Genomic DNA, 62583 nt, shown 5'->3' with positions numbered 1-62583 from the left:
TATAGCTATCTGCTCAGAATATACAATTATATTCAAATTCATATCATAATCAATTAACTCAACTTATCAATTTCACCTCTATTCTCATACATCCTAAATTCTTTTACTCAAACTCAACATTCTGACTTCCTGTGTCCTATAATCTGATCATCGATATACATATTCTCAAACTCTTCTTATCAATCCTCAGCTTTACCTAAATATACAAATTCTTACTTCCTTTTCCTTTACTATACCACATTACTATGATCCAAATATGCACTGTATCCAGATCCATTACGGATTGGTTCTCATATCCTGACATATCTTATAATCTATCATTCCAGTACATTTTTTATCAAATACTCTATTAGCCCATACTAACTATTGTTCATCTTAACTGCAAACCCTTATCATAAACATACTCTTGTTTATGCGCAATACTATCACTTCGTTTCAAACTCATAAACTCTGACTTTATCATCTTATACACTGTCACTGATGCACTATCCTTAAGTTCTTCTATACGTACTCATCACATCCTTAGATCTTTTTAACATTCTTATGATGACACCCTTCACCATATTCTATCTTATCCACATAAACTCTATATCATTTTTCCGATTTCAAACGATGAAACTTTCTATCATTATTCATGATTTCAGCTTTCTGAAATCAACTTTTGATCTTACTAGGCATTTCCTGAGGTGTCCGCTCTCATCCTGCCTGGCCAGGGCAAGTGAATAGCTATCCAATCAGGAATATCACCTTTCACTTACTTCGAAATTATCACGATCGGATTTTCTACTGTATTAAACTATTCTTATTCTATTAGCAGACAACATACTCCTTACACAATCAGATCAGAAATTTTTCAATCTTGGCATGTACACCTTTTATGAAACTTTGGACTTCGGTTTATGCCAAGAATCGGCTAAACCTAGCTCTGATACCATTAATGTACACCCCCAACTCGTATCCGACCCGGATACGAGTCCGAAGTGTCACATTGACTTTTTAAACATGTATTCGTATAAATAGTGGGTAATTTAAAAACTTTGATAACATTTAATTTATTTCAAGCGTTTACAACAATATCAAGTTCATACCATTTATATCTTTAGACTACATGCCAACTACACTCTGTAAACAATACATACATTTTCTGATCTGACATTTTGGTAAGGAAAACTGACCTGTCTTGCTCCGCATTACTCTTTACTCTTCTCGAAACCTACGCGTGAAACAATCACACGCTAAGTCGAAGACTTAGTGAGGCATAACAACTTACAATGCACTTCATAACATATAAATACATGCATGTTCTGTTCTATCATGTTATACCAATTCCATGCATTCTTCGTATCATATAAAATCATATCAGATTAATTACAGTATACAGACATAATTCATCATTAACAGTTTATCAGTAATCACATACTTTTATTGTTACCTTTTCAATCAAACACTATACACACAACATCATATGGTTCACGTAACACATTTCAAACCACTTATAACCCCATCGTATACATATCACATTCAGTATGCTTGTTTAATCACTTTATTACCCCATGTACACTAGTGAGAACTTAAGGTATGTGAGTACATTGAGGTTGTGCACACATATGCTGTCACCACAGCTCGATCAATGTCCCGAAGGACCAGTCCATAGATTCCGAAGAACCTAGGTAATCAGTCCATATGTCCCGAAGGACATAGGTAAACAGTCCGTATGTTCCGAAGAACATAGGTAATCAGTCCATATGTCCCGAAGAACATAGGTAAACAGTCCATATGTCCAGAAGAACATAGGTAAACCCTCGACCCTTGGCATGCCAACTATACCCCTAGCTCTCATATCACATAACATGGGCATTATCATTTATAACAGTTCACATTACTTATTCATATTCTTTCTCTTATAACCACTTATCCTTTCTTTTCAGTCACGTATCACATGTACGTGTAATCATTGATCTCATAACATATACTTGTTTTCACATATATATTCATATCATTTCACATATACACTTTCATATCACATGCCATATAACTCATAGCTTCTTTCACATTCTCATAGGATCACATAGTTCATATCTTATACTTTGTTTTCTCATGTTCACATATATCATGTCATATGGCTCATATCTTTCTCATGCAGTCACATAGTTCAGTTTCACATGTTCATATATACATTACATAGCACATACTTCTCATAACATTACATTCAAAGCATGTTAACACTATAAATGCATACATACAATTCATGTCATTCATATACGTATAATCATATATTCATGCATTCTAACAGAGGAAATAGACTTGTCGCAAGTCTTGTTTCCATTTAGCACCATAAACTAATATGCACTCACCTGGCCTCACTAGTCATTCAAATCTCTTATCTTTCCCCTTGATCAATCTTACTTGCCAAACGTTCCGGAATTCTTTATGCGTAGAATCTACATAATGTACATTTCGAGGTATCATTAGATACCTACACCTTGTAATGGATACTAGCAACTTAAACGAACTTATTAAACCAATATTCGCATTTTTCCTTTAGGGGAATCGGTTCCCCCCTATGGGGTATCGATTCCCTCCAGACATTCTGGAATTCGTCGTTTGAAGGGGTATCGTTCCCCTTGAATGGGTACCGATTCCCCTTGCCCAGAAATCATATTTTCAACCCGAAAATTACTTCATTTCCACTCAAACCCTTCATATATCATCCCCTTTCATCCTTAACTAGTATACATACTTAAACCAATCTATATTCATTTATTTCATCTTAAACCTCAAAATCCTATCTTCCATATGAGATTCAAAAATCATATCAAATTTCTATATGTTCAAAATCAAATTCTATCATTCCAAATCTCTTAATTTAACCATTGACAAGTCAATTTAACTTCAAATTCTACTTATCAATTCTTTTCCAAAGTTTCATATAAAAACTCCAAATCTTTAATCTCTCATAACCCCTCCATCATTTGTTTTTAAGATGATTTAAGCTTTCCTTAAGCTTATTTAATACCCAAAGAATCAAAACTAAGCTTAAAACTTAAGAATTAACCAACTGAAATTAACTTACCTTTGTAGCTAGCCCCACGTGAAAGAGAAAGCAAGAAGAAGAAAGCTTCCAGATAGCTCTCTTCCCACGTTTTTCACTCTTATAAAGGGGGAAGAATATCTTTTAAAGGAAAAGACCATACTACCCTTAATTTCCTTTAATACCAAATAACCTTTAATATAAATTCAAATAATCATTGAATTCTTTCATTCTTATACTTTAGTCACCAAATTCTGAAATTCTACAATTTGGTCACTAACCCGGTATTGCGGATGTTACACATTTCCCCATGTTCGTGCAAGGAAACTTAATGTTTCCCTCGTAAACATGAGGCATATGTACCCCAGAGGTTACTTGCTAAAGCTCATGCGAAGAAAATAATTTTTCTCATGTAACATAGCGTTCGCCTCTACCTAAAGGACATAGCACAGTTAGAAGGCTCTAAATATCGAAAGCTTATAACGATAGTAGGGGAAACTCATAATCCTTTGCCTCAATAAAAAAACACAGACTAAGTAAAGGTCAAAAGCTGAAACATGTAAATCACACGTTAGTACAACTATTTATTTGTTAATCAAATTATAAATCAGAATGCAAACAAAAACTTATTTAAAACCAAATAAGGATCAAAAACCAAATTAGAACAATTTTATAACTTTCAATTGCAAAGACAATTAACTAATCGACTATCGACCTAACTCTCTAAAAAAAGTCTCCAACAAAGTTGTCAAGTTGTCGAAATGATTTTTCTTGAAGTGAGAATTTAAAAACACCATTTTTAATTTACCTTTTAATTGGTTAATTTTTAATTAAAAAGTAATGTGATTTAAAAAACCTCTTGTTTCGAAAAATTTGGGATTCCCTTTAAAATAAAAACGTACGGTTCGAAGATCGCCACCAATATTTGATTAGGGTGTGATTGGGCACCATCCAAAAACATTGTCATTTTAATAAAATATTAATTTTAATTAAAACAATAAATTTACAGTATGCGTACCAAAAAATGAGTTCGGGAGTCGGTTACGCGTGGGGAAAGATTAGCACCCCACAACGCCCTAAATCGGTACCTAGTCGATTAATTAATGTCTTTGCAATGAAATTTATAAATTAGAAATTAATTTATTTATGATCCCGCAAAACAACAAAATGTGAATTTTATAATGAAATATAATAATATTAAATTATTTTCTATCGAGAAAAGCAAATTCCTTAGAACTTGAGAAAATCATTCTTGCTCCAATTGAAATAAAAAATATAATTTCATTATAATATTCAAATGTACAAAAATAGATTAAATTAAAATTACCAAGCTTTTAGAAAGATAAAGAATATTCGATTATTTAAAAATATTGAGACCAGATCTTAGATAAGTTCTAACAATATTTTCTCGAAAAATTTAAATAACCGAACATTTCTTTTCTTTCGTTACCAAATTTAAGTGAAGAATCAATTTCTTACGTGTACTGATGGGATACACTTTTAATTTAAAATTATTAAAGTAAATCTTTAATAAGTTAAGACAATCAACTCAAAATAATTTTAAATTAAAAGGGTATCATATTTAATCTAATTATGTAGAGTTATGCACATGAGGATAACATACATCTCATAACAAAAATGCCATGCGATTCACACTAATTCATTCATAACATACATCTCATAACAAAAATGCCATGCGATTCACAACTAATTCATTCATATTTGTACATGTATGAAAACTATCAACAACGTAAACAACTACTTTTTTTTTTTGAAACAAGATGTCAAATTGCGTTAAAATAAAACTTAGAGGGCCAAATTATAATGATTAAATAATTTTTCATGCAAAAAAAAGGGTCACAATGGAATAAGTCAGAACCTGGAAGGGCCAATATAATAATTTGCTCTTGAAAATTTCAAAAGCAATGGATTACACCCAGGATGTTGTTACCTTTTCTCCAATAATTGTGAAAACCAATTTTAAATTTGGTTCATTCTTCCTCTTTACACGAAATGAAAACAGAGAGGTCTCTCTCGCCTTGGCTTCAATTTTCAGATGTCGGCAATGGAACCACCGTGATGCTTGTCGCCGGTCACTGTCTGCCACCGCGCGCCGCCACTAATCGTCGGTCACCGGTCACTGTTCGACCCCAAATTTCACGGGAGGCCTCGTCTCGACTCGAGGAACACAGATCCGACCTCCGTTTGCGAGGAACAATCTCCAATTTGACAAAAAAGGTCGTCAACCGTTCAATTTTCTCTACTCCGATCCACCGTCGACCGCCATTAGATCGTATTGGTTTCGATGTATGTTACTCGACTCACCGTAATAAAACTTCCCACCGTTCAGATTAGCGAACAAAGGCTCTAGTCGGCGGAAAACGTCGTCGGTCGAAAGGTAAGGCTCTCCTTTTTTATTTTTCCAGCTCATTTTCTTCCTCTCTTGTGCAGAAAACTCCTCCGTGTACTCGCTGTTTTTTTTTTGCTTCAATGTTGATATTGCTTCCTTAAGAAAATGGGGAAAGAAGCCCCTGTTTTTACACTGCTTGATTTGAATACAGGGGAAAGAACTTAACTGTTTACAATATTTTTCTCATTTCAGACTCTCTTACATTTCCCTCTAGGCCATTACTCAATGCTCTCCCCGAAAAATGGCCTCCTCCTCGTATGATTTTTGCTGCCTCTATACGCTGATGATCCCCCTTTTTTGTTGTGATGAACCCCTTCTATTGCTGATGATGAGTGGTTTTTTTTCAGTTACCCCCGGTTTTCAGTTTTTTCTGTTATTGCTAAATGCCCTCTATTTGCTGATCCCCTTCTCCCCATTTTCTGATACGGTTTTCTTCCTCTCTTCCATGACTACCTGCCTTGCTGTCCATTCTACGTGGCTGAGGCATGGGATTTACTGGTGTGGCCTACTAGATGGAGAGAAGCTGCTGAAGATCTTTTAGCTGTCTCCATTCTTGAGCCTGCACTTGTTGGGTCAGCTGCGTCTTGGGCTCCAACCAAATGGGCCTGCTCTGATTCGGGCTGGTATCACCATTTTTTTTTTGCTTACATAAATATGTAATATTTACAGCACACACATATATATATATATATATCCTCATGCACTTTATGTGTATTACACACACTCATGCAAAATCATATATACGTCATACCATAAATATACATATGTACACGCGCACATAATCAGATATGATAAGTAATATTAAAACACATAATTAATAATATAGCATGAACCAAATAAAACTTGAATGAAAGCCTGGACAAAATGAGCGTCTACACTTATATGAGCATCAATGCCTTCATCTCTCCAGCCTTGCTTCATGAACATTTTTCAGAATTTACAGTCCCTAGATTGAGCACTAGCCAAGTTGAACATTCCTTAAACAACAGAATACATTTACAAGCTGTTTTGAGCATCATTGTACACCATTTTAGTAAAGTTCACTTACATAGCAGTCTGTACCGAAGACATATAATCATGAGATTTACAACATTAAAAGGTGATTAAATTGGATAATAATCAAGGTAGCGAACGACATAAACACATGAATGATGAGGCGTTTGAATTCAAGCATCAAAGCAACAAAAAATTGAAAGCACGCTATCCAAATGCTTTGGTCTCAATTTGATTATCTCTAAGTAGCAACAGAGCATGATGAAGAACTAATCTTACTAAACCCAAATGCTTCAGAATTTGAAAGGGCACTATCCAAGTATCTGACAATAGTAAGCGATCTAGACGCTAATACATAATCCTCATTCCAACCAATAATTTATTAAGCAAACATCAATAGATTAATTAACTCTTGATCTTCAACAAAGCTGTGAAGATTCATTCTCTAGTTAACTACAACACCTACTTTCAACATTTGATCTTATCAAATTTAAAATTCCACCTAATAACGCAGCCTAAAAATTGACAAACAAAGTTTAATCCCAGCTTTCAAAATGATATGATCATCAAAAGTACAAGTATCATCCACTATCGTCAAATAACAATGTAAAAATCCCACCATCTATTGGCTCGTATCCCAGACACCGTTTACTACTTTTGTGTTAAAAAAAAGTGCAAATTTCTACTGCAATATCAACATGCAATAAATGGTATATATGGCCTGGGTATACATATCATGCTAAAGAAACTGCAAAGCATGTCCCACAACTACATAGAAAAAGGAAATGAATGGAGAAATGAATAAGATTATCAGATGGGTTCGGTGGTTTTAGAAAAATGTATAATAAAATAATTATAATAATTGAACAATCCAAGTTTTCTTTTCTTAAATTCATGCATTGTAGACATAAATTGGATCTTCAATCCTCATCTACAAGTTTAATGAAATTCCTAGTCTCAACTCTTAAACATTATATGGTTCTTTAACACGAACAAAAATTACTTCAATACTAGTAAATAAAACCATGAATTTAAGGGAGGAAAAGGTTAAAAACGAATTTGGAGAAATATAAAAATCCTTGAAGAGGAAGTAGCAGAGCACGAAGAAGTTGTATCTGGCGTACGAAGGATTCAATACTCCATTGTTCATAGACGTCAATATTTTCTGATTGTGAACTGACAGTATCATCATTATTTCTTTTTCTTTAAACAAAATTAAGAAAAAATATCCAGAAATAAAAGGAAAAACACAGGATTTTCCCTTAGATTTTCCTTTGACTGTAAATCAATGTACATTGACCAAAATCTTTTACATCAAACAAAAACGAGGAAACACGAAAAACATTTTCCGTAAAATATTTTACGGCAAACAAACAGAGCCTTAAAAGCAATATAACTACCACCTAATAGAGGGAATAGCGGATAGAATTTCGAGCAAAGGGAGTATTTTCCGTTGGATGGCAAGATCATCAAATTCTGAAGCAGATGCACTGGCTAAGGCTGGAATTGGATAATAGGGGGAATTTCTTTCTAGTATTTGGATGTTTTGTGGTTTTCCATGTCTTTTGTTTTAGGGATCTAGTTTTGTTTGGAAAAAGTCTGTTGTGCTAAACTGTTTGTATTTTCCTAAATATTTTAATAAAATATGAGGTACTATGTTCCTCCTTCCGCTTTTTTTTTGGAATACCTTGGGTGTTAAGTACAATGAAAAGCATCTAGCTTCTCAAAAACAACCAAAAATATCACTTCTTTATAATAAGATCCTAACTTATAATAAGAATAATGCCTTATTTGTAAGATCCACCCACATGTAGATTCAAAAAACAACCAAAAATATCAGTTCTAACGTTACTGTTACAAGGGGAAAATAAAAAGAGGAGAGTCGAAGACAATCACCTCAGAAATGCTTCTGGCGCAGTACTTGGAGCCAAAGATGAACCCGGAATTCTCCTTTGTCCATTGATGAAAACAGATTTCTTATCATGGTAATGCTGCAATGGATCAGTTAGAGTACACCAACCAGTCTGTGAAGAACAAAATCATCAACTAGGAAACTGAGCTAGTTTCCCTCTTCCCTCTATAATAATAACAGATAACTTAAGGAAATTTTGGGAAAAAATGTACACTTGAATTGGTGAAACGAGAGAAATCGTTGAATAGCAAAGCCCTTGCCAAAATTCTACTCGGAAAACTAGCAAATACACAAGTCAAGGAAACCAAAGTACATCAAGGCTCAAGCATCAATCCAAGCTTAACAATACAATCAAATATGCAGTAACATCAAGACTAAAACATATCCAAAAGGCTAGGTTATGTGCAATTTAACCGTGTCAACATCAATAATTCATTCAAATATTCTAAAGACTAATAGTAAAATAACTAAGTAAAATACGGGTAATGATTAAATAGGAAAAAGCACTTTGCCAAAATTATACTCCAAAACCTAGCTAGTACCCACTTCAATTTTTGCATTAACATTAAGAATAAAGCATCTCCAAAAGCTAGCTTATATGCAAATTAACCATCTTAACATCAAAAATTCATTAAATATTCTAATGCTTATTTGTAAATAGCAAGCAGAGTTATATCGATATTTTACAGCTCCATGCATAACAAATAAAATTACCCACGAAAACATCTAATTAATTCATCAAATTGTCAACAAAATTTTCCTAAAATTAGTTAAATCCATCGTCATGCAGAGGGAAACACGTCCTTCACAGCTGATGCAGCGGACAAGTAGTTAAGAGTGTTCCTTAAAGTTTCCTTCTCTCGTTTTAATCTGCCCGCTGTTTCTTCCAACTCCAGTAATGCCTGCTGCTCTCTCGGCGCCCCTTCGAACGTACTCCCTACGAAAAATGAAAACGGCGACGGGAAAAGCTTCCTCCTCAAATCATGCGCTTCTTTTTCTGGTTTCTCATTAAGCCGGTTCGATAATCGAATCACGTCTTTCATTCAACTCTCCACTTCATTCGCTAATCCATCCAAATCTTCGTCAACGGAGGGTCGGTCTTCGAGCCAGTTTACTTCCGCGATGAGGTATGGTTTCGTACGGACGATGCTGGTGACACGGAACCGTTCCTGTCCTTTACATATGAGGAAGAAGCGGTCGTCGACCAGACGTTCGTGTTTGATGATCTCGCCGACGCAACCGACACTGGCAGTTCCAGATTCGTGGTCGGAATAGATCACGCCGAAGCGGAGATCGGTGTGGAGGAGCGTGTGCATCATAATGCGGTAACGGAATTCGAAGATCTGGAGAGGGAGAACGGAGCCGGGGAAGAGACTAAGGGGAGGGAATAGGGGAATCTCAACGACGTCGTCTGATTTAGGATCGGCGCAGTGTTTCTCCGCGAAAGAGGATGCCGAGCACCGGAGAGAACTGAGCCTTTGGAGTCGGCGCGATTGAGGGAACGAATATGGCTTGCAAAAGGGGTTCGAATTGGGGTTCAAAAGAGAGGGATTGTTTGCGTTGGGGTTTATCGAAGGTTTGTGAGTGAGGGAAGAAGAAGGGGAAGGGATGAATTGAAGGAGAGCCATTGACGAAAGACCAGAAACTGTTTGATGTTTTGCCGAAGTAAAAAAAACAAACAACAATAGAAAGAACTACTACGTGGGACTTGGCTTATCCAAATATTTTTTCTCTCGAGTATTTTGTCTAATAAATAGACAATGGTGGCTCTTGTGCCCGCCTCGTATATCGATCTTTTAATTTTGTTTAATAAATTTATATAATGATATATTTTATCAATTTAATTTTAATGTTTAAAATAAAATTTATACAATTTTACAATTAATCACTAATTAAATTTAGTTTATAATTTTAATTTAATAGTTTATTTTCCACCAATGGAGGGTGACACATATTAAACTCACATATGCTTCAACATGTCACCCCTCTGATGAAAATGAGAGACGAGGGGTTCGAACTCAAGATACTTTGCAAAGAAAATATAGATTCAACCATTGAGTCAAGCTGATAATTTGTTTTAATGTTCCCAACTTACAGTATATATGGTGTATTTTAGATTCTTAAATTCATATATTAACTATCAAAAGATATATTTTATTTTTCTTAACTTAAAAATATATTATTCTTATTTTAACTTAAAATATATTTTTGACTTATCTTAACTTAAACAATATAATTTTTTTTATTTTACCTTTTACAATTTTTTTTATCTAAATGGTTCAACTTTAAAAAAATTATTTTATTTTATCTTAAATTATGAATATTATTCTAATCTAATTTATTTTACTCTTATTTTATCTTTAAAAATATTTCAGTCTCATCTTAACTTAAAAAATATATTTTTTCTTGTCTTATTTTTAAAAAAATTATTTGTTTTTTCTTAATTTAAAATATCCAAAAATATATATTTTATTTTTCCTTAACTTAAATATTTATTTTATTCTTATAATATTCTTTCATTAGTTGTATATATGTTGTAAAGCTATACCAATTGTGGGATTGGGCGAGATGGTAAAGCTGCGCAAATCCCCCCTCAAGGCGCTAGTTCTATTCCTAAAGTTGCTACAACATAATTTAACTTTATTCCCCCCAATCAATTAAAGGGGACACGTGTAACCCTATTATTAGAGTTTTATAATTAAATAAATTAAAATAAATTATGATTAAATGGTGACAAGTGTCACTATTTGATTGGATGATTAAATTTATTAAATTAATTTAAAATTAGGATTAAATTAATAGAATGTATAAATATTGTGGACTAAATGTATATTCTACCGATTTTATTAACTACCACATCACCATTTCTGTCAAACAACAACAAGTGATTTAATTGGATACAACTAAAAGTAAAAGGGATAAATAGTTAAATAATTAGCATAGTTTACCCTTATTTTAACTCTATATTATATTAAGTTGATACGAGGTATATGTATTAATATAAGTTTTTTTAGTAGAAAGACATCAACTCGAAATACAACACCAACTCAAACCTACTTACACCATGCTCATTCAATCAACTTCCATGTTCATAACGATCATACTGCTGTTGGGGGAATCGGATTATTTCCCACACGAACGTAGTTTCAAAATTGACCTAAAATGTCAATATCAAAACCACCAAAGGTTGCACAACAGACAAACTCATCAAACTATTAAATATTGAAACACAATGGAAAAACCGAATAAAGAACAATAAAGGAGAGAACACACCAAATTAAGGTTTGACGAGAATATCGTCTACTCCTCGGGCACCACACTAGATGATAACTTTACTATCAACAAATATTACAACAAATGAAATTCTTTAGAATTCCCAAAGTGAGAGAATGAAGAAAACAAGAGGAAGAGAGAACTTGTTTTGGGATTAGGCATATTTATAGTTGAGTTTTAAAGACTAAACTTATAAATAACCTAATATTTAGGGACCAATATGAAATTCCCATGTGCAAAAGTTTGACCACCTACTAAAGTTGAATTTTCCAATGTATACAAGTTGGCCACCTACCAAAGATGAATTTTCTAATGTGTACAAGTTAGCCACCAACCTACTGGTCAACTTTGTCAACTTGCAAGCCAAACATAACAAATCTCCACTTTGACTTGAAATTACCTAGTCTACTCAACTTCTTCAACTCCCCAAATTTGATGAAGTTATTTTAATGTAGTGCCTCTAATTACGCTCACACACCACACCCCGATGGTGTTCATACTTTCTGGATGTTAATCAAGTTCAAACAATGATTGAATTTGATTACTGTTACCACCTTGGTCATCATATCTGCAGGATTTTCTGCTGTTACAATTTTATGAAGTAGAATATTTCCTTCTTCGATGATCTCCCGTATAAGTGATACCTCATGTCGATATGCTTAGTACTTGAATGGTAGACTTGATTTTTCTCTAAGTAGCGCTCTGACTGTCACAATAGAGACTAATGTGACTTTGAACAACTCCCAAGTCTTCCATCAACCCGTTAAGCCGAATTTCTTCTTTTATAGCTTCTGAAACCGCCATGTATTTGCCTTTGTAGTAGAAAAAGCCACCGTAGATTGCAAAGTAGACTTCCAACTTACTGGGGCTTCAGCAAGAGTAAACAAATACCTAATAGTTGATCGTCGCTTAGCCAAATCACCAGCATAGTCGGAATCAACATATCCAACCACACTGACCAAGTACTTCATCATGTTCAAAAACTAAACCAACATCCACTGTTTGTTGGAGATATCGTAGAATCCATTTCACAACTTGCCAATGTCATTTTCCAGGATCATGCATGTACCTGCTCACAACTTCAACTGCTTGTGAAATGTCAAGACACGTACACACCATTGCATACATCAAGCTCCCAACTGCATTATCATATGGAACTTTTGTCATATACTCTCGTTCTTCATTAGTTTTAGGAGATAACTGAGAATTAAGTTTCAAATGAGAAACTAGTGGGATACTTACATGTTTTGTATTTTCATTCATGCAAAACATTGTAATACATTTCTCAGATACTGCTTCTGTGTTAAACAAAGTTTTTCTCTCTGTTTATCTCTGATTATCTCCATACCAAGAATCTTCTTGGCCTCACCTAGATATTTCATCTCAAACTCTTGATTCAACTGAGCCTTTAATTTGTCTATCTGATGAGTATTCAGAATCATTAATCTTTACTTGTTATTTCTTCGATTTTGTGGATTTATTGTTATTGATTTGGTTGTGTTATGCCTATTTTCGTGCAGGCCCTTACTTTTCAGAATTAGTGATAAAACGGACGCATTTTGCATTTTTTTATTTGGTCACGGTTGGAGACATGGGCACGACGCAGTCTGACGTGGCGTTTTTAGAAGGTCCAGTCTGCGGCGATTTCTAGAAGACTTCCTCAGCACGCCTTCTGAAGATGGTCGAACATAGTTGCATTAGGAGTTTAGTTTAAAGTTGAATTTAGGAAAAAACCAATTATCTTTAGGTTTTTTTATTTTATTTTCTTTGTTTATCCTTAGCTTTAAGAGGCGTTGAGTTAATCGATTGACTGAATCGGCCAAAGGGGGGTGAATTGGCAATAAAAATTTGGTGGAAGCTTTTGCAGAAAATTGAAAGAAATTGCACAGCGATTTAGAGTGGTTCGACTTTATCAACCAAAGTCTACATCCACTACCTTAGCTATCCACACTAAGGATTTTCCAACAAATTCACTAATTTGTTCTTTCTTTTGAGGCCAAAGAGATAACCTTACAACTCCCTCAAGAATATACCCCAATTCTTGAGATCACTCTTTTCTCAAAGAGAAATACAAATTTGCAAACTTACAAGAAAAACCTCACAAGGCAAATATGTTTGCACAATTCTAGAACAAAGAAAGAACACTAAAAATAAATACAATTGAGCACAATAAGTGTTCTTGAAAGAAAAATGAATATTGAATGAAAATAGGCTTGAAATGCTCAAACTTGAGGTTTGATGCTTTCTCTTTGATTCTCTCTTGATTCTAATTGCTTGATGTTTCTTGTTATTGATCAATGTCTTCTAAGCTTGCTTAAATACACCTTGAATCACTTCTAACGTTGGGGATGATTAGTGAAGATCATATAGCCGTTTAGTGTGAAAATAATTAATAAAATAGCTTGGAGCGTGGGGGGAATCGGTACCCCCTATGGGGAATCAGTTCCCTAAGTGTAAAATTCAAATATTTCGACCGTTATACAAGGGGGAAATCGGTACCCCCTGGAGGGAATCGGTTCCCTCCGAGCATACTGGAATTCTTGGAGCCAAACCATTCAGGGGGAATCGTACCCCCTTAGGGGGGAATCGGTTCCCTCTGAGCAATCTGGAATTTTTGGCTTTGAAATGGTTCGAAATACTTTGTAAAATTATTTTGAAATTGTTTTAAGATTAAAACTTAATTTTACACTTTGAGTAAGGATTAAAAATGATCTTTGAAAGATTTGGAGTAATGTTTTGATATTCGAATAATTCTATCGAATACTTAGAAAATCATTTGGAAAATCTTAAAATTCATTTAACTTAATTTGTTATATCGAAATATCAAATGTTTTCAACAATCTCCCCCTTTTTGATATAACAAAAACATTTTAGTAATTTAAGATTTTGAAATCAAGTTTTGAAATTACTCCCCCTTACTTTAACACCTCCCATTTATCAGTTAAAAACACTTTAACACTTCTCCCCCTTTTTGTTAAATCAAAAAGACATTTTAAAGAATTTAAACAAGGTTTTGAAATCAGTTAGCCAATTGATTATATATATAAGGTGATAAGATCACAAGCAAGAGAAACGTTAGCCATTAGTTCATAATCAATATTCATAATTAATGTGAAATGGCAAAATTGGTCATTTATCTAATCATGAAGTAAATGATGCAATAATGAATAAATTTAATCACACCAAATAGATAATTTCTAACCATTCATAAATTCAAACAAATTCAAAGTCAATCAATCCACAAATTCAAACATTCCAAAATTTCAAATGTTAAAACAATAAGTTTGGAGTTCAAAGAAAACATTGAATCACATATCCGGATCAGGAGGAGGAAAACGAGCTCGCATAGCGGCCATTTCGTTAGTGAGGTCATTAATGCGTGCATTGGTTGCTTCATTATTTGCACGCATTTCCCGAAGAATTTCTAATTGTTGAGCTCCCATTGTGGATAAATGGGACTCTATAGAAGTAAAGCACGAATCCATAGTAGCGTATCGAAATCGAATGTCTCCATAAAGGATTGGAAATATGGAGGGGATTCGTTTGTTGTGTTTGCTCTTCGGGCTGCTCCTCGGGCTACTCAGGCTCATCTTCGGCTTCATCGATGTCTCACATTAATTGCTCAAGCTCGAGATCTTCGTCAGCTTCGGGTGGAGCTTGTGAAGAACTAGCTCCCGGAGTATTTACAGAAGATTGAACCCATTCACCGGTTTCCTTATCCTTAATCCATCCCGCTCTCGTTAAGGAAAGTAGGTTAATTTGTTTCTTAAGGGGAAAAACGGCATCTAGACCGACTCTAAGCCAAGCTTTGGAAAACAGATTACTCAAAATACAACCGTAAACAAGAGATGAACAGAGTTTCTTGTTAGGAACAAGATTTACGGTTTCAACAATTTCAGCAAAAATAATCTGAGGTAGGTTAATTTTAATATTGTTTTCGAAACAATGTAACCACCAAAGATCTAAGGCTCTAAGAGTAGAATAACGACCTCCGGATGGTCAAAACCACCAAGAAATCATTAGATGAAGAAAACGTTCTTGTAGGTCTAGGACACTCGCACTATCTCTTCTTTTATAACGAGATCCTAAAACCTGTTTTTCATTTGAAATACCATCGTTATCTAATCCGAATGTATTGGCTATGTAAGCCGAGTCAATATATAAGAATTGTCCTAGGAGGTAGGAACGAATTCCTATGGTTTCGGTTTCAGTTTGGTTTTTAACACAAACGGCATTAGAATAGAAAATACGAACAAGTTGATGGTAAACGATGGGTTCAAGGTCAAGAGTTTATCAAATTTCCACTCTTGTAAAAGAGGAAGATATTTAAAATTGATAGCTAACATAGCTTGACGAGAAGGAATACGATCTTCCCGGATTTTGTAAGAGTCGAATATTGATAATACCAAAAACGATGATTTCTAGGACTAGGGTGATTGAACACGAATTTTGGATAGTCAAATTAGGATCAATGGGATTAAGATTAGAAATTGCAATAGAAGGAGGATTTGGAGGTGGATTTGGTTGACGGTGTGACGACTAGATGAAGACCTAGCACATTTAGGATTGGACATGGTTTAGGAAATCAGAATAGAATTGATAACCTGCAATTTAGAAAACACATGTATGCAATTCAATCAATCCCAAAACTCAATTGAGTCCTCAATATTTCAAGGTTCTCTAAATCAATCCTAATGGGCAAAGTTTTTGAAAAACTTTTGAAAAATATAGTTTTGAGAAACAATATATGTATAGTTTTCATAATAACAACATAATCAAAACACAATAATTTAATTTTTTTTATTTCGAAAATTTTGAAAATTTTGAAAAAATCTTGTGTTTTTGATGAAATTAGTTGTAATATCTAGTTTCTAATCACTAAATAATCAATGCCCAATCAAAAATTCAATCTAGAACTAATTAAAACTAGTTCTATGTTCATAAATTGATAAAATAGAAGTTTTGGAAAAATACCTTGAAGGATTTCGGATTTGAGTGAGATTAGATGAAGTTTGCACATTTTTGATGATTCCAACAGGTTTAGAGGATGATATTTGAAGTGAATTCCGATTAAAAACGTTGATTTGAGGCAAGAATGGAGATTTGAGATAGTAGGTTAGAAATGGTATGAAGGAATAAGAGGGTTTGAGTAATATTGGGTTCTACCCGTGCTAAAACCAGAACCCTAGGGGGGTATCGATTCCCCTGTGGGGGGAATCGGTTCCCCTTCAAAGGGGGAATCGGTTCCCTCAAGGGGGGATCGATTCCCTCTGCACCAAAATGCTAAAATCCTATTTTAAACATCTAAAATGCTAAATTAATTTCCTCTAGTGATATTGGCAACTCATATATTGAAAATTAATCATGTTCAAACAATTCAATTAATCTTTAAACGATATTTGAACATAAATTAATTTTTCATCACGAATCATAAACTCCCCCTAACTAATAGCAATGAATGCAATAAAAAAATTACTATAAGCATTTTTCATTTATTATTAAAAGTGCTAAAATTATTTTAAACACTCAGTGAAGATAGATTGGTCAAACCTAATTCTCTCCTAAGTGTCCAAAATCGTTCCTTGTCTAAAGGTTTTGTAAAGATATCCGCTAATTGGTGCAAAGTATCAACAAATTCTAGAACTACATATTCCTTAGTGACATGGTCTCTAATGAAGTGATGTCTTATTTCAATGTGCTTAGTTCTAGAGTGTTGAATGGGATTTTTAGTGAGACAAATAGCACTAGTATTGTCACACTTGATAGAAATGGTACCTACTTCAATTCCATAATCAAAAAGTTGTTGTTTCATCCATAAACTTGTGCACAACAACTACCAGCTGAAATGTATTCGGCTTCAGTGGTAGATGATGCAACACAATTTTGTTTCTTTGAAAACCAAAAAATTAGCATATTTTAAGGAATTGGCAAGTACCAGAGGTGCTTTTCCTATCTAATTTGCATCCTCCATAATCCGCATCAGAAAAAGCATGCAAGCTAAAGCTAGTCTCTAGGATACCAAAGTCCTAAACTAGGAGTGTCTTTAAGGTATCTAAAGATTCTCTTAACAGCTAGTAATGTGATTCCTTAGGACATGATTAAAATCTAGCACATAAGCAAACACTAAACATAATATCCGGTCTACTTGCAGTTAGATAAAGTAGATCCAATCATTGACCTATATAATTTAACATCTACACATTTACCTCTTTCATCTAAGTCAAGCTTTGTTGAAGAGCTCATTGGAGTGTCATGAGGTTTCCCATTTTCCAGTCCAAACTTCTTGAGCATATCTTTGACGTACTTAGCTTGATTGATGAAGATGCCATCTTTTCTTTGCTTGATTTGGAGTCCCAAGAAAAAAGAGAGCTCCCCCATCATGCTCATCTCAACTCACTTTGCATTAGCTTAGAAATTCTTGGCAAAGAACATCATAGTAGAACCAAATATTATATCATCAACATAAATTTGAACTACTATAATCTTTACCTTTATGCTTCAAAAACAATGTAGTGTCAACCTTCCCTTTTGAAAAACCTTTTTCAATTAAAAAATTTGACAATCTTTCATACCAAGCTCTAGGAGCTTGCTTTAAACCATAAAGAGCTTTTGTCAATTTTAAAACATGATCCGGAAAATTGAATCTTCAAAACCTGGAGGTTGTTCCACTACACTTCTTCTTTTTATAAAACCATTTAAAATGCACTTTTAACATCCATTGATATAATTTAAATTCATTGAAACATGCAAATGCTAATAATATTCTAATTGCTTCGATCCTAGCTACGGGAGCGTATGTTTCATCATAGTCTATGCCCTCTTCTTGAGTATACCCTTGAGCAACAAGTCTAGCCTTGTTTCTCACTATATTACCACTCTTATCAAGCTTATTTCTAAATACCCATCTAGTACCTACAGTAGATTTATTTCTAGGCCTTTCAACTAATGTCCATACTTTACTTCTCTCAAATTGATTTAACTCTTCTTGCATAGCCATAATCCAATGTTCATCATTTAATGCTTCTTTAATATTCTTAGGCTCTATGCATGAAATAAATGCAACATAATTACAAATATTTCTAAGAGAAGATCGAGTTTTTACCCCTTTTGATGGATCCCTATAATTCACCATCCTTGACATAGTTGTACTCTCTTGGATAAGATACTTCCCTTTCTTCAATGGTTGTGTCAACACACATTTTCGTCCTACTAGATTCAAACTCCTAAAATAGGATAAAATTTTTCTAGGATTCAAACTCCTAAAAATAGGATAGAGTTCTACTAAGATTTAAATTCCTAAAGATAGGATCCACAAGCACTATAAATAGCCATTGTAACACACGATTTACACACAAAACATAGAGGAAAGCACGGGAATATACAAAGGCAAAACTATTGTAAAGGATTCGAAAAGGAAATAAAAGGTAGCATTTTCTTTTTTCTTTCTTTTGCATGTGCACGTTAGTTTTCTTGAGATTTGGTTCGAATAACCCAAAACGTGGGTTGCGTCGATGACCAAAATGGGTGGGGTTTCGAAGATTCGAACCTAGATCTACCCCGAGGCTTATTTTAAAAACCGGTTTGATTTCGGTTAAAGGAGGGGAAGAGCTTTTTAAAAATCTATATTAGTCCATTTATTTATTATATATTCATTTATTTTTATTATTCATGTTATTATTATTATATATATATATATATATTTCTTTAATATTTTACTTATAAGTCTAATATTACTATATATATATTGTAATTATCTTTATCTAGTCGTATATATTTTTTATACTTTTAATAGTTTATTTATATACCTATCATTAAATATATATATATTCTTAATTATTTTTATTTGATTATTTCTTTATTTAATAATATATCTTATAACCTTATATATTTATATTATTTTTTATTATTTTCATTTTTTATTCATTATTATTATATTATTATTTTTTTAAAAAAAAAAAAACTTTTTGTCTTTATCATTATCATTATTAAACATTATTATATACTACTAACCTAGAGGGCCCATTTTTTTGTCTTATTTCTTACTAAAGTCCCCCACTTTCGGTGAATTGGGAGGGTAGCTTTTCTATTTTTAAGTATTTGGTGTATATCTATAGCTTATTTATTTTATTAATACTTGATATATATATATATATTTTTTTTCCTTTTTTTCAAATATTATTATATATAATTATTACTTTACTATTTTTTTATCTTACTTATTTATTTTATTTTTTCCCTTGTATCTTATTTGTTTTCTTTACCTTGTTTATCTAACACATTTCTCGATTCTTTTTAAAGGATATTTTCAAATCAATCAAGGGTAAGTAATTAGGATCGAAACATTACCTTTAATTTAACTTGTTATTTTTCTTAATTAAGACAATTGGAAATTACGTAGTACGAAAGGGCGGTTCAAGGGTGCTAATCCTTCCTTGATCGTAACCGACTCCTGAACCCGACATATTTCTGGTAAGACGCAGATCAGGTAAGAAATAGGGTATCCGATCACCCATTTATTTTTAAATAAATGATCGGTGGCGACTCCATCCACATTTTTCTAAGTCGAAGCCCAATTCCGGGGCCCAACCGAAAGACGGTTGCGACAGGTTGGATTCTCAAGAGGATCATGAGTTTTCTCATTTTCGTTTCTTCCTTTGATGATGGTTCTCCAACGTCATGTCTAACGTCATTTGTATTTATAACACCTACATCATCATTCACACAAGAATCCTTCCTCGGAAGGGGATTATCATCGAAAACAACATGTATAGACTCTTCTACAACTAAAGTTCTTTATTAAATACACGATAAGCTTTAGAATTTAAGGAATAACCCAGAAAATTCCTTCATACTTTTAGCATCAAATTTTGTTGAAAACATTTTTGATATTTCGATATAACAAATTAAGTTAAATGAATTTTAAGATTTCACAAATAATTTTATATTTGATTCAATTAACCGAATATCAAATTATTACTCCAAGTTTTTCAAGATCAATTTTAAACCTTACTAAATGTGTAAAATTGTGATTTGTACTTAAACTATTTTTAAAACAATTTTCACAAAGTATTTTGAACCAAAATCAAGCCTAAATTCAATTATTTGAGGTGATTCACCGATGCATCAACCATGCATCGATGCATTAGTGAATTAATTGAAACATCGAATGCATTCCATGCACCGATGCATTCTCCATGCATCGATGCACTCTGAATATTTTCAAACATCGAATGCATTGATGCATCGATGCACAAGCCATGCATCGATGCACTCAGCTATTTTCAAACATCGAATGCATTTCATGCATCGATGCACACTTGGTGCACCGATGCATCAAGTGTTCCAACGGTCAAAATATTTGAATTTTACCGTATGCACCGATGCATACTTGATCATGCATCGATGCATGAGACGCTCCACCTAGAAAAATTATTGTTTTCACACTTAAACGGCTCTATTATCCCCACTAATTATCACCAACGTTCAGAATTGATTCAAGGGGTATTTAAACAAGTTCTGGAGCCATTGATCAAGAACAAGAAACATCAATCAACTAGAATCAAGAGAGAATCAAAGAGAAAGCATCAAACCTCAAGTTTGAGTATTTCAAGCCTTTTTTCATCCAATATTCATTTGCTTTCAAGAACACTTTGTACTCAATTGTATTTATCCTTGAGTGTTCTTTTCTTTGTTCTAGAATTGTGCAAACATCTTACCTGTGAGGTTTCTTGTAAGTTTGCAAATTTATAATCTTCTCTTTGGGAAAAGAGTGTTCTCAAGAGTTGGGGTATACTCTTGAGGGAATTTGTAAGGTTATCTCTTTGGCCTCAAAGAAAGAACAAATTAGTGAATTTGTTGGAAAATCCTTAGTGTGGATAGCTAGGTAGTGGACGTAGACTTTGTTTGAGAAAGTTGAACCACTGTAAATCGCTGTGCAATTACTTTAAATTTTCTGCAAAAGCTTCCGCGAAATTTTAATTGCCAATTCAACCCCCCTCTTGGCCGATTCCGTAGATCGATTAACTCAACAATTGGTATCAGAGCCTCACTCATTTGAAGGTTTAATCGCCTCTTGAGTCGATTCGGGAAGAGTTACATCGATTACCAAGTCATCAATGGCCTCCACTTCAAATTACGACTCCGGTCTGATTCGATGCCCGTCAACAAGCCTCCTTTCTTCAATGGAGCTAATTACGCCTATTGGAAGAATATAATGATGTACTTCATTCCAGCAAGTGACATGGGAGCATGGAATGCCGTAGAAGAAGGATACATCAAGCCTATCACTCATCCAAGGTTATGGAGTGAAGGAGAGACAGAATGTTCCAGCTCAACTCCAAAGCCATCCATATTATTTTTTGTGCTCTTGGACAGATGAATACGGAAGAGTTTCATCGTGTACAACCGCCAAAGAAATATGGGACAAGCTTCAAGTCACACATGAAGGTACATATGAGGTAAAGAAATCAAAATTAGTATTCTAACGCATAGCTATGAAAATTTCAGGATGAAACCAAATGAAGACATCAAAGCTATGACGGATAGATTTTCAACGATTTTCAATGGTCTCAAATCATATGGAGAGATCATCTCAAATGAAAAGCTTGTGAGGAAGTTAGTCTACTCCCTCCCAAAATCATGGCAATCAAAGAGACGGCAATCATCGAGTCTAAGGACCTATCGTCCTAACTCTTGAAGAACTTATCGGTTCACTCCTCACTCATGAGATGATGCTCGAAGATGAGGGGACCTTGATAAAGTTGAAGAGACACCAAAGGAAAAGGAGAAGAAGAAAAATATTGGAGTTGCTCTCAAATCCACAAAAGATGAGAGTGATTCTAATAATGATGATGATGACGAGGAAATGGCATTGTTTGCCAACGGTTCAGAAAAATGATGAGACCTTACCAGGAAGAAAATTCAAACGAAACGAAGGCCTCAAAAATGAACCAAAAGAGAAGGACCCAATCATTTGCTATGAATGCAAAAAGCCGGGCATGTCAAATATGATTGCCCACAATTGAAGAAAAAGGGTCAATCAAAGAATAAACACAAGGCTCATGTGGCTACATGGAGCGATGAAGAAGGTTCCGATGAAGAGGAACAAGAAGTAGCAACTTGTGCTTGATGGCATTCGGGGAAGATTCTAAGGTAACCTCTAATTCATCCGTTTTTTATGATTTATCTTATGATGAGTTATTTGAGGAGTACAATGGTTGGCTTCGATTATGAGAAATTGTTTTTAAAATATAAAAATGATGTTTCAAAATTGAAAATGAAAACAAACTCATATCCAAAACCAACAACGATCTTGAAAGTAAAATCAAAGACTTGCAAATCAAACTAGAAGAGTTTGAAAGAAAAATTTAGATTTGCAAATTTACTTTCAAAGATCAATGATTATCATCAAAAGAAAATTGATGATCTTAAAACTTCTTTTGATAAAGTTGGAACAAACATTTTGAAAAAGGTGGAAATTCAAAATCCAACTTTGTTAGAAAAAGTTTTAGAAACTACAATCATAGAGGTTCCCAAAGAACCTCTAATGGAAAAATCATTAGAAGTATGTGGGTTCCTAAAGAACTCATTACTACTAAGATAAAAATATCCTACACAAATGGATACCTAAGGGGACTAGGATTTTGGAAACTAATGAATAGGACCCAAAAGAATTTGGGTACCAAAATAAAAAATTAATCTATGTTTGTAGGGAATGAGCATTGCTACAAGGCACGGGAAACAAATTCAAACTCATGGTACCTTGATAGTGGATGCTCAAGACATATGATCGGAGACAAAAGCCGGTTCATTGAGCTTAACGCCAAAAATGGAGGAGAAGTGACTTTTGGAGACAATTCAAAAGGTCACATTGAAGGTATTGGTACAATAGGTAATACCTCTTCCATACAAATTAAGAATGATTTATATGTGAATGGATTAAAGCATAATCTATTGAGTATTAGTCAATTATGCGATAAAGGATTCAATGTCTTATTTGAAATTAATGGTTGTAAAGTCATTGACATTGCATCTAATCGGATTATGCTTGTTGGTCATAAATAGGAAACATTTACATGGTGCATTTAGATTCTATTGATATGACTAATTTATGCCTAGTTGCTAAGGATGAGAATGATAGTTGGTTATGGCATAGGAGACTAGGTCATGCTAGTATGAGTGTTTTGCAACGGTTAATTCAAGGAGACTTAGTAAGAGGGTTGCCTAAGCTTAAATTTGATAATGATAAAATCTGTGATGCTTGTGCTAAAGGAAAACAAAAACGAGTTTCTTTTAAATCTATTAATGATGTATCAACTAGTAGAGTATTACAATTGATTCATTTAGATCTTTTTGGGCCAACTAGAACTACTAGCTTGGGAGGAAAACAATATGCATTTGTCTTGGTAGATGACTATTCTAGATACACTTGGGTTCTATTCTTAAGTACTAAAGATAAAGCATTAGAAAATTTCATCACATTTCAAAATAATCCAAATGAAAAGGTTACTCTATCACTAGTGTTAGAAGTGATCATGGAACTGAATTTGAAAATCTTGGATTTATTGAGTTTTTTAATTATAATGGTATTAGCCATAATTTTTCAGCACCTAGAACCCCTCAACAAAATGGAGTTGTTGAGAGGAAAAATCGAACTTTAGAAGAAATGGCTAGAACCATGCTTTGTGAAAATAATTTGCCAAATATTTTTGGGCGGAAGCCACAAATACCGCTTGTTATGTTGTAAATCGAGTAATGATTAGGCCAATTTTAAAGAAAACTCCATATGAAATTCTCAAAAATAAAAAGCCTAACATTAGTTATTTTCATCCTTTTGGATGTAAATGTTTTGTTTTAAACAACGGTAAGAAATCTTGGCAAATTTGATGCTAAAAGTGATGAAGGAATTTTTCTGGGTTATTCCTTAAATTCTAAAGCTTATCGTGTATTTAATAAAAGAACTTTAGTTGTAGAAGAGTCTATACATGTTGTTTCGATGATAATCCCCTTCCAAGGAAGGATTCTTCTGTTAATGATGATGTAGGTATTGTACAAGCAAATGACGTTCGACATGACGTGGAGAATCATCATCAAAGGAAGAAACAAAAGATGAGGAAACTCATGATCCCCTCAAGAATCCAACCATTGAAGAAAGGGAAGTATCTTTTCCAAGAGAGTACAACTATGTCAAGGATGGTAAAATTATAGGTGATCCATCAAAAGGGGTAACTACTCGATCTCTCTTAGAATATCTGTAATTATGTTGCATTTATTTCATGCATAGAGCCTAAGAACATCAAAGAAGCATTAAAAGATGAACATTGATTATGGCTATGCAAGAAGAATTAAATCAATTTGAGAGAAGTAAAGTATGGACATTAGTTGAAAGGCCTAGTAATAAATCTACTGTAGGTACTAGATGGGTTTTTAGAAATAACTTGATGAAAGTGGTAATATAGTGAGGAACAAGGCTAGACTTGTTGCTCAAGGCTATACTCAAGAAGAAGCATAGACTATGATGAAACATACGCTCCCGTAGCTAGGATGGAAACAATTAGAATGTTATTGGCATTTGCATGTTTCAATGAATTTAAATTATATCAAATGGATGTTAAAAGTGCATTTTTAAATGGTTTTATAAAAGAAGAAGTGTACGTGGAACAACCTCCAGGTTTTGAAGATTCAAATTTTCCGGATCATGTTTTAAAATTGACAAAAGCTCTTTATGGTTAAAACAAGCTCCTAGAGCTTGGTATGAAAGATTGTCAATTTTTTAATTGAAAAAGGTTTTTTAAAAGGAAAGGTTGACACTACATTGTTTTTAAAGAGAAAAGGTAAAGATTTATTAGTAGTTCAAATTTATGTTGATGATATAATATTTGGTTCTACTAATGATGTTCTTTGCCAAGAATTTTCTAAGCTAATGCAAAGTGAGTTTGAGATGAGCATGATGGGGGAGCTCTCATTTTTCTTGGGACTCCAAATCAAGCAAAGAAAAGATGGCATCTTCATTAATCAAGCTAAGTACGTCAAAGATATGCTCAAGAAGTTTGAACTGGAAAATGGGAAACCTCATAACACTCCAATGAGCTCTTCAACAAAGCTTGACTTAGATGAAGGAGGTAAATGTGTAGATGTTAAATTATATAGGTCAATGATTGGCTCTTTGCTTTATCTAACTGCAAGTAGACCGGACATTATGTTTAGTGTTTGCTTATGTGCTAGATTTCAATCATGTCCTAAGGAATCACATTTACTAGCTGTTAAGAGAATCTTTAGATACCTTAAGGACACTCCTAGTTTAGGACTTTGGTATCCTAGAGACTCTAGCTTTAGCTTGCATGCCTTTTCTGATGCGGATTATGGAGGATGCAAATTAGATAGGAAAAGCACCTCCCTTACTTGTCAATTCCTTGGAATATGTTGATTCTTGGTTTTCAAAGAAACAAATTGTGTTGCATTATCTACCACTGAAGCGGAATACATTTCAGCCGGTAGTTGTTGTGCACAAGTTTTATGGATGAAACAACAACTTTTTGATTATGGAATTGAAGTAGGTACCATTCCTATCAAGTGTGACAATACTAGTGCTATTTGTCTCACTAAAAATCCCATCCAACACTCTAGAACTAAGCATATTGAAATAAGACATCACTTCATTAGGGACCATGTCACTAAAGAAGATGTAGTTCTAGAATTTGTTGATACTTTGCACCAATTAGCGGATATTTTTACAAAACCCTTAGATAAAGAAAGATTTTGGACACTTAGAAGAGAATTAGGTTTAACTGACCTATCTTCACTTAGTGTTTAAAATAATTTAGCACTTTTAATAAATACTGAAAAATGCTTATAGTAATAAATTGTATTCTTGCTATTAGTTAGGGGGAGTTTATGATTCTTAATAAAAATTAATTTTATGTTCAAATAAAGTTTGAAGATTAATTTGATTGATTGAACATAATTAATTTTTGATATATGAGTTGCCATTACCATTAGAGCCAAATTATTTAGCATTTTAAGTGTTTAAAACGAATTTTTGACATTTTTGTGCTTCATGCACCGATGCATTTAACAATGCATCGATGTATCCTTGAATATGCATCGATGCATAAGACCATGCACCGATGCATCCGTCGGGTTTTAGGTTTAAAATCTTCATCTTCTTCATTTTTCTCAAAACCTAAAACATAAACTCACGGCCGTTCGTCCCACTCTCACCTCAAATCTCTATTTTTGCTCAAAATCTTCGTGAAAACATCGGCTTCTTCAAGTTTTTCATCCTACAAACCTGCTACACTCATTAAATCGCGCAAAACATCTCCTCATTCCCCTCAATCCGAATTTTTCAAGGTATTTTCACAAAAACTCTATTTCATTAAATTTTTGAACTTAGGCCTAGTTTAGATTAGTTCTAGTTTGAAATAATTATCGGGCATTGGCTATATGATGATTCTAAACTAGTTTCTACAACGAATTTCATCAAAAACGCATAATTTTTCAAAAAATTTTGGAAATTTTGAATTAAAAAAAAAATCAATTGTGTTGTTTTCATGAAAACTATGCGCATTATGATATTAATTTTAAATAGTTTTCAAAACTTTGCCCATTAGGATTATGTTAGAGAACCTTGAATTATTGAGGACTCATTTGAGTTTTGGGATTGAATTTTGTGCATACATGTGTTTTTAAATTGCAGGTGATATTTCTTTTTCGATTTCCCTAACCATGTCTAATCCCAAACGCCATAGATCATCCTCGAGTCGGTCTCACCAAAACCGTCCTCCCGCTCCTAGACCTCAAAATCCATCCAATATTCCTTCATCCCTCATTAGTACTTGTTTTAACATGCCTGAAAACCGTAGGGATGAATTATACTCTAGGTACATGAACTCCTTCCAATCCTATCGTATTAGGGAAGAGCGTATTCCTTCTCTACAAGCTATGATAAACTTGAATTTGAATACCTCTCAATTCTTCGCCGATGGAAGTTTGATAAACTATTTTCTCTTCAACCCATCGTCTTTCACCAACTTGTCCGCATCTTTTATTCCAATGCGGTTTGTATTCAGAACACAACTCAGTGCGGTACTATAGCGATTAGATCCTATCTTTTAGGACAATATATCACTATTACTTCTGAATCCATCGCATCTCATTTTGGTTTAGATGACGAGGGTTTATTTAATGAGAAGGAAGATGTGGAATATCCATATCTTCCTAATGCTAGTGTCAGTACCTTTAGGTCTCACCACGATCGATTCTTCACTTAATGATCTCTTGGTGGTTTAGACCATCCGCAGGTCGTTACTCCCACTACGTACTACAGACTTATGGTGGATGCACTGTATAAAGAACAAAAAGAAAATCAATTTTCCACATATTGTCTTTAGCGCGCTTGTTGATATCATAAACATCATTCACTCAAAGCATGTAGAAACCCTACCTTATGGTTGTCTACTAAGCAATTTGTTTATCAAACTCGGCCTAGATGTCTCCCTTGACAATCATATTCCGCTCCAAAACCCAATCAATATCACATCCTTAAAGAAATCGGATTGGAAATTGGATGAGACCACCGGACTATGGTCTTTTCGACCCGGTAAGCAAACCCCGGGAGCTAGTTCTTCACGAGCTGCTCCTAGTTCTTCTCGTGCTCCTCCTCCTCCTCCAGCTCCTGACGCTGATAATGATCCAGAGCTTCAAAGGCTTATGAGAGATATTGACGAGGAAGTACCAGCTCGGCAAGATGATCAAACGCCACCTTATTTCCAATCTTTTCTAGAGTCGTTTGATCTGCGTTTTGCTTCCATGGAGTCTACGATTACTGAGTTTCAGAGGGAGATGCGTGATCGTATGGATGCTCTTACTCTTGAAGTTAGAGCTCATTATCCTCCTCCTCCTCCCGATTCCGCTATGATGATTAAACGTTATTTGATGATATTGGTTTTAAACTTTAAGAACTTGGATTGTTAAACTTTTTGATTTGAATGTTTATGTTTGTTTGGATGTTTGGATGCTTGAATGTTTGAACTTAATTTTAATATATTTGGTTTGAATTTTATTCATTTTGCATCATTAGATATATGACCAATTATGCCATTTCACATTTTATTATGAATATTGTTTATGAAAACTAATGGCTAATCTCTCTTTTGATTGTGATCTTAGCAGCTTATTATTAATAAATCAATTGGCTAATGTTTTTCAAAATTCTTGTTTAAAACGTTTATATAGAGTCTTTTTGATTTAACAAAAAGGGGGAGAAAATTTAAGATGTGCTATAGTAAGGGGAGTAAGTTTTTCAAAATCGATTTCAAAAATAATTTCTTAAACAAATCTTAAAATTATTCAAATGTTTTGTTATATCAAAAAGGGGGAGATTGTTGAAAACATTTTTGATATTTCGATATAAAAAATTAAGTTAAATGAATTTTAAGATTTCACAAATGATTTTATATTCGATTCAATTAACCGAATATCAAATTATTACTCCAAGTTTTTCAAGATCAATTTTAAACCTTACTAAATGTGTAAAATTGTGATTTGTACTTAAACTATTTTAAAACAATTTTCACAAAGTATTTTGAACCAAAATCAAAGCCTAAATTCAATTATTTGAGGTGATGCACCGATGCATCAACCATGCATCGATGCATTAGTGAATTAATTGAAACATCGAATGCATTCCATGCACCGATGCATTCTCCATGCATCGATGCACTCTGAATATTTTCAAAACATCGAATGCATTTGATGCATCGATGCACAAGCCATGCATCGATGCACTCAGGCTATTTTCAAACATCGAATGCATTTCATGCATCGATGCACACTTGGTGCAACCGATGCATCAAGTGTTCCAACGGTCAAATATTTGAATTTTACACGTATGCACCGATGCATACTTGATCATGCATCGATGCATGAGACGCTCCACCTAGAAAAATTAATTATTTTCACACTTAAACGGCTCTATTATCCCCACTAATTATCACCAACGTTCAGAATTGATTCAAGGGGTATTTAAACAAGTTCTGGAGCCATTGATCAAGAACAAGAAACATCAATCAACTAGAATCAAGAGAGAATCAAAGAGAAAGCATCAAACCTCAAGTTTGAGTATTTCAAGCCTATTTTTCATCCAATATTCATTTGCTTTCAAGAACACTTTTGTACTCAATTGTATTTATCCTTGAGTGTTCTTTTCTTTGTTCTAGAATTGTGCAAACATCTTACCTTGTGAGGTTTTCTTGTAAGTTTGCAAATTTGTAATATTCTCTTTGGGAAAAAGAGTGTTCTCAAGAGTTGGGGTATACTCTTGAGGGATTTTGTAAGGTTATCTCTTTGGTCTCAAAAGAAAGAACAAATTAGTGAATTTGTTGGAAAATCCTTAGTGTGGATAGCTAAGGTAGTGGACGTAGACTTTGTTTGAGAAAGTCAAACCACTGTAAATCGCTGTGCAATTACTTTAAATTTTCTGCAAAAGCTTCCACGAAATTTTTAATTGCCAATTCACCCCCCCTCTTGGCCGATTCCGTAGATCGATTAACTCAACAAATTTGCCAGGTTTTCTTTACCGTTGTTTAAAACAAAACATTTACATCCAAAAGGATGAAAATAACTAATGTTAGGCTTTTTATTTTTGAAAATTTCATATGGAGTTTTCTTTAAAATTGGCCTTATCATTACTCGATTTACAACATAACAAGCGGTATTTGTGGCTTCCGCCCAAAAATATTTTGGCAAATTATTTTCACAAAGCATGGTTCTAGCCATTTCTTCTAAAGTTCGATTTTTCCTCTCAATAACTCCATTTTGTTGAGGGGTTCTAGGTGCTGAAAAAATATGGCTAATACCGTTAGAGTTACAAAATTCAGTAAATCCAAGATTTTCAAATTCAGTTCCATGATCACTCCTAACACTAGTTATAGAGTAACCTTTTTCATTTTGGATTACTTTTGAAAATGTGATGAATTGTTCTAATGCTTCATCTTTAGTATTTAAAAATAGAACCCAAGTATATCTAGAATAGTCATCTACCAAGACAAATGCATATTGTTTTCCACCCAAGCTAGTAGTTCTAGTTGGCCCAAAAAGATCTAAATGGATCAATTGTAAAACTCTACTAGTTGATACATCATTAATGGATTTAAAAGAAACTCGCTTTTGTTTTCCTTTAGCACAAGCATCACAGATTTTATCATTATCAAATTTAAGCTTAGGCAACCCTCTTACTAGGTCTCCTTGAATTAACCATTGCAAAACACTCATACTAGCATGTCCTAGTCTCCTATGCCATAACCAACTATCACGTTCATCCTTAGCAACTAGGCATAAATTAGTCATATCAAAAGAATCTAAATGCACCATGTATATGTTTCCTATTCTATGACCAACAAGCATAATCCGATTAGATGCAATGTCAATGACTTTACAACCATTAATTTCAAATAAGACATTGGATCCTTTATCGCATAATTGACTAATACTCAATAGATTATGCTTTAATCCATTCACATATAAAACATTTTTAATTTGTATGGAAGAGGTATTACCTATTGTACCAATACCTTCAATGTGACCTTTTGAATTGTCTCTAAAAGTCACTTCTCCTCCATTTTTGGTGTTAAGCTCAATGAACCGGCTTTTGTCTCCGGTCATGTGTCTTGAGCATCCACTATCAAGGTACCATGAATTTGAATTTGTTTCCCGTGCCTTGTAGCAATGCTCCTTTCCCTACAAACATAGATTAATTTTTGATTTTTGGTACCCAAATTCTTTTGGGTCCATATTCATTAGTTTCCAAAATCCTAGTCCCCTTAGGTATCCATTTGTGTAGGATATTTTTGTCTTTAGTAGTAATGAGTTCTTTAGAAACCCATATACTTCTAACAATTTTTCCATTAGAGGTTCTTTGGGGACCTCTATGATTGTAGTTTTTAAAACTTTTTCTAACAAAGTTGGATTTTGAATTTCCACCTTTTTCAAAATGTTTTGTTCCAACTTTATCAAAAGAAGTTTTAAGATCATCATTTTTCTTTTGATGATCATCATTGATCTTTGAAAGTAAATTTTGCAAATCTAAATTTTTCTTTTCAAACTCTTCTAGTTTGATTTGCAAATCTTTGATTTTACTTTCAAGATCGTTGTTGGTTTTGGATATGAGTTTGTTTTCATTTTTCAATTTTAAAACATCATTTTTATATTTTAAAAATAATTTCTCATAATCCAAAGCCAACCCATTATATTCCTCTAATAACTCATCATAAGATAAATCATCAAAATCGGATGAGTTAGAGGTTACCTTAGAATCTTCCCCAAATGCAATCAAGCACAAGTTAGCTACTTCTTGTTCCTCTTCATCAGAACTTTCTTCATCGCTCCATGTAGCCACATGAGCCTTGTGCTTATTCTTTGATTGACCCTTTTTCTTCAATTGTGGGCAATCATATTTGACATGCCCTGGCTTTTTGCATTCGTAGCAAATGATTAGGTCTTTCTCTTTTGGTTCATTTTTTAGGCCTTCATTTCGTTTGAATTTTCTTCCTCGATAAGGTCTCATCATTTTTCTGAACCGTTTGGTAAACAATGCCATTTCCTCGTCATCGTCATCGTTATTCGAATCACTCTCATCTTTTGTGGATTTGAGAGCAACTCCAATTTTTTTCTTCTTCTCCTTCTCCTTTGGTGTCTCTTCAACTTTATCAAGGTCCACCTCATCTTCGAGCATCATCTCATGAGTGAGGAGTGAACCGATAAGTTCTTCAAGAGTTAAGGACGATAGGTCCTTAGACTCGATGATTGCCGTCTTCTTTGATTGCCATGATTTTGGGAGGGAGTAGACTAACTTCCTCACAAGCTTTTCATTTGAGATGATCTCTCCATATGATTTGAGACCATTGACAATCGTTGAAAATCTATCCGTCATAGCTTTGATGTCTTCATTTGGTTTCATCCTGAAATTTTCATAGCTATGCGTTAGAATACTAATTTTTGATTTCTTTACCTCATATGTACCTTCATGTGTGACTTGAAGCTTGTCCCATATTTCTTTGGCGGTTGTACACGATGAAACTCTTCCGTATTCATCTGGTCCAAGAGCACAAAAAATGATATGGATGGCTTTGGAGTTGAGCTGGAACATTCTTGTCTCTCCTTCACTCCACAAACTTGGATGAATGAGAGGTTTGATGTATCCTTCTTCTACAGCATTCCATGCTCCCATGTCACTTGCTTGAATGAAGTACATCATTCTATTCTTCCAATAGGCATAGTTAGCTCCATTGAAGAAAGGAAGCTTGTTGACGGGCATCGAGTCGAGACCGGAGTTGAAGTTTGAAGCGGAGGCCATTGATGACTTTGATTATCGATATAACTTTTCCCGAATCGACTCAAGAGGTGATTAAACCTTCAAATGAGTTAGGCTCTGATGCCAATTGTTGAGTTAATCGATTGACTGAATCGGCCAAGAGGGGGGTGAATTGGCAATAAAAAATTTGGTGGAAGCTTTTGCAGAAAATTGAAAGAAATTGCACAGCGATTTAGAGTGATTCGACTTTATCAACCAAAGTCTACGTCCACTACCTTAGCTATCCACACAAAGGATTTTCCAACAAATTCACTAATTTGTTCTTTCTTTTGAGGCCAAAGAGATAACCTTACAACTCCCTCAAGAATATACCTCAATTCTTGAGATCACTCTTTTCTCAAAGAGAAATACAAATTTGCAAACTTACAAGAAAAACCTCACAAGGAAAATATGTTTTCACAATTCTAGAACAAAGAAAGAACACTCAAGAATAAATACAATTGAGCACAATAAGTGTTCTTGAAAGAAAAATGAATATTGAATGAAAAATAGGCTTGAAATGCTCAAACTTGAGGTTTGATGCTTTCTCTTTGATTCTCTCTTGATTCTAATTGCTTGATGTTTCTTGTTATTGATCAATGGCTTCTAAGCTTGCTTAAATACACCTTGAATCACTTTTAAACGTTGGGGATGATTAGTGAAGATCATATAGTCGTTTTAGTGTGAAAACAATTAATAAAACAACTTGGAGCGTGGGGGGAATCGGTACCCCCTATGGGGGATCGGTTCCCTAAGTGTAAAATTCAAATATTTCGACCGTTATACAAGGGGGAATCGGTACCCCCTGAGGGGGAATCGGTTCCCTCCGAGCATACTGGAATTCTCGGAGCCAAACCATTCAGGGGGAATCGGTACCCCCTTAGGGGGGAATCGGTTCCCTCTGAGCAATCTGGAATTTTTGGCTTTGAAATGGTTCGAAATACTTTGTAAAATTATTTTGAAATTGTTTTAAGATTAAAACTTAATTTTTGATATTCGAATAATTATATCGAATATACTTAGAAAATCATTTGGAAAATCTTAAAATTCATTTAACTTAATTTGTTATATCGAAATATCAAAATGTTTTCAACAAGAGGCTATAAATATCCACTTGGGGGTAAACCTAAACTCATCACTTAGATTACAATTTTTCTCTCTCTAGTTTTATTAAAGCTTTCTCTTTTTACTTTTCAAGTTTTCATTTTATTTTCAAGATTTGTTTTTAATATGCCAAGTATGACTTTTGTCATGCTTAGTTAAGTTTTTCATAAGCCGAGAGTGTAGACACTCGTTTTTGTCTGGGTCGAAAATTATTATTATTATTATTAACTAATTTACATGTTTTATAGGATCATATTTTAACTTGATATTTGATTCAGGATTTTTACCATTACGTCAACGTGTAAGCGACACAGTACCAATTTTGGGCGTTGTGGGGTGCTAATCCTTCCCCATGCGTAACCGACTTCCGAACCCATTTTAATCAAATCTTTGGTAAACGCAGACCAATTTTTGTCTTTAAAAATGATTTTTCTTAAAATTGTTTTTTTTAAAAGACATTTTTAAGTATTCGACCTACCTAACCCAAAAGTTAATGACGACTCTATCCAATTTACTCCGAATTAATCCAAAATCACCGAATTTTTCAAATTAAAATCATAACTGTTTTTAAAAAACAATAAACAATTGTTATCTTAAAAAACGATTTAACCCGAGGTAATCCCCTCTACAGAGAAGCAACAGCCCTTTACAGAGAAGCCACAACAACGATTTAACCCGAGGTAATCCCCGATATTGATGGAGCATTCTCCGTATTGTAATCCCCGATATTGATGGAGCATTCTCCGTATTGTATTCCCCTCTCGAAAGACCAATCTCATACCATGTTCATATGCATTTTTAACAGTAAACCGCTTGTGCTTATTCCATCGCCAACCGGGCACATCCGAATAACTCAGCAATCGAGGTGGTTTTGCTGTCGCTAGGCGTAGCTCAGCAAGAGGAGTAAGCAAATTATGAAGCTCGCTCCATCTCCACTAGCCATCAGCATCGACCATCGAGTTAATTGATGTAAAACTCCCATTATCCTGATGGGGGTCAGTTTGCAGCGCTGCTAGCGGATCTAAGTCTCTCGACCACGCATCCTTATATAAGTCAACCGAGGAACCATCCCCCACAGTCCACACAATCCCATTTTTAATCTCATCCCAGACCGTACTTACTCCACACCAAAATCGAAAGTAGCCAGCCTTATGGATTAGATCAGGAACCATCTCAGACATATTGTACTTAGCTCTTAAAATCCTCACCCATAAAGCATGTTTATGAGATACTAATCGGAATGCCATCTTCATAATAAAAGCATCATTTTGGCGATGAAGATTATTGATTCATAGACCATAAGATTATTGATTCATAGACCATCGGCCATTGACGGAGTGCACACTTCCTCCCAACAAACAAGATGGACCCGACGACTATCCTCAGTACTACCCCATATGAAGGTACGAATGAGCAATTTCAACTCACCCATAGTCCCTTTCGGTAGATGACAAGTTTGCATGGGGTAAGACGGAATAGCTCCCAGAACCGATTTAGCTAAAACAATTTGCCCTGCTAAGGATCGGTTCTTTGCTTTCCATCTCGTCAGACAATCTCGAACTTTCTGCACAATGTATTGGTAAGTATTCTTGGTCACACGATTATGCAGTAACGTCACACCAAGGTACTTTCCAAGGTCCTCAACACGCAAGAATTGGAATTTATTTCTTACTCCAAAAGTAATTTCCTCTTTTACATTCTTTAAAAAATAGATATTTGTCTTGGCGGTGCTCACCTTATGACCGGAACTATGACAGAAATTAAGGAGAATTTGCTGGATCACCTCGAGCTAACTAAAAGTTACTTCGGCAAACAAGATTAAATCATCCGCAAAGAACAAATCGGACAAAGGGGGCAAATCTGACCCAATTTTATCGGACGCTAGATCCAACTTCCACTGCATGATTAATCGCCTGGGATAATCTCTCCATAAACAATACAAACAATAAGGCGATAACAGGTCATGCTGCCAGATTCCCCTAGTTGGCTTGAATTCTTCAGAAATAGTCCTGTTCCACAAGATTCGAGTGGTAGTCAAGGAAACGCTGTTCATGATTAATCGACGGAGCTCATCCCGGCACCTAACATCTTTTAATGTATCATCAATGAACGGCCACTCTAGCTGATCATAGGCTTTCTCAAGGTCAATCTTAATGGCCATCCAAGCTACCTTACCTCATTTTTCCCTCATCGAGTGCACCACTTCCTGAGCGGTAATAATATTGTCCGTGATATGGCGGCCCGGAACAAAGCTAGTTTGACTTTTTGAGATCCATTATGCAAGAACGGCTTCAATCTATTCACAATGGCCTTTTTAATCGTCTTGTTCAGCACTGTACATAGACTAATAGGACAAAACTATGCCATATTCTCTAGTGCATTCACTTTGGGGATAAGGACCACCAATATATTATTTATATCAAGCAGGATAGAGCCACTCGCAAAGCATTCTTGAACCAACCGACAAACACTTGGCCCCACAATATCCCAATTCTTTTGAAGAAAAAAAAAGAAAGTATCATAACCATCAACCCCCGGGGCTTTAGACAGCTGCATCTGAAAGACGACACTTTTTATTTCCTCATCTGTGGCCAAATCGGATAGTGAACTAAATGAGTCACTATTTATATGAGGAAACCGTCCATGAATATTATTGGAACAATATACATTCCCGGAGCTTTTGGAAAACTCCTTATAGTACTCAACAGCCATACTCCGGAGCCATCCTTGATCTAAGCACCAAGATCCATCCGCAAGCCAAAGTGATAAATAGTATTCCTCTGGCGCCGGGACCGAGAACAAGCATGAAAATAGGATGTATTCCGATCGCCTTGCAAAATCCAATTACTACTAGATTTTTTAAACCAAATATTCTCTTCATACTCCATCACTTGCTCCAGTTGCTTCTTGAGCCTATTCTCCAAATCATGGAGCGAGGGGTCATCACGCATAGACAAAACCCGATCAAGACCTCTAAGTCGAGCTATCAAATGTCGCTTATGTTGGCCAATATTCCCAAATTCCTTAGCATTCCAATTACTCAAAATCGGCTGCAAAGACTGAAGATTGATTCGCACATCCAAAGTATTATTCCAAGCCTTTCTTAAAACATCATTGAAAGCAGGATGATCATGCCAAGAAAGAAAGAAGCCAAAGATAAGATTCGGTCGCTGAGTACTTACAGTCTTGGTCTGAAGAATAATAGGCCAGTGATCAGAGCCAAGGCGATCAAGATGAAGAACAAACGAGTCCGGGAAAGCATTCGCCCAGCCCACATTCACTAAGCACCTATCCAGTTGCTGTCTAAGAGATCCTCTCGCCCATGTGAAAGGAAGACCGTTAAATCCAATGTCGACTAAGCTGTTATTAAACACAAAAATCACTGAAGCCTTTACTAACTCTGATACGCCCATTTGCACCCCACTTCGCTCATCCGCGCTGAGGAGTGCGTTAAAGTCACCCCCAAGCACCCACGACCAATCCTCGCCCGGATCAAGCGTAGCTAATTGAGGCCAAAGCTCATTGTGAATCGCAATATGAGGACTTGCATACACAATGGTAATATACGTCGGAGAAATAAGGTATCCGTACAAACTCGGACGTGAAGATACTGATTCAATAAAAAGATAAGATCCACAGTCACTCCAGGTTTCCATAAGAGCCAAATCCCACCACTGAATCCTTGAGCCCCTATGAGGAACGAATTAGGAATGCCCATTCTCTTAACTACATTATCCGTTTTCCGTCCACTTACACGTATTTCCAGCAGGCCAACAACCAACGGTTTAAACTTCGCCATAAACTTCTTAAAATACCGTAAATACAAGGGGCTAGCCACCCCTAGGCTACTCCAAAAAAGACATCTAATCATCATAAAGAATATAAGAAAGAAGGAGGAAACAACAGCTAACCAGACCTCCGGTAAGTCTGATGGCCTTCAATGACAATGTTCTCATCTCCCGGCACGCCCTCCTCCCCACTTGTCTTCGGGCCTTGAATATTATTAAATATTATCGAAGTCGACTGCGTCCATTCTACTAGCAGTGGTTGACTCAAAGGTTTATAGGTTATTTTTAATACCTTAAACCACTACGACACACAGTCGACCGATTAGAATATCATACGGAACCACCTGAGTGACTAACTAAAAATTTCTTTAATTGCTTAATTAAAATGGTTTCTTGAAAATACTCATAACAAATAAATCAACCGTAATATATAAAATAGTTTACATTAGGAGCTCCCAAATTAGATAAATCAAAATATACAAACCATTGTTTAAAATAAGTTACGAATCGAATATAGAAAAGGGGTTTACAAATATACAGGTCCTCTAAAGGAATAATCTCGAGAAGTACTATGCACACAACTCGATATGGATCACTGCTACTCAAAAGCTCCTGGACTGCTCCTCTAACATGCGTAAGAAAACAAATTTCAAACGCTGAGCTAACTAGCCCAGTGTCACACTAATAAATAAGTCATACTAAAAGTGTTCACTAAATGATCAAGTGAATAGGTAAAATATAATAGTGAGTATACTCGTATACTCCACTCTCTACTATATGGTAGACACCATGGTGCGGTTGAGGGTTCTACATTTCGGAGCTCACAGACCCCTCTAATCTACCGAGGATGAGGCCTGGAATATCTACATCGGACACAGCACCCTCGACTAACCCACCCCTCGCGATTGTCGGGCCTTGGCCCTAGTTAGTCGGTTAAAAGTTCCTCGTGCACTGCCTAATGATATTCGGGCTGATTCTATTTCTTGATACTAATATCATTTCTAAAGTAACCTAGGTGTCCTAATCGTTTCCCTAGTATTCAAACAAAGCTAGTTTTATGTCAACTCAATTGATCTCGTTTATAATGTGACTAAGAAAATATTATTTTTGCCACTTGAAGTTTTATTTGAGAGTATTTAGAGACTTTGGGAACCTCATGTGCCTCTTAAAATCTCTTGGTTATAAAAACCCAAACCAATAACTGGTATCGATATTGTCCTTACAATATCGATACCTTCTCTTAAGTATCGATAATTCTCCCAAGGTATCGATACCCCAGTGCTAATTTCCTCTTGAAAGAAAAGGGGAAGTATAGATACCCCTATAGGGAGTATCGATACTCATCCCTTGGTATCGATACCCCTATAGGGAGTATCGATACTCATCCCTTGGTATCGATACTCCATAGAGTCCATATACAAAAAATGTACACTGAAAAAATGGCTTTAATACCAAGTCCCCTGATCTTGATACCGGAACCCTAATATCGATAACCCTTCAATGAGTATCGATACTACCCTCATAAACTCCTTGAATTTTAAGTCTACCTTAAGAACAATATCGGTATTGTTCCTCCAGTACCTATACTAGCCCTCGAAAATTCCCTATTTGGGCACTCAAACTCACCCATATTACCATTTTGATGTTCTCAATCGTTATTAGTGTTTTATGTAATCATAAAGAGACATAAATAAAACTTTAAATCATAGTAAAAGCCTAAAACATGGAATCTACCATGAAAACACTCATTATGCATTAAACTCAACTCTTGTGTTATCTTGCATTTATAATGACCCACAAAAGGTATGAAGGAGTTGTAAATGTATTGCCTTGAATTCTTGGCTTCTAGAAAAACCCTAAAATCACCCAAGGGATAAATTCTCTTTTTCTCTTGCTCTTGTGCTTTCTCTCACTTCATACAATAATCAAAGGAAATAAAAAGAATTACTAGCTTGACTAGGTGGTTGGATTAATGTTAAAAACACTTTCTTTAACTTGAATCTACTAAAAAAGAGCTAGAATCCATATACTCTCTTAAACCTCCCAAAAAACCCATTTTTGGAAACTAAGTGTAAAACTTGAGAAATGGGGATAAATTGAAGCTCTTGGATTGAAGGTTTCGATGCTTACCTTAACTAAGTTCAATTAGGATGAAAAGGAAAATTAGAAAGATAACATGAAAGAAAGAGTGTTTGGTGAGTGTTTAGGGGGGAGTGATTCACGTAAATCTCATAAAAATATGGGGTTTTTAGCATTTGATTTAAGAAATAGTAAATTGCACTTTTGGTCCCTCATCTTTATATTTCATGAAATGCTCACACCCCTCTATAACTCTTGGGCCCAAACTCAAGCCCACTAACACTAAACTTGGTCCAACTATTCTAATAAGTCATTTGGGCTCTAATTATAGGTCTCGGGTTGACCCAAACTATTGACTTAGGATTCGAGGCGTTACAACTATCCCCTCATAATAAGAAATTGCGTCCTCAAAATTTATCTAGATAGAAGAAATGTAGATATTAGAGTTGCATGTCTTCCTTGGTTTCCTAAGTAGCTTTCTTGACCCCGTGATTTCTCCACAACACCTTCACTAAAGGGATTCTCTTGTTCATTAGCTCTTTCACCTCCTCAACTAAAATTCATATTAGTTCATTTTCGTAGGTCATGTCAGGGCTCAACTCGACTTGCTCTAAGGATGGAACATGTGATGGGTCAGAACGATACCTTCGAAGCATGGACACATGAAACACATTATGAATGCGCTCCAACTCTGGGGGTAAGTCTAAACAGTAGGCTACCAGTCCAATTATCTTAAGCACCTCATAAGAACCGATGAAATGTGGGGTCAACTTCCTTTTCGTCCAAATCGAAATACCTTCTTCCACGAAGACACCTTAAGTCAATTTCTTGACCTCTGCCTATCCGATGCCTCCTTCAGTATACACTGAATTATCTTGACCTTCTATTTAGTTTCTCTGATAAAATCTGGTCCCATTATTTTCCCCTCACTAAGCTCAATCCAGCAAATAGGAGTTATACACTTGTGCTCATACAGAGTATCGTAAGGGGCCATTTGGATGCTCGATTGATAATTATTGTTGTATGCGAACTCCATTAAAGGCATGTGATCTTCCCAACTACCTTAAAGATCAATAATGACACACATAAGCATATCCTCGAGAACCTGAATAACGAGCTCGGACTGACCGTCTGTCTGATGATGAAATGTGATGTTAACTTAGGGAATCATGAAAAGCTTTCCAAAACCGAGAGGTGAACCTAGGGAATCTATCTGAAATGATTGAAGTCGAGACACTATGAAATATCACTATCTCGTAGATATAGAACTTCACTAATCTCTCCAAGCTGAATTCCTTCCTAACCGGAAAGAAGTGAGCGGACTTGGTCAATCGATCTACTACCACCCAAACTACGTCATCCTTGTATCTCGTCATCGATAACCTGGTCACGAAATCCATAGTTATTATTTCCCACTTCCACTGCAGTATCTGAATCAGCTAGAGTAACCTCGAGGGAACCTGATGTTCCTCCTTAACCGTTGGCATACCAGATAGGGGTGAGCAAAACTCGACTATACTCGAAAAATCGATTTTTTTTCAATTTTGAGTTATTCAAGTTGAGTTATTCGAGTCAACTCGAACTATAAATTCAGTTTTTAAGTTTGAGTCGAGTTAAAATTTTGAATTTTTGAGCTACTCGAAAAACAAAAAAATTGACTAAGTATATTGACAATTTTGCGATTTAGTCCCTGGTTTCATTATTTCTTCAATTCCTCCTTCATTTTAAGTCCATTTTTTTTACCAAACTTTAATCACATGCTCCTAAAACATTGTAGAATACATATATACTTTCAATTCCTCTTTCTTGATAATAATTTTTATTTTTCAATTTAGTCCTTAAATTTTCCATAATCTCCTTGTTTCTTTAATTCGTCATTTATTTTAAGTCATTTTTTTACCAAATTTGAGTCACATGGTCCTAAACCATAATAGAATACACATGTACTTTCAACTCATCTTTTTTATAACAAAATTTTTATTTTTCAATTTAGCCCTTCAATTTTTCATAATCTCTTTATTTCTTCAATTCGTCATTTATTTTAAGTCAGTTTTATCAAATTTGAGCCACATTCTCCTAAACCATAGTATAATACATGTGTAATTTCAAATCCTCTTTTTGATAAAAAAAAATGTTTTATTTTTCAATTTAGTCCTTTAACTTTTCATAATCTCTTTATTCCTTCAATTTGCCATTTATTTTAAGTTTGTTTTTACCAAATTTAAACTACATGCTCATATACCACAATAAAATATCTATGTAGCTTCAATTGTTATTTTTTACTAAAGATGTACTCTCTTTTTTTATTTAGTCCCTTAACTTTGTATTTTATTGAATTTGGTCTTTTGACTACAATTGTTTGCAAAAAAATTTCTTATCGTTAATTCCTTGACTCATTCATATTCTCATCAATATTTTACCCTCAAAATACTTTCTTTAAAATAAAATATTATGAATATATTTCATAGATTATTGTATTTGTATATAAATGACATATATATATATATATATGGTTAGATAAAGTCAAAAAATATGAACAAATCATTGTCGTAATACTATAAATAATTATAATAAAATTAATATATAAACTCAAATATCTCGACTTGAATAACTCGATAACTCGACTCGAATTTCTTAAAAGCAACCTGACTAAAAAATTTAAAGTTAAGTTCGAGTTGTAAAATACGAATCGTTAACTCGAATAACTCGAATTTTTTTACTCGACTCAATCGAATGCTCACCCCTAATACCAGACATTTCATCACAAACTCGGAAACTTCTCTCTTCATGCCCGACCAAAAATAAAAAGGTCAAAGTTCTTGGTACATCTTGTTGCTAAACAACCCCTAAATAACAATACATCACCATCTCGCAATTCGAACCCTGGGGCCTTACCTCGGTGGACTTGCTCCATGTGAGCCCTTAAACGATTGTCTAAACTTTGCAACTTCTTGACCTCACTCACTAACTCGGGTTCTAATCAGAGCTCGACTATCAATCCCCCACTAGACATGCTCAGACGCGTTAATAAGGCTCTCAAATCTAACATCGACTTCCAACTCAGTGCATCTGCTACAATATTTGCTTTCCCCGAGTCAAAACAATAACGCATACATAGTCTTTTAACAACTCAACCCATTTACATTGCCTCGGATTCAACTCTTTCTGGGAAGCAGATACTTTAAACTCTTATGGTCGGTGAAGATATGACACTTCTCCCCAAATAGATAGTGCCTTCAAATATTAAGTGCGAAGACAATGGTTGTAAGCTCCAAATCGTGGGTGGGGTAATTCCACTAGTAAGGTTTAAGCTGACTTATCCAAGGTCATTTAGCAAAGCATTGTTAAACACGGTGTATTCTTTTTCTACTCAGGTTGGGTTAAAACTGGGGCTTGAGTCAAAAGAGTTTTTAACTTCTCAAAACTACTATGCTGCTACTAACCCCATACAAACGTCACTCCCTTTTAAAGCAACTTAGTCATTGGGGTTGCTATCATCGAAAATCCCTTTATAAATCGATAATAATATCCGGTAAGACCTGAGAAACTACTCACCTTGGTTACGCTCTTTGGTGGCTCCCACTCAAGTACCATGTGAATCTTCTAAGGTTCAACTCGAACACCATCCGCTGCTATAACATGAACCAAAAATAAAACCTCGAATAACCAAAACTCACACTTCCCAAACTTGGTAAAAAGTTATCGATCTCGAAGGGTCTGAAGAACTATGCGAAGATGTCAATCCTGCTCTTCCTCTGATCACAAGTATACCAAAATATCATTAATTAAAACCACCACAAAATAGACCAAGTACGGGTGGAAAACACAGTTTATGAGATCCATGAATGTCGTTAAGGCATTGGTGAGTCCAAACGGGATTACAAAGAATTCATAGTGATAGTATCTTTTCCTAAATGTCGTCTTTGCTATATTTGTTTCCTTAACCTTCAATTGGTGGTACCCAAATCTCATATCTATCTTGGAGAAAACACACACTCCTTTAAGCTGGTCGAACAAGTCATCGATTCTAGGAAGGGGATAATAGTCATTGACTGTCAACTTGTTTAAATGACGATAATCGATGCACAACCTCATCGACCCATTTTTCTTCTTAACGAATAGAACCGACGCTCCCCAATGATAAATACTTGGTCGGATGAACCTTTTCTCTAGCAACTCTTGAATTTACGATTTCAACTCTTTTAGTTCCGCCGGTGCAATGAGGTAGGGAGCAATGGATACTGGAACGGACCCTGGAATTACTTCTATACCAAACTCTAACTCTTGGTGCGGCAGTAATCGTAGCAACTCTTCTCAAAATACATCTCAAAAGTCTCTAACGATTCGGATATCCTTTAACCTCATAATTGAAACTCTGGTGTCAACTATATGATCCAAGAAGGCTTCACAACCCTAATCTAACATACTTTACGCCTTAAGGGACAATACAACCCCTGTACACTTGGGCTTTTTGCTAAACATCACGATCTTAGTTTTATCCTCTTACCTGAGTTTAAGTCATCGAAACTTACACCTTAAGTTCACATCATGCTACGACAACTAGTTCATACCTAAAATCAAATCAAACTCTCAGAATGACAGCTTCATAAGATTGGTTGGGAAGGTCTCACCTTGAATCTCGACTGGGCATCTGCGATGTACCTTATCCACTAGAACGTCTAATCATAAAGGGTTGGACACTCAAACTCCTATATCTAGAATCTCAACTGGAATAGTTCTCTCTTGAACTAGGTCATAACAAATATGTAACATCCCAAAATCGGGTTGGTTTCAGGTCGATTTCTGGATTTTCGATAAAAATAAAGAAAGAAAATATTAAAATTATAGTTTTGCTTAATAAATGTTTTGGAAAGGTTTTAAGTGGTTTTATATATTTGATTTTAATTTTGTAAGTTAAATTAATTTATTTGGTGACTAGATTGAAAGAATTAGAAATTTGTAATTTTAGTGACCATTTTGTAAATTATCACAATGTCCAAAGTCTATGAAACCGTTTTACCAATGCTTATGTCTAGAGTTTTCCCTCCTAAACTTAAAGTATTTTAACTTCTTCTTTTTACCACAATTCCATCTAGATTCATTTTAATCAAAATTACATTTTCTGAATTACTTATTTTCATTCTTGTGTTCTTCATTTTCTCTCACTTTCACAATTTGGTAACCTCTCTTAGCTTCCTCTATTTTCTCTCATTTTCTCTCAACCTAGCTGGTCAATTCCTTTTCTTTTCTCTTCTTGATTTCTAAATTTACTCTTCTTAATCTTGATTTTAATTCTCAAGTTTCTCTTCTCTTCTTGTTTTTAAAGTTGATTATAATGGAGTTCCATTGATGATCTCAATTTCAATTTCCAATAAGGTAAGGATCTTTTTTGGCTTTCTTTCAAGCTTAGAGGGAAGTGACTAAGTGTTAATGATTCTATTGAATTGTTGATTTAATTAAATGAATTTCTAAGATTTTAATTTATTTTCGAAGCTAATTAATGTATTGATTTATTGAATTGGTTTTAAGGTTTTCTTAATAAAATTGAGTTTTTTTGGAGTGATTATAATCATATTAAATCAGTTTTTCTATTGCAAATGATTTGGATATTGGTTTCTTGAAAACAATGTTGATTTTTAGTATTTTTGGGAATCCAAGAATTTAGGTTTGTAGATGTTAATTTCTGTGATTTTAGTTGGATTAGATGTTGATTTTAGTTGTTTATTATCATCTCTTATAAAGGATAATTGATGCAAATCAGATCGGAGCTGTCAGAGAGTCATTTCGATATGATTTTTGGTAATTTTGATGTTTTCTCTCTGTTTTAGAAATAGAGAATTCAGCTTTATTTTAGAATAGATTGTAATTTGTTATTTTACTTTTCAAGGTCCTTATATTGTTAGTTGTTGGTGAGATTTTGTGCTTGGTGTTTGGTGAGCATTTGGTTAACGTTTATTAGCGTTTTTTATTTTCGGACAGCAAGGTGAGTGGCTCTCAATCTTAGAAATGAATATGATTCAAGGTTGAGGTTTGTTTACTTAATGCATTTGATTAATTTTGATATGTTATGTGATTTGGATAATTATGTCGATGATGATTTTAGTTATGCTGATTTGTATGTGATAACACGTATATCAAAATATGAATATGAGATAGGAGTTAAGTCGAATTATATACGATGCCTCATATATCAAAATTGGGAAATGTGAATTTGAATGTCTTGTGTTGTGTTACAAATGATGCATAGGATTTTGAAAGCGATTTCAAAAAATTTATATATATTATGAATATATGAGTTGATCATGATCGCCAATTTTAATGTGTGTTTAAAGAGAAGTGTATAATGTGAATATGTGATTGGCCATATATGTGGGTGATCATGAAAACTATCCGTAATTGTGTTTCAAAATTTATTTGAACCAATATGTGAAAAATATGCATCATTGACAATCGCTCTTGGTGAATCGGATTAATTGCCTATTTGTTCTTAATGGGATCTTTGGATATGAAAGGTATGCCTAGGAAATAGTACTCTATGTGTTTTGTATAAGTGTGTGTGATTCAGGATTATATGGGGTTTGTTGGTATGTTGAGCTTTACTCTAAGAAGATATGGGGTTTTGTTAGGTGTAGAGGTTTGCTCTGTAAATCGTGGTTTTGGACCTATGTGAGTCAATAAACAAAATGAGAGTTTTATGGAGTCTGTTTATTCAATGAGTGAGTTTTGTTTTGAACAAATACCATTAATCTTAAAATGAAAGTATGTGTGTTATGTGTGTGCTTTGCCAAGTAAGGTAATTGTGCATGAGTGCTTGTAAATGCCATGATTTAAATAATTATGCAACATTGGTAAATTCTGGAAATTATGTGCAATTAGAATATGTTTATCATTTAAGCATGTCATGATGTTACTTGTGCGATGAGGTAAGGGCATATTAAACAAGAGCATATAAAGCCATGCTTTGTCTTGACTATGTGCATTGTCTTTGAATTATTGTCATTCACTAAGCTTTATTAGCTCACACTCGTTGTTAACACTTTTCAAAATAATGGAATCGAGCGGAGGCGAGAGGCTTGATATCAGGAGTGATCAAGCAAGGCAAAGGTTCAATGAAGTGTATGTGTTTTCAGAAAGTTAAGTGTGGCAATGTGGGTGACGTTTGGGACTTAGGCATATATGTGGTATTGATGACTTTTGATGTATGGACTAGACTTTAACACTTGATTTAGACTTGAAATTGATGATATAATGTGTTGATTTGAGAATGTTATGGAAGAACTTGTTTAACTAAAGCATGTGAATACTCAAATGTTGATTTAGGCCTTAAAGAAGTGTTTGGAGTGCGTAAGCAAGCGTAACATAGTAAACTAAACATATTAGATTCTTAGGTTGCATAAAACGACCTTAAATGCCAAAATTGATTAGGTGACTTATGCTTGAAATGAATTTTTACGCAATTATTGACTTTTAGTGTCAAATCCTTGATTAATGTATTGACTTGTGTTATAAAGAATGTTATACTTTTGTTTTGACATGTATGAAGTGGTTGAATAGTATCCAAGCATGTTCCTAGTCCATGATTACTTTTATGTGGGTGATTAGTTGATCAAATATGCATGTTCTTGATAAATCTGCATTTTTTTAGAAAAAGGATAGATCCCTTAGAAGAAATGACCGATCCCAAAGTTTTTGTTTTGAAAAGAATCGATCCCTTTTCAAAAGGATCGATCCCCTAGAAAAAAGATGGATCTCTTTCAAGAAAGGATAAATCCCTTCGTTGTTTTTCTCGATGAAAAAAGGTGAAATTGTATTCATTAAAGGTCTGAAGTATTCTTAAATTCTAATTTGACCCCTGAATAATTATGTGAGTTCAATTTAACCCAGAAATTGATTTGTTTAATTACTTAAACTCTTAAAATGGAAATTTGATGATATTTGAGTGATCGCTTCTTAAACACGCTTAATTACATAATGGAACCCTCGATTTTATATTACTGGTTAGGAGATAAGTTTTGCATATTTACGTTTAGGTCCATAATTTTTATGATCAATTGAGTGATTGTCTGATGTCCGATTGGTATGAAATTTTGCGTCCTGCTTCTTTATGACAATTTTTAACATGTGGTAACCTTAATTGGGTGATTTGATTTGTTGATTTATTATATGAAATGACTAAAATATCCCTAAATGCTTAAATGTAATGTTTGCATGTTTAATTGAGATTCAATTGCATGTTAGTTACATTGAACACTGTGTGTGAAGAATAGTAAGAGATTTTAATTTGTCTGTTTTTGCAAAATATGCATAATATGGATCTTGATCCGTCCAACAGGTTAGAACCTAATGTACGCTAAGGTATCCATCTTGGACTCTTGGACCGGGTATGGGGTGTTACAAGATATAGGAATGGGTAGATCCTGGGTCGACTAGTGTGTTAACTGTAAGAGAAAATAATGTAAAACTACTAGAAATCACGTCGGTTGTATCGCAATCCTCTTGAGCTCGAACTTCGTATTGACGAGAGATGACTCTAGGCTCAGCACAAGCCCCAGATTGAGCTACACCTATACCGACATGACCGTATGTGGAACCCCTACCTCTTTGAGGTCCTCTACCCCTATGACCTGACAGATCTAACCTCTAGGTCAATGTTGGGGTCATATCCTATGCCTCCGACAATTTATGATGAAGTGGTCTAGGGAACCACAGAGATAACAACCACTGGACCCCTATTGGCAATCTCTTAGGAGCCTCCTATCACAGGTGCAACTAGGATGAGAAGATTCTCTTGACAACCCTCATTACTCGACACTGATATGGTAACCAATGGTCTCATGCGTTGCTCCGATCTACAACCTCATCTACCTGCACTCTAGAATAGCCTACTAGACTAACTAGATAGGGCCCTCCAACACCTCTAAGAATCCCTCGCCCTATTAAACGCTGGCTGGAATGGTCCATGAGACTCAATTACTCCTCTACCTTGGTATGAAGTAGTACCCAATTCTACAACTTTTCTTCCCTGAATTCTTTTTACGATCTTCACCTAGTGAACTAACTCAGTAAAACCCCCCGAAGAATCGGCAACCATATGGTCATAATATCTAAACGGAGTCCCTGCTTGAACCTCCTACAATGATGGTACTCAGGAGACACTAACTCTAGATAGTACCGGCTCAAACAGAGAAATTCTACCTCATACTCGAACACTAATCGATCTCTCTGAGTCAACTAAGTAAACTAGTCCTCAACACATCCATATGAGCCTCTCCTATGTACTTTTGACAGAACCCTTCCAAGAATCGATCCTAGGTAGGTCGCTCAGGCTCCAATTACATCTCGATCGTCTCCCACTAATCGATAAAGTCAACCTTTAGTAGGGAGGTGACACATTTTAGCATACCCTCATGGGTGAGGTGTAGTTGATTAAGGGTCCTAAGGGTCTCTTTTAGCCACTGATCAGCTGATACAAGGTCAACATCTCCTGTACCAAAGAAGTATGTCATCTGGTACCTCCTAGCCTCTCAACTGGGACTCGTACATATCTACGACGGGATAGGCTAGCAGAACTGGCTAGGTAGGTGGGTAGCAGATGTCCTGGTTAAGGCTCTAGCTATGCGCCTCAAGGTCACAGTCAGATCTCTAAAACATATCACCTTCTCGACCCCGCGTCCCTAGACTTCTTAAACTCTATTTCGGGATGAAATCATTGACTCAATCGCCCGCGATGGAAGCCCTACTCATCTGACTATAGTATATGCTTTCATCCATATCTAAACTTTGAAATTAAAACAATAACGAGGAATCATTATCGTTATTCCAGACACATAAATATTTTTAACATCCCTAGAGGCATGTATACTCATAAATATTACTGACTCGAACCCAAAGGTCCAAGGAATATCTAAATATAACGTTCTAATACCACTAAATGTAACACCCGAAACCAGAATGACACACAGTCGATCGATTAGAATGCCACACGGAACCACCTGAGTGGCTAACAAAAAATTTTCTTTAATTGCTTAATTAAAATGGTTTCTTGAAAATACTCATAATAAATAAATCGACCACAATTATATAAATTTTTTCATTAGGAGATCTCAAATTAGATAAATCAAAATATACAAACCATTTTTTAAAATAAATTATGACTCAAATATAAAAAAGGGGTCTATAAATATACATGCCTTATAAAGGAATAACATCGAGACGTACTCTACACACACCTCGATCTAGATCATTGCTGCTCAAAAAGCTCATTGATTGTTCCTCTAACATGCGTAAGGAAACAAATTCCAAACACTGAGTTAACTAGCCCAGTGCCACACTAACAACTAAGTCATACTAAAAGTGTTCACTAAATGCTCAAGTTAACTGGTAAATTGCAATAGTGAGTGTACCAGTATACAACACTCTCTACTCTATGCTAGACACCATGGTACGACTGAGGGTTCTTCATCTCAAAGCTCACACACCCCTCTAGTCTACCAAGGATGAGGCCCATAATCTCTTCATAAGACACAATACCCACGACTAAGCCACCCCTCGCGATTGTCGGGCCTCATCCTTAGTTAGTCGGTTAAAAGTGCCTCACGCACTACCTAAGGATATCTCGACTGATTCTATTGCTTGATACTAGTATCATTTTTAAAATAACCTGGGTGTCCTCATCGTTTCTCAAGTATTCAAAAAAGGCAAGTTTTATGTAACCTTAATTGATCTCATTTCTAATGTGATTAAGAAAATATTATTGTTACTACTTAAAGTCTTATTTGAGAGTATTTAGAGCCTTTGGGAACCTCATTTATCTCTTAAAATCGCTTAGTTATAAAAACCCAAAACAATAACTTGGTATCGATACTGGCCTATAGTATCTATACAATCTCTTAAGTATTGATACTCCTCCCAAGGTATCGATACCCCAGTGTTAATTTCCTCTTGAAAGAAAAAGGGAAGTATCGATACCCCTATAGGGAGTATCGATACTCAGCCCTTGGTATCGATACTCCATAGAGTACCGATACTATAAATTTACGTTGGAAAACTGGTTTCGATACCAAGCCCCCTGGTCTCGATACCGGAACCCTATTATCGATATCCCTTCAAGGAGTATCGATATTTCCCTCATAAACTTCTTGAATTTTAAGTATGCCTTAAGAACAGTATTGATATTGTTCCTCCAGTACCAATACTTGCCCTAAAAAATACCCTATTTGGGCACTCAAACTCACCCATATTACCATTTTGAGGTTTTCAATCATTATTAGTGTTTTATGTAATCATAAAGGGTCATAAATAAAACTTTAAAACATAGTAAAAACCTAAAACATGTAATCTACCATGAAAATGCTCATTATGCATTAAGCTCAAATCTTGAGCTATCTTGCATTTCTAATAACCCACAAAAGGTATGAAGAAGTTGTAAATGTGTTGCATTGAATTCTTGGCTGCTAGGAAAACCCTAAAATCACCCAAAGAATAACTTCTCTTTTTCTCTTGCCCTTGAGCTTCCTCACACTTCTTTCACTAATGAAAGGTAAGAAAAGGAATTACTAGCTTGACTAGGTGGTTGGATTAAAGTTAAAAACACTTTCTATAACTTGAATCTACCAAAACCGAGCTAGAATCCATATATTCTCTTAAACTTCTCAAAACCCCATTTTTTGAAACTAAGTGTAAAACTTGAGAAATGAGGCTTAAATTGAAGCTTTTGATTGAAGGTCTCCGTGCTCACTTAAAATCTTCGCTTGAGAGAGGAAGGAGAAGAGAAGAAAGATGAGATGAAAGGAAGAGAGTTTGGTGAGTGTTTAGGGGGAAGTCGTTCACGTAAATCTCATAAAAATATGTGGTTTTAAACCTTTGATTTAAGAAATGAGTAAATTGCACTTTTGGTTCCTCCTCTTTTTATTTCATGAAATGCTCATCACCCCATTATAACTTTTGGGCTCAAACTCAAGCCCACTAACACTAAACTTGGTCCAACTATTCTAATAAGTCCTTTGAGCTCAAATTATGGGTCTCGGGTTGACCTGAACTACTAACATGGTATTCAGGGCGTTACATCATTTGTTTTCTAACATGAAGACTTTTAGTATTAGGATTATTTGCTCCCTTCTGAATTCCCAGCAGCACGGAATCACTTTTACTCTGACCAGCCGACTTTTTATTTATCCTATCTTCAGTGATGGACGCTGCCCTATGGTTATCATCGCGAATGATTGGTTTCACCACACTGATTTTTTAGTTTCGTCCCACTAAATTGGTGATGTTTGCAAGAGTCATGGGAGTAGCTTTCTCCATCGGCAAATGTTGCGTAACCCCCATATTCCTGCTGCTCTCTCCCTGTTTTGTCACTTTTGTACTCCCACTCTCCACCCGAAAATGTTTCTGGACCACACTCCCATAAGATATCGCCTTATTGCCCATATCCTGTTTATTCGTAGGTATGTTCCTCAACTCATTGCTAACGTGTTGACTACTAATTGGGAGGTTAACCTAATTATTAGCCCCTGAAACCTCCTCAACCTCCTCCTAGTTTAAAGCATTAAATCTATTACCTTTATTTTGAGCATGCTCGTTGGTCTCACTCAGGCCGATAGTGCTCGGTTTCCGTGGCCTTCTCCTCCTTGCAAGAGCTACCATCCATGACCCAAAAGGATCCTCCTTGGTTCTGGTTCCAGTAGTTTGCTGATTCCCTCGATCCGTAGACTCCGTCACTGTATTTGGTGCAGTAGCTGCCCAAAACTCACACACCTCCTACGAATGGCCATATGTCCCACAACAACAAAAAAATTCTCCAAACCTCCATACTCGATCCTTTGCACAAATCCGTCTATGTCTATACACGGCAAGAGCGGTTTATTTAGATCAACCGCGACAGTCAACCTTGCAAACTTACCTCTTTCCCCCACCATGGTATTGTAATCCACCTGTATAACTTTTCCAATCTCAGAAGCTATCAAGCGAAAAAGAGACTTACAATAATAACGATATGGTAATCATAGAAGTCTAATCCAGATAAGTGAAGGATGGTTGTCCGTAGTGCTAAACATTCTGCTCCGTGGCTGAACTGTGAGGTAACTCCCAAAAAGCTCCCACGGACCTTCAGTTAACGCCTTCTTGTAATCATGATTATTCTCAAGTTAAACTATGAAATAATCATTATCTAAGTCAATCAGTTGAAAATTACCTTGCGGGTGCTATAGCTCTTTAATTTTATTCCAAAGGGCCTTATAACCAATGGATCGCCCAAGAATCCGAACAATAATCTTCCTTCGCATACTGTAATCAATTGCCTCGTGCACCCTTTCAGAGAATCTGACTGTGGGATAGGGTCCACTACGGTTCACCCCTACGTCACCTTCGATGATGTTCACATCGTATTCTGCAGAGTTTGGTGAAGTATAACTCTCCCCCGATTGTCCCCCCATCAACTCAGCCGTAAAAGACAAAGGGTGAATGTCCTTTTACGCCATAGAATTCTCCCCAAATACATTCTCTTCTTTCTCAGTCATGTGCACACCCCCCTACATATGCTGAATCCACCATCGATGAGACATCTTGATCCAAAACCGAAGTATCACCATTCTTAACTTTCTTATTTGCTCTGACACTCTCTGAGAAAGATGATACTTAACCTGATCAAGATCCGTTTGAAGGCTGATCATCGGTAGAGCCGGCGTTGGCGTATCACTCATACAATGAAACCTTAGCAAAACATAAACCTATTTTCAGGAAAAAGAAGACCTGACTTTCCACTGGCTTTTTTAATCTTTCGCTCTAATGAGAAATGAGGGGTTTTCTGTTTTCCCCGATATTTTTCAAATATAAGTTTTTATACTAAGTTAAACTTTTTCTCATTTATCTTTTTTTTTACTAATTGGTGGCCGCATTAATTTTAATATTGATTTTTGATTGTTGGTATTCTTTATTATCATTTTTTTCTCTTATATCTCATCTTTATTTTCTTTTATTTTTAAATTTTCAATAAGTCTACCGATATGACACATTTTCACATGCCTTTATGGCACATTTTCTTTTGTCTTATGGAATGTTTTTCGATCGTTTGATCTTTTTCATTTATCTTTTTTAAGGGTTGATTTGACATCACTACGACTAATCAAGATTATGTTTATTTGATATCTTGTTGATCTTTCTTACTTTGGACCCTCAAATTGGATATGGATACTTGATTTCCATTTTCGGATAGCTTTTCACGTCACTCAAGTCTGATTTACGGTTTACAGTGGTGTTTTAATAGCTTGATCCCGTTTTTATGGTTCATTTATCGATGCAATCAGATCTGTTTGTATCTATCTTTGTTCGAGTTTCTTGGTTAGGTTTTTAATCTTTTCTTATATGGTTCTTATGTGATCTTAAGTTACTAGTTTTTATTTCAATGATTATAGGAAATTATCCTAATTATATTCTTAATTTACGATTATTATTGTAAATCTTCATTGTAATTAGAGATATTTCCTATTTTGAATAAAATTAGTAGCTTCTATAAAAAAAATGTTTGTTATACTACGTCGATACAATATCAATATTTAGAGATGGATTTAAATTCTTATATATTTTAGATATTTTTTTATCGATAATAAGTTTTTGCTCCCCTAAAATTTTATAAGTTCACATCCACTTAAAATTTTATAACTTTGTATCCTTAACATAAAATCTTTCGTCTGTCTCTTTCTATATTAATATTAAAAATTATAATTAATATTATAAACATAATGAAAAATTATAACATAACAATATTATAAACAAAAATCATGTATTTGATTATAATATAAGTTTTAAATTTTTGGTATTCTTATTTTAAAGGAATATTAGTGATAAATTTATTATTATTAATTAATTTTGAAGGGTTCTAATCTAGATTTATTGAATCGAGGTATTTTCGGTGAAATTGTCACTAGATTTGCATTCAAAAGGTAAAAAATGAGTGAATTTGGAGTTTTAGGGTCCAACTATCAATGACATCAACGTTTGGTGCTAATTGATGAAGACAATTGTGAGTGGCGATCGATGAAGACAATTGTGAGTGGCGATCGATGGAAAGAACTTAGGGGCCAAATTGATATGTTATATAATGTTTAGGGTCAAAATAATATTTTTTATAAAATTTAGGATCAAATTAATATTTTATCTAAAGTTCATGAGTCAAATTAAAAATTCATCACTTTTAACTAACATGTCATGCCATTAATTTAACAAGAGTTAATGATTCAGTGACTAAAATATAATAATTGATAATGTAAATGATTAAAATTTAATAAATCGATAACGTAACACAATTTTAACATTTTAAATTTATTAGTGAGCTAAAATACATAAATATGAAAGGAAATTAATCAATCCAGTAATTAACCCTTTACATTATTATTTTAATTCTTTTATATATAGGGGTCATTTGGTTCAAGGAATAGAATGTAAGATTACATTAGGAATAAGATTACGGGAATGTTGTATTACCTTATGAATGTTATATTACCTTATTTGGTTTATTTGATAGGAATGTAAGATTACAATGTTTGGTTGAAGGAATATATGATTACTTGGAAGCACATTTCACTAAATTATCCCTATGATATATGTTTTTAACAAGTTAAACTTTAATATTATATCTTAAATATTTGAATGAAAATTCATAAAAATATTTTAATTGTAACATTATCTAACTTTTGAGAAAAAAATACATTTAATATATAATTAATATAATTGGTATATCAAAATTATATTTTTAAATAATTTTCATAAGTATCATATTTATTTCTATAAAATATAATATAATATAAAAATAATGGCGTGATCTCATGTGGACATGCATATTATTTTACAATGTATAATATTAATTTTGAACTACTTAAAGTTATACATTATTTTAAATAATACCATTTTTTACAACAATATCATCTTTTTCCCCTTATAAAATTATAAATGATTAATATATTAAATATAAAATAATTTTAACCGCTCACATTTATTATTATTTTGCTAAATTAAACTCTTTTATATAGTAATATTATTATGTTTATAATTTTGAATAAAACACAAAGAATAGGAATTGAGAATGACCCATATAAAAAGAATTTATTATTCTAGAGATATTCTTATCTAAAGTGACAAGAATTATGTAAAACCTAAAAAGTTGGAGATAATGACATTCCTATCATTTTAACCCAAAAAAATCCTATTATTGATAGTAAATTATTACTTGATAATGATCTTTTCTTTGAAGCAAAACTCCTACTGCCATATGCTAATGAAAGAAAAAAAAAGGACTAACGGCAAATAGAGAAAAAGAAAACAAGCGTTAGGGTTTTCAACTTTATCTTATATTCAAATACTTTTATATTTGGTCGAGCTCATTAGTAAAAGAAAATAGTATATTCCCTAATAATTTTAAATAGGAGCAATTACATCTATAAATTGTACGTGTTGAAATAAAATCTAGAAGCGTTGCATCACTAGCAAGGATGATTCATTTATTCAAATCACCACTGCATAACAATGAAACTTTCTTTCCAAATAAACACAAAAATTGGATTTTCAGACACAGATAGCAACTGCCTACACTCTCATCACCCATGCCAAACCTGATCGATTAAGACTGCCTATTTCTAAAACCCTGCATTTCTGCTACATTTAAACAATACCCAAATCTCATTTAGACTAACCAAACTGCAATATCTTTCTTTATTCTTCCTTCATTTTCCTCCTGACTTGTGAGGGTGTCCACGCGACTTATACTAAACTGTTCTCCTCACAAGAGAAATCTTAGTTGCATCGCCGCCGAGTTCTTCAAAGAGTACCAACAAGTTCTTTCTTAGGCACTTAGCCATGCTTTTTAACAAATCAAAATTCCTAAAATAAGTTCCAAGTATTGAGAATCTCATACCTGAGAAAGGATAATAGGGCCACCTTGTGATGCAAAAAGTTTTTCATTCTTCATCATTTGGACAATTTTCTGAGTAAATCCTTGCATTGCCCTCTGCAGGGAAAAAAACGGAAAGAAAAGAACTTAGAATTTACATAACAGCCTTTTAACTTTATGACTTATCTTCTTCCTTTTCATCTTCTTCAAGGTGAAACAGGCAGAGTAGAGTGAAGAAAAGAAAACACCTTGAAAACCCAGAATTAGAATACGTACTTGGATAATTTATGTGAGCAATCATGCAGAGTCCTATGCACTTTCAGCCATTAAATTAGAATACTGGAGAAGAAAATGGTACTACAACTAACGAGAAACACTAAACATCAGAGAAATAAAGAGGTAGCTTTAATGGAGAAGTAAAAAATAAAAAGGGATCAAAATCAAAATATGATTACACTTTGCCACAACAAAGAAGAAAGAGAAGGACAAAGGAAATTGGGGGGCACTGTACGAGTGAGTAGTGGGATATTTAATTGCATTGCCCTAAGTTTATATAATTATGTTTTTATCATGGAATTTGAATTTTTAGAATTTGGCCTTTCGATATCTTAGCATTACTGCTAATAAATAAGACAAAGAACATTGCAAAGGTTTTTTTTTTTATTTAGTGTGGCCAAGGGCAAAGTGAAGCCTCTTGGAAAACCTATCATTAAAAGCATATTCAAGGCAGCCGACATCGATATGATTGGGAAAATTCCCTCGTTCCCGCAAGAAAATCTTATCGAAAAACAAAACCTATATGGAACCTTTGGAGGAAGACTGCCGGAGGAGAAGACGGAGACCAATTTAACACCAGCTTTAGAAAGAACCGAATATCAGGCGAATCTGAAATAACAAAGAAATCCAAAGAAAATCAAGAACACAAAGGATGGAAATATCAACGATAGTGTTACAGAAACAGAAGAGATGGATGCCGATAATCTATCAGAGAGAGACATGGCCGAAGCATCTAGCATGAATGAAGTAGAAGAAATTGAAAGCGCAATACAAAAAGAAACAGGAGATAAACTAGAAACATAAATAAGAGGGAAGGCAACTTACGCAAGCATGGTAGCCAACACATCTAGGGCAAGGAAAACGCTAAATACAGGCTGTGGTATTAATGATGATGAAATTGTGGTATTTGATGAGGACTACGTTATCGACAAATCGGGTGCCTTCCCAACAATCAAATTCTCGGAAAAAGTTCATGATCAAATTGATAAAAACATGAGGAATGTCATCATCGTTCGGCTGTTAGGACGGATGATAGGATACAAAGCCCTGCTAAATTGGATCCAAGCCCTATGGAAACCAATTGGAGAAATACAACTAATCGACCTAGAAAACAACTATTTCTTAGTCAAATTTGCAGATGAAGATGACTATACAAAGGTATTAACAGAAGGGCCATGGACAATATATGGAAGCTATTTGACAGTCCAACCGTGGAGTAGATCATTCTCAACTTCTGAAAAACATCCATCACAAGTGATAGTATGGATCAGGTTGCCAGGACTACCTTATAGATACTACACAAAAGCACTTTTTCGACTAATTGCTTCAGTAGTCGGATAAGTAATTAAAGTTGATTATAACACTCAGGCGGGGGAAAGAGGTAAGTTTACAAGAATCACGGTTTTAGTAGATCTAAACCAACCACTAATTCCTTGTATTGGAAAAGATGGATTCACACAAAAACTAGAGTACGAAGGATTACAACAGATTTGCTTCCATTGTGGGGTTTATGGGCACACAAGAGAGCAATGTGCAGCATATCAAGTACATATAAAATCTAAACGTGAGGAAGAACTTAACGAAAGGAACAAAAACAACCATAACCTTGCAACAACATCAGAAGAAACAATGTTTGGACCATGGATGGTGGTGGAAAATCATCGAAGAAAAACAACGACGATACAAAAGACTGAGAAAGATAAGGCGAAACAAAAGTCTGAAATAGGGGGCTCTCGTTTCACTATTTTGAGCGAAGAAGAGAATGGTCACATGGCTGAAATAGAAATAAGGACAGATGATAAAAAATATAATGAGAACAGAACCAGACTAGTAAATGGAGAAACAACAAAAAGAAACCTACCAGATCATCAAACAAGGGGAATAAATCGCAACATGAACAACATGGTACCAAAACCAGCAAAGAAAATGCACGAATCGGACAGCATAAAAAACGCAATAGAAGTAATTCCAATGATAGAAGGACAGAACATGGAAGCAGTGGAACATATAACCACAGCAGGGAACGGAAACCACATAGCCATAACCATAAAAGAACCAAGCATGGGAAAAAAATGCATGGGACTAAATTCCCAAAAGGGGGAGAAGAAGCTGGAAGGATGAGAAAAGAAAACAATGTGAAAGGATTAAAAGTAAAAAAACAAACAACTTTTCGCCCTGCAAATCATAACCTGATCAAAGAATGGGTACAGACGGTATCTAATAAGCTATCCATAGCCTCGAATGATGAACATGTCAACATTGAACCACAAACACTAGTTAATGTGCCAATACGCAAAAACATGGTGATAAAGGATCAACAGATAAAGAACAGCGAAGTGAAGGGAGACACAGAGAAGTCCCGGTTAATTGCCAGACAACAAGGATCTGAAACCTCACAAATTCAACTAAATGACTAGTTTCATGTTTTGGAACTGCCAAGGAGCTGCAAGCCCGACCTTCAAAAGAATATTTAATCTCTTTGTTAGAGAACACAGACCAAATATGGTTGCATTATTCGAAACAAGAACGAGTGGAACAAAAGCAGACAGAATAATCAATAAACTAGGATTCACACAGTCACTTCGAGTAGAAGCACATGGATTTGGAGGTGGAATTTGGCTACTTTGGGAAGAAACAATGGAAATTGAGATTACCCATTTATCAAATCAATTCATTAATGGTATATTTCGGCCTAAGGAAGTGAATACATGGGCACAATTCACAGCAATTTATGCAAACCCAAACGGGTCTAAAAGGAAACATCAATGGAGCCAACTAGAGGCACTAGCACCAAACGATAATACACCTTGGATCCTGGGGGGAGATCTCAACGTGATATTAGATGTAGATGAAAGAAGAGGAGGTGCGACGACACATACAAATGGAAGCCGATTATTCGCCAATTTCATGCATTCTACTGGATTATTAGATTTAGGATTCCATGGTTCACCATTTACATGGAATCGTGGGAACCTACAACAAAGACTAGATCGTTGCCTCGGAAACACAAAGTGGATTTCATCATTTCCAAACTCACAGGTACTGCATCTAGATCGAATTGGTTCAGATCATCGACCCCTTCTCCTAAGGCTGACAACAGACAAACAAGATCATAAAAATCGACCATTCCGCTTCATAGCAGCATGATAGGAACACCATGAGTTTAAAGACTTTATCAAATCCATATGGAAAGAAAACGGGGAACTAAACGAAAATATTAGCACATTCAAAACTGAAGTGGAAAAATGGAACTCAGACGTCTTTGGTCATATAGGAAAAAGGAAAAAAATCTTATTGGTACGACTGAGAGGAATAGACAAAGCTCTACAACGAACACACTCAGAATTTCTGGTAGAGTTGGATAAATAATTACGGACAGAACTTGACACTGTACTAGACCAGGAGGAGAGTCTGTGGAGACAAAAAGCACGGACAAAATGGATACTAGAAGGGGATCGAAACACTGAATTCTATCATGCCTCAACAATAACAAGAAGAAGAGAAAACAAAATCGAAACCTTAAAACGCGAAGATGGCAGTTGGAGTACTGATCAAAAAGAACTTAGAGAAATGGCAAACCAATTTTATACCAAACTATTCTCAAGCAATGAGGATCCTAAATACAATTATGAAATAAGAGGCAAGTTCAAAAAAATAGAAGAGCATGAAAAAGAAAGCCTTACACGAGAAGTAACCAATGAGGAAATCAAAGAAGCTATTTTTGGAATGGGACCACTTAAGGCACCTAGAATAGATGGAATCCATGCGTTATTTTATCAGAAAAATTGGAGCTTAGTTGGGAATTCAGTTTGCATGATGATCCGGAAAATATTCACAGAATGAATAATGCCAGAACAACTCAATCAGATAATACTGATACTTTTACCAAAAGTAGCTAAACCAGAAAAAATGCACCAGTTCCGACCGATCAGCCTTTGTTGAGTGCTATATAAAACAGTCACAAAAATCATAGTTAATCGTCTGAAGCCCCTGTTACCAGAATGGATATCAGATAACCAAACCAGTTTTGTTCCGGGTAGAAGCATCATTGATAATATCATAATAACCCAAGAGGTAATACATTCTATGAGAAGGAAATCTGGGAAAAAAGGCTGGATGGCAATAAAAATCGACTTGGAAAAAGCATATGATAGACTGAAATGGAGTTTCATAGATGATACATTACGAGACCTAGGTATCCCAGATGCTCTATGTAATCTTATTTACCACTGTGTTTCGACAACTTCGACACAAATATCGTGGAATGGATCATTGACAGACGCTTTTAAACCATCAAGGGGGATAAGACAAGGCGACCCATTGTCTCCTTATATTTTCATTCTATGTATGGAGAGACTATCACAAGCAATTAAAATAGAAATCGAAAAAGGACAATGGAAACCATTCCAAACATCAAGAAGCAGCCCAAAGATATCCCATCTATTTTTTGCAGATGACATGATTCTATTCGCAGAAGCCTCCTTAGACCAGCTCAATATCATCAGAACAGTACTAGAAAGATTCTGTGAAGTCTCGGGACACAAGGTAAGCATTGCAAAGACAACAATTTTCTTCTCTAATAATGTACAAACAGCACTGCGAAATCAGATAAGCACATCATTTGGATTTACTATGGTTGATGATCTAGGGAAATATTTAGGAGTACCAATATTACACTCCCGAGCCACCTAGAAAAACTATTATTACTTGGTACAAATGGTTCAAACTAAATTAAGCGGATGGAAGGCAAAAAACGTTGTCACTAGCTGGTCGAATTACACTTGCAAAAGCTGTTTTGGTAGCCATCCCAACTTACACCATGCAGACAGCAGTATTACCCAAAAAAATTTGTGGAGAACTGGAAAAAAATCATCAGACAATTTGTATGGGGTAAAATAGATGGAAAAGGAGGGTTGCCATTAGTAAAATGGGAGAAAGTATGCCAAAAAAATATCGGATGGAGGTCTTGGATTTAGAAAGATAAAAGAGCAAAATGAAGCATTTATAATGAAAGTGGCGTTTAATCTAATAGAAAAAAAAGACGCATTGTGGGTTAGGGTTCTCAAGGCAAAATACAAATGCAAAGATGAGATACCGACTAACATTAGAAGCCAAAACTGCTCCAAACTATGGAAAGGGATAAGCATGGTATGGGAGGATGTCCGAAGCAACATAACCAGAATAATAGGAAATGGGGTACATACCGATTTTTGGAGAGACCACTGGATTGCAGAAATAGGGCCATTAATAAATTTGGTCAATCAACGAGACCATAATCAGGTGGGAAAAGCAACCATAAAAAGCATGACTGATGAAAATGGTAATTGGAACTGGAGGCAGATTGAACACCTTCTACCACTGCATATACTTCTGAGACTGGCAGCGATTAAAGGACCTCACACAACTGCAAAAAATGATAGAATTGGATGGTTAAAGAGAGAGGATCGTCAATTCTCTGTCAAAACAGCATATGAAGTTAGAATAAA

The 62583-nt window shown here is 34.9% G+C and overlaps 2 protein-coding genes and 1 pseudogene across 2 annotated transcripts; 1 reads left to right on the top strand and 2 right to left on the bottom strand.

Moving 5' to 3' along the window:
- Positions 1–9089: 9089 nt before the first annotated feature.
- On the bottom strand, positions 9090–10049 carry LOC120114573 (annotated as a pseudogene).
- A 26755-nt stretch (positions 10050–36804) lies between these two features.
- LOC120114622 lies at positions 36805–37871 on the bottom strand. Its single transcript, XM_039135470.1, has 2 exons — positions 37745–37871; positions 36805–37682 (listed from the first exon to the last, which is right to left on the bottom strand). Exons 1-2 carry the CDS (start codon positions 37869–37871, stop codon positions 36805–36807), a joined length of 1005 nt encoding a protein of 334 aa, XP_038991401.1.
- A 21635-nt stretch (positions 37872–59506) lies between these two features.
- On the top strand, positions 59507–60244 carry LOC120114621. Its single transcript, XM_039135469.1, has one exon. It carries the CDS (start codon positions 59507–59509, stop codon positions 60242–60244), a length of 738 nt encoding a protein of 245 aa, XP_038991400.1.
- Positions 60245–62583: the final 2339 nt, after the last annotated feature.

The sequence above is a fragment of the Hibiscus syriacus genome, unplaced genomic scaffold (genome assembly GCF_006381635.1).
Source record: "Hibiscus syriacus cultivar Baekdansim isolate YM2019G1 unplaced genomic scaffold, ASM638163v2 tig00110236_pilon, whole genome shotgun sequence".
In the NCBI taxonomy this organism is placed as follows: Eukaryota; Viridiplantae; Streptophyta; class Magnoliopsida; order Malvales; family Malvaceae; genus Hibiscus; species Hibiscus syriacus.
The sequence above is the reverse complement of the archived record's forward strand: the minus strand, read 5'-3'. Positions and strand labels throughout refer to the sequence as shown.

Bases quoted from the DNA above. Each gene is read 5' to 3' on its own strand.
- LOC120114622 (XM_039135470.1), bottom strand. From the start codon at position 37,871: ATGGCGAAGTTTAAACCGTTGGTTGTTGGCCTGCTGGAAATACGTGTA. The intron at 37,683-37,744 runs GTGGGATTTGGC...TTATTGAATCAG, and splicing joins AGGGGCTCAAGGATTCAGTG to TATCTTCACGTCCGAGTTTG.
- LOC120114621 (XM_039135469.1), top strand. From the start codon at position 59,507: ATGACTAGTTTCATGTTTTGGAACTGCCAAGGAGCTGCAAGCCCGACC.